General features: G+C 45.3%; 1 protein-coding gene across 1 annotated transcript; it reads left to right on the top strand.

Moving 5' to 3' along the window:
• The first annotated feature begins 40,511 nt into the window (after positions 1 to 40,511).
• LOC123360961 (protein AHNAK2-like) lies at positions 40,512 to 71,260 on the top strand. Its single transcript, XM_045001291.1, has 4 exons — positions 40,512 to 40,673; positions 67,175 to 67,239; positions 68,030 to 68,125; positions 71,128 to 71,260. Exons 1-4 carry the CDS (start codon positions 40,652 to 40,654, stop codon positions 71,227 to 71,229), a joined length of 285 nt encoding a protein of 94 aa, XP_044857226.1. The 5' UTR covers positions 40,512 to 40,651; the 3' UTR covers positions 71,230 to 71,260.
• The last annotated feature ends 829 nt before the right edge of the window (positions 71,261 to 72,089 follow it).

Here is a 72,089-nt window from a genome sequence, read left to right as displayed (position 1 = left end):
GGTTCTCTCTCAAGAGAGGGGGAAGTTGTTCAAGGGAACCAGGTTGAAATAGAGGCATCCCCTGGGGCATTTGAAGAAGCTAGGCCTACCTAGGTTACCATCAGGGGCTGGTAAGCCTTTTGGTAAGATAGACGAGTGTAGACTGTTTTCTAAAATCCTTTTTTCTCTAAATTCTTTGGTTCCTACTGTTAAAATGAACAATACACTGGTTGTCTAATCACTGTACACCTCTGGTCACAGACTCACAAGGAAAGAAGCTCAGACCTGTTGGGTAAGCACAGTTGATGCCTAGGGCACTGCAGTCCAGGGCTGGTCTAAGATGTGGGAGAATTGTGAAATTCCACTCCAGATAGGTAAAGGTGCGAGGCCTGATGACTGAGGGTGTGCAGAGAGACCAGGAAAGGGACAGAAATGTAGCTAGCACTGTAAGCGTGACACTATCTATCTATCTATCTATCTATCTATCTATCTATCTATCTATCTAGGTTTTCAGAGTTTTCTTATCTTTTTCCTCAAAATGTCCAAATGTTCACAATTCTGAAAAGAATGACTCATCAAACATTCACATACTTCACATGACATTATGTGTACTTATTAATTGGTTGTGGTATGTTTTGTTATGTCTCTGAACATGTTGTTTCCATTTTTGTTTGTTTGTTTTTGCAAATATCTAACAGGTTATTTTATTATAATTGCTAGTTAATTAATTAGTTAGTTACAGAAAAAAGATAATTGGAGAAACTTCCCATTGGGTCTAGTGTAAATCCAGGGGCATCAGTGAACTGACACCTGATCAGCCCATGAGGGGTTTGGTATTTTAATGAAATTTACATACAGAATGTTCATCATTCTTTTGCATATTCTAGTCTTCCCATGGAACCCGAGTGAAGACAACAAATCTGTAAGAGTGAGCCATGAAAGTGCTGTTGGAGGTGGGGTGGAGAAGGGGAGAGGAAAGATCAGATCATGTAACAAATCTCACTGGCATGTACATGCAGAAGCCAAGAACTTTCATCATTGCCTCTGCATGCTGCAAAGAGTTTCTCTTTTCATTTTCTTGACAGATGTCTCAAAATTAAAGAGACATTTTAAAGGCTTTATCTAGAATCCAACCTTAAATTAGAGCAGCTGGACAGAGTACACTCAGAAGAATAGGCCACTTCTATAGAACCGGAATCATTAAGGGAATTAGCTGTGACCAACTTGGTATAATCATGACTCAGTAGGGAAGTTATTGATTACATAAACCTGTGCTGCTCGATCACGTGACATCTCCTTTTCTTAATGCTCCTGTGCTTTATATGTATTTGAGACAATATAAAATGGTTTAGTACCAATAGAACAAGGCAATATAGACTGAGATTCTACTGTAGCCAGAGTTACGAATACCTTGGGATGGAGGTTGTTCGTAATTCTGAACAAAATGTTATGGCTGTTCTTTCAAAATTTACAACTGAACATTGACTTAATACAGCTGTGAAACTTTACTATGCTGAAGCAAAATGCTGCTTTTAACCATCTTACCCTAAAGGAAACAAGCACAGAAACAGTTTCCCTACCTTGTCAAATCTTTTTTTTAAACTTTCCCTTTATTTTTTAATAGTTTATGTTTAATACAGCACTGTACTGTATTTGCTTTTTTTAGTCTCTGCTACTGCCTGATTGTGTACGTCCAGTTCCAAATGAGGTGTGCGGTTGACTGATCAATGCGTAACTCTGAGGTTCTACTGTATCTATTAAACCAGTGCAATAAACTAGTTGAAGTAGTGGGGTTATCGGTGTAGCACTGATGGCCATCTGTTCAACTCTGAAATCAAGTTAGAAACAAGATACTAATTGATGTACATATATATTCCCAAATATCCTTAATACAGAACATACTCATTCCCTCCAAGTTCATCTGTGTTTTGGAGAAGCAGCCTGCTTCTGTCAACAGAGACGTCAATCTCTTTTCTTGTGTTCAGTAAGAAATCTCCTCCCGCAACAAAATATTTAGTAAATGTTGTTGGAATAGACTGTTAAATGGGAAAGCACACACACTGCCGCTTTTACAAATGCCGCCAGGGCCCTGCTCGAATACTGTGAATATATGAGTGTGTATTATGAGCTGGGTTAATCCTTGGTATGGGTTGACTTAAAACCAAATTGAAACTGATGTGTGAACATGCCCTGCATTTGAGATAGTTGTAAGAGTTACGGGGCCATACCTAAAACAAGACCTAACAGAATCCTCAGAAACCAGCGCCCTGTGTGTGTGTGTGTGTGTGTGTGTGTGTGTTAGAGAGAGAGAGAGAAGCAGACTGTGAGTGTATGTGTGTGTGGGAGAGAGAGAGAGAGAGAGAGGCAGCAACCTGTAAGCACATTGCGACCCTGGAAAAAGCTAGAAAGAGCTTTTGGGTCTGGCGTTGGCTAAAGAGACTTGGGGTTGTAAGCTAAGAAATGACTTCTTTTGCTCTTGGTTCCTCCTGCGCTCAGAGAAGCAGGACTTTGTACATTCCTTGTTAATAAACAAGACAGCATCAAAGAACATACTAGTCTCCATCAATTTTTACTCCCGCCTAGAACATTCCCAGGGCCTTGAAATTTGACTAGCCAGTCAGGTCAAAGAGAGGCAATATATAATGGTTGGCTCCAAAGAGTCAAATGTCTGAATCCAGCTGAGCCACCTTTGACTTCTGCCAGCTTGTGGCTCTTAGTTTTGCATACCTGGTGTGAGAAATCTTTGTCACATGCTAACACCCTCCTGACTGACTAGTCAGAAAGGCTGCACCAGATGTTACATTTTCATATTTCAAACAGCGAGTGCCAAGGATTGAAATGCCCAGTTCAGCCTGCGATACCGACAAGTAACCATATCATCTGACTCACCCACCAATCAGAGAAGGCTGGGTGCATGGTATCCAGACAAAGGGATATTTCAATGGGAATTGGGCTGGGCCCATGACACTATACAAATGCTCTTCCTTGGGGTTTGGGCATGGAAGAGAAAGAAACTAGCTAGCTCAGGGGTGGGCAAACTTTTTGGGCCGAGGGCCACATCTGGGTGGGGAAATAGTATGCAGGGCCAGGGCAGGGGGTAGGGGTGCGGGAGGGATTGTGGGGTGTGGGAGGGGGTGCGGTGTGCAGGAAGGGGCTCAGGGCAAGGGATTGGGGCAGAGGAGTGGTACTGGGTGTATGAGGGGCTCAAGGAAGAGGGTTGGGGTGCAGGAGGGGTGCAGGGTGCGGCAGGGGGCTCAGGGCAGGGAGTTGGGGTGCAGGAGGGGTGTGGGGTGTACGAGGGCAGGGAGTTGGGGTGCAGGTGGGGTGTACGAGGAGGCTCAGGGCAGGGAGTTGGGGTGTGAGGTGCAGGCAGGGGGCTCAGGGCAGGGAGTTGGGGTGCAGGAGTGGTGTGGGGTGTACGAGGGGGCTCAGGGCAGGGAGTTGGGGTGCGAGGTGCAGGCAGGGGGCTTAGGGCAGGAAGTTGGGGGGCAGGGTACAGGAGGGGTTCGAGCTCCAGCCCGGTCCCGCTTACCTCAAGCAGCTCCGGGGTGGCAGCGGCGTGCACCAGGGCCAGGGCAGGCTCCCTGCGTGCCTGCCCTGGCCCCATGCTGTGCCGCTCCAGGAAGCCCCCATTGGCTGCGATTCCCTGTTCCCGGCCAATGGGACCTGCGGGAAGGGGTGTGTGCAGTGATGAGCTGCTAAAATCTTAACAACTGGTTCCCTATAAAAAGTTCTGATTTAAGGTGGGGTGAGGGGCCGGGGGAGAGATCCGCGTGGGGCTGGGGGCCCCTGCAGAGCCTGGGTCAATTGCCCCACTTGCCCCCTCCCCTCTGGCCAGCCCTGGAGCTTGCAGCAGCCCCCCCCCCCGCCTCCACCCCCCCCCCCACACCCCTTGACGGGCCATTCAAAAAGTGGCAGCAGGACGACTCAGGAGCTCAGCTGAGCTGCCCAGCTGGTGCCAGCGGCTGGCCACGCTGCAGCTGGGGGGAAGGGCCGGGGGAGCCTCAGCCTCCCCAGCTGGGAATCCTGGGAGCAACAGGATGGTCCGGCCCACGGACCGGAGTTCTTTGCCCACCCCCTGGCCCTTTAACAACCGGTTCTCCACGGAGGTCTAATTTTAGCAACCGGTTCTTGAGAACCTGTGAGAACCTGCTCCAGCTCACCACTGGGTGTGTGTGCCTGGAGGCAAGGGCAACGCATGGAGCCCTCTGCCCCCCCACCCAGGGGCCGCAGGGACGGATCCGGCCCGCGGGCCGCAGTTTGCCCACCCCTGAGCTAGCTATTAACGAGCCCTTGCTCCATTTCTCATCTTCCGGAGTTCACTCCTGTTATTTCTGCTGACTTCACCAAAACTCTGTTGCCCAGATCTTCAAAGGTATTGGGTGCCTAACTCATTGATTTCAATAGGAGTTACACAACTAAATACTGATTCAAACCGGGATTGCTTGGTAAACTGTGTGCAAGCAAAAAAATCTGTGTATTAACACAGCTAAATGTAAATGTGTACATCTGGGAACAAAGACTGTAGGCCACACTTACAGGATGGGGGACTCTACCCTGGGAAGCAGTGATTCTGAAAAAGATATGGGGGTGGTCAGATAGAACCAGCGGAATATGAGCTCCCACCGTGACACTGTGGCCAAAAGAGCTAATGCAATCCTGGGCTGCATAAACAGGGGAATCTCAGGTAGGAGTAAAGAGGTTATTTTACCTCTGTATTTGGCACTGGCTCAAATGCTGCTGGAATCCTGTGCCTAGTCTGGTGCCCACAATTCAAAAAGGATGTTGATAAATTGCAGAAGGTTCAGAGAAGAGCCATGAGAATGATTAGAGGGTTAGAAAACTTGCCTTCTAGTAATAGACTCAAGAAACTCAAGCTACTTAGTTTAAGAAAGACTAGGTCGGGGTGACTTGATTATAGTTTATAAGTACCTACATGGGGAACAAATCAGGGTCGCCCGGGGGGGGCAAGAGGGGCAATTTGCCCCAGGCCCCGAGCCCCACAGGGGCCCCCACCAGAGTTTTTCGGGGCCCCTGGAGCGGGGTCCCTCACTCGCTCCAGGGGGCCCGGCAAACTCTTGCGCGGCCGGGCGCAGGAGCTTCTTCTGCTCCCGGTCTTCGCCGGCGGGAGGTCCTTCCGCTCCGGGGCGGAAGGACCCCCCGCTGGCGAATTACCACCGAAGACGGAGCGGGACCCGCCGCCGAAGTTCAGCTCGGTCTTCGGCGGTAATTCGGTGGCGGGGGGCCCTTCCGTTCCGGGACCTGCCGCCGAAGTGCCCCGAAGACCCGCGGCGGGAGCCCCCCTCCTCCGAATTACCGCCGAAGACCGGGCTGCGCTTCGGCGGGTCCGGCTTCAGCGGTAATTCGGCGGTGGGGGGGGGGGCGCCGCGGGTCTTCGGGGCATTTCAGCGGCGGGTCCCGGAACGGAAGGGCCCCCCGCCGCCAAAGACCCCGGGCCCCCGGAATCCTCTGGGCGGCCCTGGAACAAATATTTAATAATGGGCTCTTCAGTCCAGAAGAGAAAAGGTATAACAGGATCCAGTAACTGGAAGTTGAAGCTAGACAAATTCAGACTGGTGTACATTTTTAGCTGTGAGAGTAATTAATAATTGGAACAATTTATGAACAGTCGTGGGGGATTCTCCATCACTGACCATTTTAAAATCAAGATTGGATATTTTTCTCTGGGAATTATTCTGGGGAAGTTCTATAGCCTGTGTTATACAGGAGGTCAGGCTGGATGATCACAATAGTTCCTTCTGATCCTGGAATCTGTGAATACCTTCAAAGATTTGGGGCCCATGCTCTTTTTCCTGATGCCTGAGACCATCTTCATGCTGCCTCTGTACCACAGGCCTCACATAAAAACACATTGCTTTAGGGAGGCTTACAAACTATGGTAATACACCCCATGTAATAGACAGGTTTAGTGACAGGTGCACTGCTTGTCCAAGTATCCACATAACCTCACCCTTGGTCCTGGCCTCCCTTAAACTCTTCCTGTATTTGCTACCTGCACCTTCTGTATTTGTCTTGGTTTCGATGGCAAATTTGTTAGGACAGGGACTCTGGGTGCATGAAAACTTTTAACAATCCGGTGCTCTGCCTTTATTTGATTTGTAAAGCCACTTGCGGTGTTAGATAAACACCAACATTGGTTTTATCCTGTACACATTTCAGTGTTTGGCACCTGGTTTTTATAAAGTGTGTGGCACTGCACGCACAAAATAAAGCACAATTATACAGCTGATTTTCAGGAGCAAATACCTGTTTGCCACATGGAGATGCAGTAAATGTGCGTGCAAGTTAGGAACACCTCTGTTTTATAAACTCAGGTCCAAAGAACATTTAGTGTATCAAATTCTGCATGTTTAAACATTTTTAAAGCTCTAAAAATGCCGAACTATACAACATCTGCCCTGATGTGAAATGAAGCAACCCGGCAAACACAGTCATTTCCCCCTCGCTAGCATATTTTTTACCTATTCCTGTTCTGCTCTGGTGTGTTGGCAAAGTAGCTGGACACATTGTGGGACACTCCCAACTCTCTCTTTGTTTTCAGTTTGCATTTTGCAGTATCCCCTGGGCCCGTACATGTTTTAGCAAATGTAAAAAATTAGTACAACTCTTTGGAGGAAACACTGATGCATTGCATTTCCTCTGCCCTGATTTCTGGAAGCGTGACAGTCACTGCCATGACTTCTCTTGGAGAGGTGGGTATTAGAAAACAGGAGGAGAGGGGAGGAACTCTGAACTTGAGCAAACCAGTTTTTGCCACTGCTAAGCAACTTCCCTCATGTCTTAGTATCAGGACACATTGCCAAGACAGCAGTAAGAACAGAATGGCACTCCCTAGCTTTAAGTCACAGTACCACGTACGGGAGGTAAGCAAACGGTGCAGCCAGATCTGTTAGTTTCAGTCTCCAATTTTTAACAGTAATAAGCTGTTGACAATAAAAGAAAATGAAAAGAATTGTGTGTTTGAACTGAGCTGGGGTGAGAAGCTATATCCAGTACAAATAGATTGTTAATGACGCAGTTATGCCTGGGAACGGATCTCAGGAAAAGAGAGGTTTGATTTGCTTTCTCTCTCATACCCCATGCGTTTTCAGTCACAAGGAGGCTGTGCTTGCCTCTCCACCCTGTACACATACAAGTGCTTGCAGTCGCAGGCTCACAGTGGGACAAAGACAGAGCATGTATTGAAACCCACACTTTCCTTCTGCACCCCAGTGTGAGTTCCTAGCAAGGAACAAGCGCAGAGTTCAGTCCTGCCCTAACTGAAGCATTACAGCTGTTGCTTCAGTACAGCGGGTATTGAATTTCACAGGCTGTGTCATCTGCGACTGCACTCTTTGGCTTGGGGTATGGCAACAAGCCTCACCGGGGCTCAGCCACTCCCTTTCTGACTGTAGAGAAACGCCCCAGTCTACATAGAAGGAAAATTGTTTTGCTGGATTTCTGCACTGCCCTTATTCCAAATGCAATAAAGAGAGAGTGCGAGAGCTTGGGGGGGCAGGCTCTGGATTGGTGTTCTGGGCTATTTCAACTTCAGGGCAACTTTTGAGAACTTCAGTTATTTTTGGTAAGTTTGTTTAAACATCCCTCTCTCTTTCTATGATGCAGTGTGCGCACGTTTGCACTAAATGAAGGGGCTCTTAAATTAGAATTGTAGCTGCGTGTGTGCTTTGATATAATGACTGTCATAAAGGTGCCATGCTACCAGCTACGCACTCGATCAGTGAAACATACACAGACATGCACCTATACCGACCATCGGAAATCTGGTTATGCTGAGGGAGGAAAATAGCTGAGACTTAAAATAAGGTGCACCCAAATATGACACATGTGGCTGCATGTAGAGTTAAGTGCTTCCACATCTCATTTGCTTAGTTCTTGCATTTGGAGAAGCAGTGTTACAAGTTAGCAAGCGAGTTCACAGCAGGATTGAGAATGTTCTGATCTCATTCGCAGTCACACACACAGATATCAAAAGTTTTCAGTGCAATCAGCTTTGAGTCCTGCACACATCTTAAGATTCAACAACTTGTCTATTTCAGGCACATATCTTTCCCTCCTCCCCACTCTATATACTTACAGTGAAACCCCTCATAGTGAACTAGGACATAGTGAAGCTGTTTATCCTAAGTTAAAATCCTATTCCCAAATTGTTTCAATGCACCACAATGTGCAATTTGCTTGCAAGTGAAGTTGTCTTATCATGAAGATGATTCTTCTACATGTGGTTTCCACTGTATGCACAGTTGCATTTTACAGTAGATAATGCTCCTATAAGAGGGATACTGTATATATGTGTACTATATATAATAAATACCATATACAATATATACAGAGTCATAATATATGTGCATGGCACTAAGCACCCTATATATTGGTAGTATGTGAGGCTACAATCAACCTCAAAGATCTTAAAGACAGAGATGCACAACCTTGCTGGTGCAAATGGGATCTCAGATATCTTTCCTATGGGAGATTGCTCCAGCAAACCCTGCTAATAAAACCTGGCTAAGATCTGTCTGTCTACCTAGCTAGGGTCTTATATAATTCCATCAACACAGTTACTGTGCACCTTAAAGATCTTTGATCAGATTGACATAATGCTAAATTCAATGCCAGGGGATTTGAAGTGGGGCAGCATTGCATTTGTAGCTACCCAGAGAAAGATCTGGCAGCTTTAAAGTCTTTGATAGAAAAGAGAAAACATTATTCAAATTAGAAGACACCAAACAGATGGGACTGTACCACAGAAGTAACAGTTGTTCTCTATGATTTGTGAAACAAGACACTCTGAAGATTTAATTCTACTCCATATAATTATCATGATAATTGTAATTGTTTTTCTTGTACAGGTTGTTATACTAAGGAATAACCGTATATAAATTATTCACAGCCCTAAAGAGAGTTTCCTCCCAAAATTTTATGCTAGCGTACGCGTATATACAGTGTTTTAGGAGTTTAATCAGCACCATAAAATGCATCATGCCTGAGGACTTTTTATTGGGCTGCTGATTTTTTTTCTTTTTAAACTGACAAGTGGGATTGAAACATTTATTTGCAATAACCTTAAAAGTTAAACCATAAAACAGCACTAGTCCTGCTACAGTGTTAATCAATTCTATGCTGGTTTTAGCTTCTCTGTTGGATAATGTAGATTTTTAGCTGGAATACTGTTGAGTCTGAACTTTTCATGAGTTTAAACTTACTCCAGACTTGATCAGAGGGGTAGCCGTGTTAGTCTGGTTCTGTAAAAGCAGCAAAGAATCCTGTGGCACCTTATAGACTAACAGACGTTTTTGCAGCATGAGCTTTCGTGGGTGAATACCCACATCCAGACTTGATGTCTCTATCTGAAACTTTTAATCAAAGCTCTGACCTGCGAACTACTCATGACACTCCCTCCTCCCTTTAAGTAGCCATTTCCCCCTTTGTCTTCTCTAATTTACATTTTAACCTGTAGAATCTTGATTGATTATGCATGACCATTATGATCTGTTAATCACTTTGTTTACTTCTGTGTATAAACATTGATGCTCACCCCTAATAAACTTGCCACACTTACTCCGAAGCTTTTTTTAAGCTAAGGATGGTGTGAGCCCGTTGATCAACGAATTGTTGTCTGGTCTCTGACAGACTTGTGAGCTCCATACCAACTCCGCACAAACTCGGGTGCTGGAGAGGTGAGTAAGGACTTGCTTTTTACCTAACAATTTGGGGGCTCGTCCGGGATTTTCTTCTGGTGCGGTGCCTCTGTCCAGTGGCCAGACCACTCACATACGAATTGGCAGGCGCCACGGGAGATTTCTCCGAGCCAATTCAATATTGAGGGGTCGTGTACTGGACAGCAGGATAAACGCCAGTTGGAGGGCTCCTGTCAGACACCATGGGTCAAGGGACTAGCGTGCCTCTTGAGAGTCCGCTGGGGATTGTAAATAAGTTATGGAATGAAGGGAAACTCCCAGTACAGACAGGAATGTCTAGGAGGAAGTTGTACACACTCTGTGTGTAAGGAATTGGACTGGGTATACCGCGGTATTGGCCGACCCGGAGATGTGGTGGCCTTCGTATGGCTCTTTCGAACAGGCTGCCTTAAGAGGAGTAAGGAGCCAGATCGAAAAAGACCATCCGGGACAGTTATGTTACTGGTTTTGTTGGGACACAGCAGCAGAGCTGTGGAAATCTTTAAAAATTATGGCAGTCAGGTATTCTCCCGAGAGTGAACCCCCTCCATGTTATTCGATGAAGGGTGTAAACCACGGCGTGTTTTAACTCGTCAGTTGGTCCCCACTGCACCTGCCCCTATTCCTCCGCAAGGGGACTCTCTCCAGAGCGCAGAGGGGAATCTGCAGGACTCCAAATTGGAATCTCTGCAGAGTGATAAGGAGGAAATGGAGGGGCACACCTCGGGAGGAGTAATTACTAGGCAAAAGATCAAGCAGATGCAGCAGGATGCATACCCCTCCCCTGAGGATAGCCCAGAGGCCGCCTCTGCCAAACTTTTTGTGAGTAGAGAAATGCCTTTACAGGTGCACGACCAACCTTTTGTGAACAATAATGGCCAGTTACAACATACTAATATTGTGGAATATAAAGGATGGCTAGAATGGGACTTGAAAGAGTGGGGACGGTTGTCAGGGTCCTTTGGGGAAAATCCCCGAAAGATCACTGAACTTTTAGAAAGATTGTTTTCAAGTCATAATCCTACTTATACGGATGTAGATCAGTTGTTAAGTAGAGTTTTGACCGGAGAGGAACGTAGTAGATTGTGGATGGCAGAAAGGACATGGGGGGATAGCAATGCGGTTAATACCACTTGGATGGATAGGCGGGATCAAGCCGCTGGCTGGAATCCCCTAGACTGGAGTCAGCAAAGGCTGACTCAGCTGCGGACAGATCGAGAGCGATTGTTAGAGAGACTCAAAGAAATGGCTCGCCGCTCGCCTAATCAGGCTACGTTCATGCAGATTCGGCAGGAATCTGATGAGCCACCCAGAAAGTTCTGGTCGAGGCTATTGGAGGGGGCCCGAATGTTCACTCAGATGGATCCTGAGAGAGAAGCAGACCACCCTACTCTTATTTCATTTTTTGTGAATCAGTCAGTACCCCCTGTAAGGGATTATTTCTTAAAGTTTCGCCCTGGTTGGGGAGGTGAGTCAGTCACTTCAGTGTTGGACGTAGCTGATTTTGCATGGGAGAAAGAAAGGGAAAGTAGTAAAAAGAAAGAGAAAAAGGAAGAATATAAGTTGATGGCTTTAGCTTTTCGCGGTGGTATTCGAGGCAGAAGCCGTGGCCGTGGCAGGGGATTTCAGGGTGCTCGGGGAAGAGGGTCCTGGCAACCCCAGCCACCAGGGAATTGTTTTCAGTGCGGACAGCCCGGTCACTTTAAACGTGAATGCCCCTGGGGACGCCCAGAGGGTCCGGTCGCATCCGCAGATACTTACACCAGGGACGAATACACCCCTGCACCACCAGCCCAGCCCGTTCCTCAGGCCTGGATCAACTAAGGGCAACAGCAACAGCTGCAGCAAACTCAGCCTTCTCAATGACGGTACCCCGGGGGCGAAGGCAAACAATGTGATGGTCTTATTTCCTTAATGTCTTTAGCCGGCTCCTTCCTCACTTTCTCCCCTCCCAGCAAAGAGCCTCGTCTAACCCTTTCAGTCCAGGGACTGCCTGTCTCTTTCCTCATTGATACTGGAGCTACTTTCTCTCTTTTAAATCATGCCCCCTCTCCCTGGCTATCCTCTGAGGTTAAAACTGCAACTGGGGTGGAGGGCAACCCACAGTCTCTGGGACTCACTTTACCTCTAAATGTTATTTATGCTGATAAATGTTTTTCTCACCGTTTTCTTTTTTCCCCAGCTTGTCCGATCCCTTTGATGGGCCGGGATTTACTCTGTAAGCTTGAGGCTACTTTAACCTGCACTCCTGAAGGGGTAGGATTATTGATGACAGTGTTAGGAGATTCGGCCCCAACTCAGGGTAATTGGGAACCCCCCCCCTCTCTCTCCCCTGACCTCACTGACTTGCCTTCAACCCTCTGGGGAATTTCTGACACTGATGTTGGCCTGCTCCTTTCGGCAGAGCCAGTAAGGATTCAAGTAAAGCCCTCCTTAGCCCCCCCGTCAGTCCCCCAATACCCCCTGTCGCTGGAAGCCCGGGAGGGCATCCGCCCCATTGTCGAGGGGTTCATTGCACAAAAGCTAGTCCGCCCTCAGCGCACTCCCTGTAATACCCCTATACTGCCTGTCAAAAAGCCTCCTAAAAAGGACGGAGACCCTATTCGTTGGCGCTTTGTACAGGATCTACGGGTTATTAATCAGTATGTGGTCCCTCTTCATGCAGTAGTTCCTGATCCAGCTACTATCATCAGCCAAATCCCCTGGGATGCTGAGTGGTTCACTGTTATTGACTTAAAATCAGCCTTTTTCAGCATTCCTGTGCACCCAGACTCTCAATATCTCTTTGGTTTCACCTGGGAGGGACAAAGTTATGTCTGGCAACGACTTCCTCAAGGCTACAGAGACAGCCCCACGATTTTCAGCCAATGCCTCCGCCACGACTTGGAAGGCTTCACCAGTCCGCAGGGATCCACGTTAGTCCTATACGTAGATGACATCCTACTAGGTAACCGCGAAGAAGCCGCCCTCCGCATCGATGGTAAGGCACTTTTATTATACCTACACACCAGAGGCCACAAGGTAGACCCTAACAAGATTCAGTGGGTCTCACAGAAGGTCCGATATCTGGGCTTCCTGTTAACCCCAGAGGGGAGACAAATGGACCCAGTCCGCATAAAGACTATCCAAAACTGCCCTCTGCCAAACACCAAGAAACAACTTCGAGGTTTCTTAGGATTAATTGGCTTCTGTCGCCCTTGGTTGCCGTCCTGCGGGGAGTTGAGCAAACCGCTCCACCGACTCACTGCTAACCTTGCTCCTGACCCTTTGCAGTGGTCCCCAGACACGATCCAAGCCTTTCAGTTACTCAAGGCCTCCTCCATGTCTCTCCGCCCCCCCCAATTACAGCAAACCCTTTCACCTTTTTGTCCACGAGAGGGGCGGAATTGCTAGTGGCGTCCTTACCCAGCTGAGCGGGCCCCACCATTTCCCGCTTGCTTTTTACTCCCAGCAGATCGACCCTGTCGCTCAGGGAACCCCATCCTGCACCCGGACTCTGGCAGCAGCTGCCCTGCTGATCACAAAGGCAAAGAGCCTGACCCTGGGTCATTTTACCACGGTCTGGACCTCTCATGCCTTGTCAGCCCTTCTGCGTAGGGGCACGACCCAAGTCTTTTCGGCCCATCGTCAGCAGCAGCTAGAGGCCGAACTCCTAGAAGACACTAACCTAATTTTTGAAAGGTGTGGGCCCCTTAATCCAGCTACCTTGCTTCCTGACCTGCCAGTCCTCCAGGATCAGCACGACTGTGTGGAAGTAGTTCATAGCATCTTACAGATAAGGAACAACCTGTTTGACGTGCCACTGGACAACCCTGATTGCATCCTCTTCTCGGACAGAAGCTCCTTCTATGTTAATGGCAAGCGTTTCACCGGTTATGCAGTCACCTCTGAATGGGACATTCAAGAGGCCGCCTCACTGCCAGGCAACTGGGGAGCCCAAGCCGCCGAACTCTATGCCCTGGCCCGAGCTTGCCAGTTGGCCGCTGGTAAGACCGTTACCATTTTTACTGATAGCAAGTATGCTTTTGGAGTTGTGCATTGTCACATCCACCTCTGGAAGTTTCGAGGTTTCCAGACAGCTGCCGGTAAACCCATTCAGCACCTCCCCCTCATCCACAAGCTTTTGGATGCCCTCCAAGAACCCTCGGTCCTGGCTGTAGTTCACTGCCGGGCCCATACTAAAGATGATAGCCCCGTCACCCGTGGGAATGCCCTGGCTGACGCCTCCGCCAAGGCGGCTGCCGTCTTACCCTTAGCCATGCCCACGTTGGCTGTTGTAACCTCCTCCTTTACTCCACCGCACCCCGTACTGGTACCCGCTGCTGAACTACAGTCGTGGGAGAGCCTCGGAGCCACTCTGGTCAAAGGGACCTGGCTTATGCCGGATGGCCGAGCCTGCCTCCCTCACTCCACATACCCCGTGGCAGTTCGCTGACACCATGATAAGGGGGGTCACTACGGCACGCACGCCCTCGTGGACACCATCGCTCGCTTTTGGTATGCTCCAGGCATTCAACCCTACTGCCTGTCAATAGTGAAAGCATGCAGCACATGTCAGCGTAATGGACCTGCTCCGCCTCTTAATAAAATTAAGGGTGGAAGACCTCCGCCTGCTGCTCCATTTCAACATCTTCAAATTGACTTTGCAGATATGCCAAAGGCTTTTGGGAAAAAGCACCTCCTTGTTTTGGTTTGCCCTCTGACTTCATGGGTCGAAGCTTTTCCTACTGCTAATTGTACTGCTGCCACAGTGGCGAAGATCCTCCTTAGAGACATTGTACCCCGTTTTGGCGTCCCTCTCATACTTGATTCAGATCGCGGACCCCACTTTACTGGTAATGTCCTTGGCCGTTTAGAACAAGGACTGGGCATTTCACACTCCTTTCATACACCCTACCACCCCCAGTCTAGCGGGAAAGTTGAGCGTATGAATAGGGAGCTTAAGCTTACATTGGCTAAATACTGTCAGGAAACAGGGTTAAAGTGGCCTCAGGTACTTCCCTTGGTCCTCTTTCACCTTCGTACTCGCCCAACCCGTGTATTGGGATTATCCCCCTTTGAACTGCTCTATGGACACCCCCCTTTCAAAGGCGGGGCGCTACCACGTGCTGATGTTTCACTATTGGGAGGGGATCATATGACCGTGTGCCAGTTTCTCTCCCTACAGGCTCGCCTCCATACCCTTTGGAAAGCCTCGCAGTTTTCCCAGACCGTGCCACTAGAAAAACAGATCGACCCGTTCCAACCAGGAGACTTCGTCTGGGCCAAAAAGTTCGTTCGTGGCGACGCCCTCCAGCCGAGGTTTACTGGACCCCACCAGGTTCTTTTAACAACCCAGACTGCAGTGTTCCTGGAAGGACGCAAATCCTGGATCCACCACTCCCACGTCAAGCCAGCCGTAGTGGACCACAGTGACGGACCAGCAGCTCTTGCCACCACTGAGGACACTGCCTCTGACCAGTGGACCAGCTTACCTCTTTCAGACATCAGACTTAAATTGACTCGAAAAAAATGAGAGGACCTTTTATTCTGACAACTGTATGTTTTTTATCATGCCTTTTTAGTTTATTTTCTGCTTATGAAGATAATGCTTTTATTAGATATTCCCACGAGGTTAAAACTCGTATTTTAGGAAATAGAAGTAATTGCTGGGTATGTACTCAATTTCCAGTAAATGCAGAACAGGGACTCCCCTTCACACCCATTCCCCTGACCACTGCTAATATGACTTGGATGCCACCGGCTAAAGTAAAAGATCCAGTCCAACACAATCTTACATGGGACAAAACAGGAGTGCCAATTAACAGATATCTCAGGGTAACCAATCAGACAGGATCACTGTGTTTTGTTAAAGAAAAGGGGTCAACTTTTGTGGGAACAAGTAAATGCAACATGTATTTTAATGGCACCGCCTTTAGTAAAAATCTTGGCTTCAAGCCTTGCGCATCCCACTTATCCCATATGTGGATCCCTCACAAGGCTTCAGAGTCAGCTTTTAAGAAACCCTGCTCAGATCACGAGGGTGTCCAACTAATTTGCTAAGGGATATACGATTGCCTTCTACAACTGCTCAAGCAGTACTACACTGCACTTTGAAAACACCACTACCAAATTGTGCCTCTGCGGTTCGCACAACGACCCCTCTGCGTTACCAGGGGAACAGTGGTCCAACGGGTGGTGGGTTACCTCCTACTTTGAGAAATGGAATACCCGAAACGCAATGTATGGAACATACTGGGTGTGCGGGCCCAAAGCTTATTACTTTCTCTCCCCTGATTGGGCAGGGTCATGTTATTTAGCGTGGCTCACACCGCCTTCTCGCATCTCCCTCACCCCCCCATTTTCCCCATGTTCGTAACATCCGTGAAACCTTCAGAGATATTAATATCCGTGATGGTTTGTCGTGGCAGCGGTGGGCTGGTCTTATTAGCTTGAGGGGTGGTGTCATCCGTCTACAGGGACTACTAGAATCTTTAACCAATGAAACTGCGACCCTATTTGAGAATCAGGCCGGGGAAATGTCCCAGCTGCGCCAGTTAGCTTTGCAAAACCGAATGGCTTTAGACATAATGTTAGCAGCCCAAGGAGGAACTTGCGCCCTCATAAATGAAGAATGCTGTGTTTTTGTAAACGACACCTACCCTGACACTTTTCAACATACCAAACATCTAAGGGAAATGGCTAAGAACTACTCCTCTGGCCAGCCACCTTATGATTGGTGGGGAGCCTTATGGAATTGGCTGCCTGGATTTGGGTGGGTTAAAAAACTCTTGGTGGGTATTGTTGGGGCCATAGTAATCCTTATAATACTGTGTTGCTGTATTCAGTGTGTCCCCTCCCTCATAAACTCATGTGGGTCAGTTTATTCTTTTCCTACTTCAGCCAAAGACCTTACTCTCTTCGAGTTGGCCCAGGCTGAAATTGCCAAGCGGCCCTTGGCTCCTTAAAATGGGGTGTAGCTTTTGGTAAATAGTTATCCCAAAGCTACAAATGGAGGAATGTTGAGTCTGAACTTTTCATGAGTTTAAACTTACTCCAGACTTGATGTCTCTATCTGAAACTTTTAATCAAAGCTCTGACCTGCGAACTACTCATGACACTCCCTCCTCCCTTTAAGTAGCCATTTCCCCCTTTGTCTTCTCTAATTTACATTTTAACCTGTAGAATCTTGATTGATTATGCATGACCATTACGATCTGTTAATCACTTTGTTTACTTCTGTGTATAAACATTGATGCTCACCCCTAATAAACTTGCCACACTTACTCCGAAGCTTTTTTTAAGCTAAGGATGGTGTGAGCCCGTTGATCAACGAATTGTTGTCTGGTCTCTGACAGACTTGTGAGCTCCATACCAACTCCGCACAAACTCGGGTGCTGGAGAGGTGAGTAAGGACTTGCTTTTTACCTAACAATACCATAAACAAACTTTCTTTGATCTCGTCATTTTACTATTTTTGGTGTGGCACTCTGGTAAAGTACACTCAACTATTAGGTTACATGGTCTGTGTAAATCTTGTTAAAGTAAAGTCAGTTTGACTGTATACTCTGCACTTAAAAGTAATTCACTGAAGATGGCTAAATTCCAATCTACTGTACAGCTGTGTTTAGTATGAAAGATGGCAAGGTCTTTCAGTCAGAAGGGGTGTTTGTATGGTTTGTTAGTGATAATTCTCCAGGGGTTTGGAGACAATGGATATTTTAGGTTATTAATCATCTTGGGAGATGAATCTGAATTCCCCAAAATGAGGTGTGAAAGTAGAATGAATTATATTGTAAAAATAAGAATGGATTAAAGAAATGTTGTATGTACCTTTAAGCAGAAATAAGAAATGTTGAAATACAGGTGCCAGGAAAAGAAACATTAGGCATAAACAATGGTGCTAATGGCGAAACATTAACAGAAGATGGGTAATAGTTAGTAAGGAAATAAGATATGCATGCCTAGCCCAGGTAAACTTATCTGATTCTGCTTCCTTTGTTATCTTGTTAAGTTCTCATCCTTTTATCTGTATAAATAAGATAGTTTGTGTCTTGCATGGTGCTCACATTATCTGGGTGTTATTAGCAGAGCGCTGTGCTAATAAAACAGAGTGGTCTGACAAACTGTGAGTCCTGAGTCTAACTTTGACAATTTGGAGGTTCCACCGAGATGGCAACCGTCTTCACTGGGGCTGTGTGATTCCTGACTGTTTTTGTAGGACGACCGTGGAAGCCGGCACCTGGGCATTTGGCCCGAGCGGTCCTCCACCAGAACGGAAAGGTGCACGACCACAGTGAAGTCTACGCCATTGAACCTGTTGGTTCCCACTCTGTTCTGGTAGGGATCCCGGGATCTGACATCAGGAATCTGGTCAGGTAATTATTTCTGTGTTTTGTCCGGACTGAGGACTGTCCTGTCTCTGTGTCTATCCGTCTTCCTGTGGAGTGTTTGAGTCTGGGTGCCATCTCTGTCCGGGGATCGGCCGACCAAGGGGTTCCTGTCCCTGAGGTCTGAGTGAGTGGAATCTGCACAATTGCAGCCGCACCACACTTTGGGTAAAACCCCTGGTGTGAAAGCAAGGGCAATTGAGGCAGTAGCCTGTGGGCTCCTTTTGTGTGTTGCTCTGACGAACCCGAATTTCCTTCTTGTGCGATTGGTGTGTGAAGTCCTCCTGTATTGGTAACCAGACGTCTAAGTCGGAACAGTTCCCTAAACAAACGCCGGCTCATTTTATGTATTTAGGATGGGTCCGGACTCCTGTAAATTTCTGGAAAAATGGTCTAGGCTAACTCAGGGGGATCCCAAAACTCAGTGGCCACTGTTAAAATCTTGGAACAAAGACCGAGTGGACGTCTTAAAGGACAAACTCGACCAACCTAAAACTAAATTGGCTAAAGAAGAGGTTAATTGTTTCATTCAGTGGTGGGAAGAGGCAAATCGTAGCTGGACAAAATCAAAAACTCGCCCCTCTCAAATATTCAAATAATAAGTTAAAAGCTTTATTAAAAGCCTCCTCTCCCACCACCAGACCGAGTGCTCCCCTTTACCCCGTTCTCAAAAACCCACCCCGGATCGATCCAACCCCCTTAATACTCCCATCTCATTGTAAAAAGGACAAAAAAACAGGATCGGGCCCAGAAAAGCAGGCAAGCAACAGATAAAGAAACTGAAAAACAGGTTGGAAGCCCTAAGGGCATAGTGTAAGGAGTAAGAAAAGCAGTAAGTGCAGGCATGAACCCCTGGTGATAAAGGTGTTATTTTGGGAGAAAAACAAGTGATTTAAGGAAAGAGAGTGAAAAGTTAACTCTACAAAGGCTGGAGAGAATTAAGCAGTTCAATTTTGTGAAAATGTGTATGTATCTATTTGTCTGTGAAAATATGTAAAGTTCTAAGAATCTAAACCAGCACATCTGCTTTGTAAAACTCCTGTTTTGTAGGTGTAAGATAAATTAGTTTTGTTTTTGTTTTTAATGCCACTAAAAATTCATTTGACTCTTAATTCAAAGTTGCAAAACTGACAGACCTTTTTGCAAGACACAGGTAATTAGTGTTGTTTGGCTTTGGGATTTAGCATTTAACCCTAAAATGTTTTTTTAAATAAAAACCAAGTCATGGCTGCAATAGGGCAGTCAAAACCAGGAGAATAGGGAGAGATTCTGGAGTCTTTTTGTTTGGTTGGTTGTTGGGTTTTTTTGGTAAAAATAGCAGATAAGAGCTGTAGTGAAAGAATAAAAAAAAAATATTTTAACAGTGCCCCTCTGAAGCAACAGCAGAGGTGAGGTGCACAAAACAAAAAGAAGCAATGTTAAAAACACTGAGCCTTAAAATGGCTCTGTGTAATCAGACTGTCACTTTTGATAAGGGTACATGAAAACTCTGTAAGAAAAAAAAGAAAGTTACATCGTATGTAAAAATTGATATGGCTAATGTTTAAAAAAAAAGTTGTAATATAGAAGGAATGTGCTTTTTCCCTAGGACATGTGCAGTGTATATTGTAAAAAGGGGTAAAAGAAATACAAATGAAATATGCTACTGAATTAAAATCCTATTAGGGCTCCAAAAAGAGCTGCAATAGACTGTTTTCTTTTTCAGATCTCTGTGTGTTTTGTAAGCAGGAGTTGAAAGTGGAAAGAAATCAAAACTCTGGTGGAAGTTGATTGTGTCCCTTTTAAGACAGAGTCTCTGAGCTCTGCTGATGGCTTTGAATCCAAAAGCCAAGCCTGTGCTGATGCAAATTACCTAACTGATAAAGGAAGGTGAAAACTGCCAGCACAAAAGAAATTGCCTAAATAAAAGACATGGTATAACAAGATCCCTTTAAGAGATTTGATGCTAAATGTTATTGTTTAATATTAACATTGAAATAAATTTAATGTTAGTAAGTACCCCTGTAACAACGTATAGTGTGTATAATTTTTGGAAAAATCCTTGAAGGTAATATGGTAATGATGCTTCTCATCTATTACCTGTGAATAAACTTAAAACTTAACACAGCAGGAAAAACATTACAAACTTGGTCTGCTATATAAGAGGAAAAACTTGAGGTCCACCACCTCATGGATTTAATAACTAAACAGTGGAATACTTTTCCCATAACTCTTAAAAAGTAGAACCCATTAAAACCTGGCCTGCCTATAGAACAAAAAAAAACCACAGGAAAATATGGGGGTAATTCCTCTGTTTTGCCGGCAATCAGCAAGGGTATTTGTAAAAGAACGGAATCTTTAAGCAATAATCAATGCCACCCCAAAAGGGGTAGAAAAATGTTATTTTTGTCTTTCAGAAAATCATAAAAAGCTAATACCAGCTACAGAACAAGGGAAAGAAAAAAAAAAACATCCTGTGATAGCTATGGAATGTACTGAAATGCAGATATTTAGAACATAAGATGTTTTGGGTAATATCAGAAAATATTAAGGTTTTAATGCATCTGTTAAATCAAAGGAAAAGATTATTGTTTAATACCTATCAATATAACTGGATGCAGTATGTCTCCAGTACGGTAAGACAAAATTTGTTAAGTGAAGAAATTGTTGTTAAAATTGCACACCAACAGGCTCTGGAAGCAAAGATATGGAAAGTTAGCCCACTCCACAGATTGCACCTGGGATCCTTCTGGCTACCTCAGACCTCAAGCCAGTGGGCTGGGAGGAAGGGAAACTATTGGACACTAGAGGTTGTACCAAGTGGACTCCTCAAAAGTGGGTCTGCTTATCCTGCCTGTTGCTCCAAAGCCCTGTAGTAAAGACATCTCACTAGGATCCTGTATGTGGGATAAAATTAATAATTAGACCAAAGTATTGCATAACGGGCAATGTGTGTGTTAATTCTTGGAAAGAAGTGTTTTAAAAGGATAAAAGTGTTAGCAACCCACCAGTAGACAAATGTACATGTAATGTAAGTACTGTGTTTACCAATAATCACATTTACTATTTGCCACAACCAAAAAGTCTCAGCTTACTGTAAGCACTGATTTAGCTGAGTTCTCTATCAGTCTTGGCATTGAATGGCGAACAGTTACCCATTATCTGTTTAAAAAGGTAACATAGTTCCTAAAAACAAACAAACAAAACAATGTGGGAAACAGAACCATTCATATTATCTGGATGGTCTCCCACAACTACTGGCATACTACTGTTACTACCCCTAATTGTTTTTGGTTTTAAATTGTATGTGTTTAATTGAAATGTTTAAAATATGCTGGTGGATAAAACAAATGTATGCAAAGCTAGAGCCACAGGCCCAAATCACCTCCCAGTATTTTACTACATAAGAAGTGACACTGGCGATTGATAATCTTAGTGTCAAAAGGGGGATATGTAGGAGCTGGACTTTATAATGTATAATTTGATTTCATCCTGCTAGCCACCCTTTTTGAATAGCAGAAAGAAATGACCCTCTGGGACTATAAGATTCTGTTTTCCCATATGCTTTACAAATTGGGCCCTCTCTAAGGGCTTGGCTACACTTACAAATTTACAGGATTCTCTATTGTATCTATGTTAAGTAAATTAGAGAAACATTGAAGGCCTGGGTCTCAATGTAAATTGTCTTGGTTATTCATTGTAAAACTTAGCAAGGTTTAATTTGCAATGCCTTTTTGCTCGATATAAAATACTACTGTTTGTATTCTCAATCTGTTTGTGTGAATGAGGAATGAATGCATCAGGAAAAGATAAGGTGTGAAGGCCATTGTTATAGCCAGAGTCAAGGAAAGAAGCAAAAAGACTTAGGCTTTGGCCACACTTACACTTCAAAGCGCTGCCGCGGCAGCGCTTTGAAGCGCTAAGTGTAGTCAAAGCACCAGCGCTGGGAGAAAACTCTCCCAGCGCTGTCCGTACTCCACTTCCCTGTGGGGAATAACGGACAGCGCTGGGAGCGCGGCTCCCAGCGCTGGGGCTTTGACTACACTGGCGCTTTGTAGCGCCGCAATTTGCAGCGCTGCAGAGGGTGTGTTTTCACACCCTGCTGCAGCGCTGCAAATTTCTAAGTGTAGCCAAGCCCTTAGGGCTTGGCTACACTTGCAAGTTGCAGCGCTGGTAGAGGCTTTCCAGCGCTGCAATTAGTAACCGTCCACACCTGCAAGGCACATCCAGCGCTGCAACTCCCTGGCTGCAGCGCTGGCTGTACACCTGGCCAGGTTGGGGTGTAGCGATTGCAGCGCTGGTGATCCAGCGCTGCTCATCAAGTGTGGACACACACCAGCGCTTTTATTGGCCTCCAGGGAATAAGGAGATATCCCAGAAAGCTTTTAACTAAAATTACTCTCTTTGTTTTATTAAGCTGCCTCTCTTTGTTTTGTTGTGAACTCCGATCCGATCGGAGCAATCCGATCAGAGCTCTCTGTTGAACTGCTTATCTAAGGGTATGGCTACACTTACGGTTTGCAGCGCTGGTAGTTTGCAGCGCTGGTCGTGCAGCTGTGCAGGGCCAGCGCTGGTGTGTGGCCACATTTGCAGCATTTCCAGCGCTGTTGGGAGTGATGCATTATGGGCAGCTATCCCAACATTCAAGTACCGCAACGTGCTTTTCAAAAGAGGGGGGGTGGGGTGGGGTCTAGTGTGACAGGGAGCGGGGGGAGAGAGAGAGGGGATTTTTGGAGCCAACACTGTGTGTTTAGCTTCCTGACTTGAAAAATCAGAACATGTTTCCAACCCCTTAGTCTTAACTCTTAATTGCAAACTGCCTGCAGCCAACACGACTCCCTGCGGTTTCATTCACTCTCCCTGCCTGCCTCTCATTTGATTGTTTACAGCCAGGTACAGATGATCACAGCAAACAGGAGCTCTGTTTGTTTTTTAGATAGCAGCAGTGGCAACGGAGGAGCTCCACAGAGCTCATTCACAACAGGGAGGAGGATCTCATTTGATTGTTCACAGATTGATCACAGCAAACAGGAGCTGACAAGCAGCTCCGGTAGAAACGGAGCTCCCGGAGGTTCACAACAAAACAAAGACAGGCTGCATAACAAAACAAAGGGAGTAATTTAGTTAAAAGCATTCTGGGATACACCCTTATACCCTGGAGGCCAATCACAGCGCTGGTGTGTGGCCACACTTGATGACCAGTGCTGCAGCACCAGCGCTGGAATCCTTATTCCCCATGCTGAGTGAGGTATACGGCCAGCGCTGCAGCCAGGGAGTTGCAGCGCTGGAAGTGCCCTGCAGGTGTGGCCACTTACTAATTGCAGCGCTGGTGGAGGCTTTCCAGCGCTGCAAATCGCCAGTGTAGCCATACACTAAAAAACAAACACTGATCACAGCAAACAGGAGCTATCTGTACCTGGCTGTGAACAATCAAATGAGAGGCAAGCAGGGAGTGAATGTTTGCTTGACAGAGTTCTCCTCCCTGTTGTGAACGAGCTCCGTTGCCACTGCTGCTATCTAAAAAACAAACAAAGCTCCTGTTTGCTGTGATCATCTGTACCTGGCTGTAAACAATCAAATGAGAGGCAGGCACGGAAACCGTGGGGAGTCTGTTGCCTGCAGGCTGTTTGCAATTAAGAGTTAAGACTAAGGGTTCGGAAAAATGTTCTGATTTTTCAAGGCAGGAAGCTAAACACACAGTGTTGGCTCCAAAAATCCCCTCTCTCTCTCTCCCCGCTCCCTGTCACACTAGACCCCACTCCACCCCCCTCTTTTGAAAAGCACGTTGCGGCCACTTGAATGCTGGGATAGCTGCCCATAATGCATCACTCCCAACAGCGCTGGAAATGCTGCAAATGTGGCCACACACCAGCGCTGGTAGCTGTGAGTATGGCCACACACCAGCGCTGCTCCTACACAGCTGGATGACCAGCGCTGCAAACTGTAAGTGTAGCCAAGCCCTTAAAGAGTATCAAAGAATCATCAGGCACTGCTTACTACCCAGACGGCTGTTAAACTGTCTGGCATCCGCAGCATGAATACATGCTTTTCCGTGTAAGAATGCACCACCCCAGCAAACCAATCATCACCTCAGGACCACGCAGAGTCAATTTTGACTCCAGAAGATGACGTAGAGGAACAGCCTGCAATACCTTACAATCTACGTTCTCGAAAGGGTTGCCAGAAGCAGACGACTACCTAAAGCAAGGCCCAAGAAAAAGCAGTAGTGAGCCTAGCGCCTGCTGCCTGGTGGACATAAAACGGTGACTACAGTTCCCTCAGTTGAGGTTGTCAGAACCAGAAGGGCCCTGCCTCCAACATGTGGTGCCTGTTCCTCGGCTGTTGGTGTCTGAAGGTCTGGGGAGTCCACAATGACAATTCTTTTATCCAGCAGCAAGTGTAGATAGCTCAGACCCTTAATATTTCTAAATGCTGGGTCTGCAGCCACATCCCAGCCCACTCTCAAACTGATGTTCCTGTCCTGGCTATCCCACTCAATTCCCCAGACCTCACTGGAGGACCTTGTCCGTTTAACACAATATGGAACAGTAATGACACCTGGGAAGAGACTATTGGCAGTTCCTTTAACCCACTTGGGGGAGTAATACACCAGGCAAAAAGGCTCCTGAGGTTAAAAGAAGTAGTTAAAATAATGGCAAATAAAACTGGAGAAAGTTTTAAGAGCCCTGGCCAAAGAAACAGGGGTGGTCCGACAGGTGGCCCTCCAAAACCGTCAGGCATTGTACATAGTGCTGGCGGCCAAAGGAGGGACCTGTGCTCTCATTGGAAAACAATGTTGTGTGTTTATACCTGACGATACCAATGAGGTAATAGATCACGCTAGCCACTTAGAACAAATCGCATATCTTCCCCATGAAGAGCCAAGCTAAGTATTCTGTGGTATAGGAAACTGGTTGTTTCAGGGAGCCCTGACTATCCTGTTTGGAATCCTAATAATTTTTGTATGTTTTCAGTTAGTCTCCTGTTGTACCCAAGATTGTGTAAGGCCTGCCACTCAGGTGACTGCCCCAGAACAGAGTGCTAATATGATGATTTTGAATATTGCTGATGAACAAAGAGATAAAGAACGGTTAATATGTGGAACCCAGTAAAATTTTGGTCATGGCGTAAGCTTGACCAAAAGGAGGGATTGTGAAAGTAGAATGAATTATATTGTAAAAATAAGAATGGATTAAAGAAATGTTGTATGTACCTTTAAGCAGAAATAAGAAATGTTGAAATACAGGTGCCAGGAAAAGAAACATTAGGCATAAACAATGGTGCTAATGGCGAAACATTAACAGAAGATGGGTAATAGTAAGGAAATAAGATATGCATGCCTAGCCCAGGTAAACTTATCTGATTCTGCTTCCTTTGTTATCTTGTTAAGTTCTCACCCTTTTATCTGTATAAATAAGATAATGTGAGCACCATGCAAGACACAAACTATCTGGGTGTTATTAGCAGAGCGCTGTGCTAATAAAACAGAGTGGTCTGACAAACTGTGAGTCCTGAGTCTAACTTTGACAGAGGTCAACATGCCTTTATTCACTCTTGGCTGGACATGGAGCTCAACACTGCAATGAAATCCAGCCGTCTGTCTATAATACACCGCCAGTGCTTCACTCTGTAAGAGGTGCCATTGTTTAGAAAGGCACGATATTACTCAATGTAAAGAAGGGTGGCAGAACCTGGCCTTTAATGATTTATTCCAAGAAGTATTCCGCTCCTTGCAAAGCAATAAGAATTTATGCTTCTTGGTTTGAGTCTTTAAAGAATCACCAAAGCTCTTGTTCTTGAATGTACTGACTTTGAAAAAAAGGGTCTCTGTTGTACTGTAGAACCAGGAAAACACTAGGGAGTTGAAATAATAACCAGTCAGGGAAGAAATGGGGGCGTTTTAAAGGTGGGAAAGTAACCTACAGTGTATCATATATAGGTAGCCATTTCTGTGTGCTATAAACTCAGTCCATGATATATAGCCAGCAAAACGTGCTTTGGAAAAGTCAGGGCTATCACTCTCAGGAAGAACAACCTAGCATGCTGCTGCTGGGTCTACGGCTGCAGGTTCAGCCTTACATTACTGCGTCCAGGGGTGGCTCCAGGCCCCAGCACGCCAAACGCGTGCTTGGGGCAGCAAGCCGCGGGGGGCGCTCTGCCGGCGCCGTGAGAGCGGCAGGCAGGCTGCCTCCGGTGGTTTGCCTGCGGAGGGTCCGCTGGTCCCGCGGCTTCGGTGGACCTCCCGCAGGCACAGGCAAACCGCCGGAGGCAGCCTGCCTGCCGTGCTTGGGGCGGCAAAATCCCTAGAGCTGCCCCTGACTGTGTCATTTAAAGAATGGCTCCATAATGCTGCAATCTTCCACCAAGAAATCTCCTAGCCACAAGCATGAATAGCTCTGCCTGAAGGTGGGGGACCCGACATTCCGTACAAGCAGGGGTAGCTCCATAGCTCAGGCAGAACCAACCTCTGCCGAAGGCAGTAAAACTGGAGCTCCCACGCTTTGCTTCCTCTCTGGGTCCTAGTACCAGCTCTCCTTCCCGACCCAGGCCGCCCAACAACAGCGGCCCATCCCACTCCCTGTAGCTCCCTGTAGTGCCTGCAACATTCCCTCTCCCTCCAGAAAAGGCCCTAGTCCTGAGGGACTAGCTAGGATCTAGCTCCCTCTGCTTGCTCTGAGGCTAGGTCAGATGGAGATTAGGGCACTCAGCCTGGAGATCCAGCAGGTTGGAAAAGGTGAGGCGGATGCTTCAGCTCCATCTTTGGGACAAGTGAGGAGAAGGATCCCTCCTGTGAACGGCAGCAGTGCCTGGCCCCTGCACGGGAAGAGTAAAGGTGCGAGACGGGAGGGTACCTAAGACCACTCAGTAGCCAGGCACACTTCATCCTCCAGATATTGTAAGGCAGGGCTTTACTGCCTCGAGTGGTGGAAGCAAGGGAAAGGATGGGGCCCTCCGTGTGCTGCATCCTTCTTAATGACCTTCCTATTTCAAAAAAGGGTATGTCTCCGTTGGAGCCGGCAGGGGCAGGGCCCAGCTCCCCTGGACGTACCTGAACTAGCTGTGCTCAAGCTAGCACCTAAAAATAGCATGTGTGTGGCAGCTCGGGTGGCTGCTCAGGCCAGCCAGCGAAGTACATGCCCTGTGGGTGAGATGGGATTGGACTGGGGGTGGCTAGCCCGCACAGCTGCCGTGGACGCACTGGTTTTCTGTGCTAGCTTGGGGATGTCTACGTGAGCTGGGGATCACCCCTCCCAGCTCAAATGTAGCTGTACCCCCCGAAGGCTGTAGGTGGGTAAATAAAGTCACTGAAGGACAGTGCCTTCTTGTGGCAGTTAAGGGAATCGACACTTGATTGTCAGAGAACAAGCAGTGACCGATGTAAATCTGATCCACAGTGGTGGGGCAAAGAGGGAAAACGATGGCTTTAATGGTTGCTGAAAATAATCCAGAGTGGTTAATACGCAGAAGCAATAAAGGATGTAACACGTGCAGGGCCTTATCTTGCTCCCAGTGGTGAAACTCCCATTGACGGTTAGCAGAACAGGCTCAGGCCCACGGTGACAGCGCATGATTGCAAGCCAAACTTAAGAGAGCAGAAACACAAACACATGACATAGTAGCGGCATCAAAGGGATCCGCTTCATCTGCCAAGTAAAGACTCCTCAGTCTCTGCAGAAAGTTACTTTTTTGCCCAACTGCAAATAAAAGTAATCAGATTAATATCACTGCCAAGCCAGCTGAAAAACACTCGCCATTAGAAAATGGTCCAAGAGGATAGTAAATATCCAGTCTGCTGTCCACACAGCAGAATAAATACGCCCTCCACTTAACTTAACAGCATTAGGCTGTAACTTTAGTATACAAACAAGGTAACTGTAACAGCCATGTCTTCACTGCAGCTATCTGGTTTTAAAGTACAGCTTTACCTAGCTTCTGCCTTCATCCTTGCTCCGCGTGCTGAGAGCTAAGGACCCTCCTGTTGAGAGGTGAATCCTCTGAGGTGCCTGCTGATTGTGGTTCTTGTTGTGTCCTTGAGGCAGCCGGTGTAGGAAGCAATCACTTGAGGCCAGAGAGCAGGCAGCTAACCAAAACCTCCATTTTATTTACAGATATACAGAGAGCTCACTCAGCTGAAACCGGCTGAGCTAACCCATAATAATCTAACTCAGTTGCCATAGCAACAAAAACCATGACAACCAAATACACAACATATTCCTCCCCCCCTAATAAGAACATCCCCTAAATAAAACACACACTAGACTAGAGAAGGAGGGTAGACTGCCTCCATTCCCGGCTAAACCCTGGGGATTATTTTGCCCCATAACCGTGGGTTCGCCCTAGCTAAAGATCCAGCCGATGAGGAGGCCTTCTGTCTCTAGGTGGATTACGGCGAACTTCTGGTGTTATTGCACCCGAAAGCACTAGGGGCTCAGGGTCCGCAGCACGAACAGGTGAGGAGGTGGTATCAGCTCGTGCTGGGCAAAGGGGTATCTCAGCCGCCGGCAGTAATGGAGGAGAACAGTCAGAAACAGGTGACTCGTGATTCGGTCCCTCACCAGAAGAGGTGAAGTCAGCCCCCTCAACTGCAGATGGGTCCTGAGGACTGGCATGACCTGGCAACAGCTGATCTACATGTCGCCGCCAGGTAAGATTCTCTGCAGTCCGGACTGTGTAGGAAACAGGTCCTGTTTGAGTGATGACTGTGGCCGGAACCCATTTAGCTCTGGAAGTATAATTCCGAGCCAAAACTGGCTGTCCCGGGCTAAAGGTTCGGTCTTTTGCTCTGGGTGCCCGTCTGATGACTTGATATTGCTGCTGATGTTGCACAATTTGTCGGGGTTCAGAAGGTTTCAGCAGATCAAAGCAAGTGCGCAGCTGTCGTCCCATCATTAGAAAGGCCGGAGATGCGTGGGTCGTAGCATGAGGTGTGTTTCTGTAGGAAAGTAAAAAGGTATCCAGACGCTTTTGAATGGAGTGTTGTCCCCTTGCTGATTTCAAAGCGTTTTTCATTGTCTGCACAAATCTTTCAGCTAATCCGTTGGTGGACGGATGATATGGTGCTGACGTGATGTGGTGTATCCCATTTGCCTTCATAAAATTTTGAAACTCCTGAGAAATGAACTGCGGTCCGTTGTCGCTCACAAGTTGTTCTGGCAGACCAAAACGACTAAAGAGTCCTCGTAGTTTTTGGATAGTACTCTCTGCAGAAGTGGACTGCATTATAGAGACTTCTGGCCATTTAGAATGGGCATCTATTGCCACCAAGAACATGCTTCCTTCAAGGGGGCCAGCAAAGTCAACGTGAATACGTTGCCACGGGTTTTCAGGCCAGTCCCATGGGTGTAGGGGTGCCCACTGGGGTGCATTCCTCACACCCTGACATGACATACAAGCTTTTGCCTTCTCTTCAATAGCGCTGTCCAGTCCAGGCCACCAAAAATAGCTTCATGCAATTTCCTTCATGCGCACTATTCCACAGTGACCGGAATGTAGCTGTTCTAACATCTGTGATCTCAGTGGTGGTGGAATAATGACACGTCTCCCCCACAACAAACAACCAGATTGGACCGATAACTCCGTCCGCTTGGACATGTAGGGAACAAGGTCGGATGAGACCGGAGAGGTTTGTCGAGATTTTCCATGCATCACCAGGTCCATAACGTGGGACAATACTGGGTCAACGCGAGTTGCCTTCTTTATCTGAGTAGCAGTGATGGGTGTATTCTCTACCTGTTCAAAGTAGAAGATTTCCTTTTGGGCACTATCTTGGTGTTTGACCGACAAAGGCAACCTTGAGAGGCCATCTGCATTGCCGTGCAGAGTGGATTTCCGATATTTGATTTCATATGTGTGTGCTGAAAGTAACAATGCCCAACGTTGCATACGACTAGCAGCTAATGGGGGAATGCCTGTGTAGGGTCCAAAAATTGATGTCAGAGGTCGATGGTCTGTGAGAAGAGTAAATTTTCGCCCAAACAGGTACTGATGAAACTTCCGAATTCCAAAAACAATTCCTAATGCCTCACGTTCGATTTGGGCGTAGTTAGTTTCTGCTTTGCTTAGAGTGCGTGAAGCAAAAGCAATAGGTCTCTCTTCTCCTGAAGGCATAATATGTGACACGACTGCTCCCACTCCATAAGGGGAGGCATCGCAGGCCAATTGCAGGGGTAAGGATGGATCAAAGTGCGTTAGAACTTCAGAATTTAGCAATGCATCCTTAGCTTTGTTAAACGCAACATCACAGGCTTCAGTCCACTTCCAGGCCTTGTTCTGCCCAAGGAGCGCATGAAGTGGTTTTAGCAGTGTGGCTAACTGTGAGATGAACTTTCCATAATAGTTCAGGAGTCCTAGAAACGAGTGCAGCTGGCTTACATTTCGAGGTGGGGGAGCCTCCACAATAGCTTTAACTTTTGCAGGGGCCTTATGAAGACCTGCTGAATCGATGATGTGTCCCAAATATTCAACAGAGGGCTTGAAGAATTCACACTTGTCTTTGCAAACTCGTAGGCCATACTCTTCCAGTCTTTGTAGGGTAGCCTCTAAATTCTTTAAGTGATCCTCTTCATTTCTTCCAGTGACCAGGATATCATCCAGATAGCACTGAACTCCTGACAAGCCACACAAGATCTGGTCCATAGCCCTCTGGAACAGGGCGGGAGCAGATGTTATTCCGAAGGGTAGGCGACAGTATCGATAAAGCCCCTTATGAGTCACAATAGTCAACAGCTCTTGGGACTTTTCATCGACGTGCATCTGTAAATATGCTTGACTCAGATCAATCTTACTGAACTTTTGTCCCCCAGCCAGGCCTGCGAAGAGATCATCGATGTAGCGGGGTATTGCTCTGCACACAACACTGGGTTGACAGTGACTTTAAAATCACCGCAAATCCGGAGAGAGCCATCTTTCTTCACTATTGGAACAATAGGAGTGGCCCATGAGCTATGGGTAACTGGTATTAGGACTCCATTGGTGACCAGGCGCTCCAGGTCTGCTTCAACTTTTGGCCTGATGGCATATGGCACAGTTCGGGCTTTCAGATATTTTGGTGGACTGCCAGGTTTAATGTTCAATGTCACAGTGATTCCCTTCATACTTCCCAAATCATCTCCAAAAACAGCAGCATGTTTCCTTAGTATAGGGGTTAGACTGGTTTCTTCTTTAGTCATCCGGTGCACTTCTGCCCAGTTCAGTTGAATCTTCCCAAGCCAAGACCTACCCATTAAGGCCGGGTAGTTACCTCTCACCACAAACAGTGGCAATATAGCCGCCTGTCCATTGAGCTCCACCTTCACATCAATAGTGCCCACCATGGGCACAGCTTCACCTGTATACGTCTTCAGAACAGTTTTTGTTGCCTTAAGCGGAAGATGCTGTAGCTTTTCCTTATACACAGTCTCAGGAACCAGCGAGACAGCTGCACCGGTGTCTAGTTCCATGCGTATAGGTTTGCCCTCCAATAAGGGGGTTACCCAGTATTCATTTGAGCCCGCTGCCAAAGACAAAACATGCAGTGGCACTTCCTCTTGTGAGGAGGTGTCACCTTGATCATCCTGGGTCTGCTCTAGGGTATGCAAGGTTCCTCTTTTTGTCGGCCAGACCACAGGCCTCTTTTTCTTTTGTTTACAGGCACACTCAATGTCTCCCTTTTTGCCACAGTGTCGACACACCAGGTCCTTACACCAGCATTCTGATGCCTGGTGTCCTGGCTTACCACAGCGGTAACATTCTTGACTCTGCACAGTTTTGTGGGTCGGTTCTTGTGACACTTTTTGCACCCTAGGGGGTGCACCGATGTATTGTGCCTCCCTTGTAGCCAGTTCCATGGAGACAGCAATATCAACAGCCTTCTGTAAGGTAAGCTGAGCCTCTGTCAGTAGGCGCTTCCGTATAGCTTCACTGTACAGGCCACACACTAACCTGTCACGCAGGGCATCATTTAACATTTCTTTAAATTCACAGTGTTCTGCTAGCTTTTTTAGAATGGCTACAAATTGTACAACTGTTTCATCTTCCTTTTGGTCTCTTTTGTGGAACCAATCTCTTTCAGCAATTACCAGTGGTTTTGGGGAAAAATGGGACCCCAGGATTTCCACAATGTCACTATAAGATTTAGTTGCTGGCTTAACAGGGTGTAGTAAGCTGTGTAGCAGGGAGTAGGTTTTAGCCCCTACAACAATTAAGAATATTGGCACCTTCTTCGCTTCTGTAATGTCATTTGCAATAAAAAAAAGCTCAAAACGCTCAGTATACACATGCCACTGCTCTATATTCTCATCAAAAGGTTCCAGAGGCCTGGTCAGAGTAGCCATGATTTTAGTTTCACTTTCACAGTTAGTGCAAACAAGCAGCTTTTTTGTTTGTTTGTTCTTTACCTTAAGTTCTACTTCCTTCTGTTACTGGAGCAGCACCGGAGTCTCACCCTCGTCGCCACTTGTTATATCCTTGGGGCAGCCGGTGTAGGAAGCAATCACTTGAGGCCAGAGAGCAGACAGCTAACCAAAACCTCCATTTTATTTACAGAAACAGAGAGCTCACTCAGCCGGTTGAAACCGGCTGAGCTATCCCTTAATAGTCTAACTCAGTTGCCATAGTAACAAAACCCATGACAACCAAATACACAACAATGTTAGGATATTGAGCTATTTTTAATTGTTACGTTGGTAGCTTCAGTACCTGCAGGTGCTTTCAGATTCTTGTCCACAGCATGGAGCCAGCTAGGCAGGCATCTTTTCAGACATTTAATGAAAAGCCTGGGCATCTGTAGAAGCAGCTGAAAGCAGAGAGGTGGAGCCAGCATCCTATGACCTCCTATGACCTCTCCACAGACCACCAGTAAGTGCTCCAGAGTCCTATAGTGAGCGACAGTCCACAATTTGACTGACCGTTGCCTTATAGCTATTTGTGTTTGGTTTTTTATTTTGTACCTGGCTCAGATGCCTCATGTTAGTTGCCCTATAAATAGGGCCCTACCAAATTCTTGGCCGTGAAAAAAGTGTCACAGACCATGAAATCTGGCTATTGTAGGGGGGCCGTGGTATTATCATCCTTACTTCTGTGCTGCCTTCAGAGCTGGGCAGCTGGAGAGTGGTGGCTGCTGGCCAAGCCCCTAGCTCAGAAGGCAGTGCCGCCACCAGCAGTAGCGCAGAAGTATGGTATTGCCACTCTTACTTCTATATTGCTGCTGGTGGCAATGCTGTCTTCAGAGCTGAGTGCCCGGCCAGCAGCTGCCACTCTCGTCGGCCGCCCAGCTCTGAAGGCAGTGCTGAAGTAAGGGTGGCAATACCGTGAAGCCTCCTACACTACCCAAGGGTAGCCTTGCAACCCCCCAATCTCTTTTGGGTTGGGACCCCCCACAGTTACAACACTGTGAAATTTAAGATTTAAATATCTGAAACCATGAGAATCAAGATTTTTAAAAATGCTGTGACCGTGATATTTACCAAAATGGACCGTGAATTTGGTAGGGCCCTACCTCTAAATGAATTCAATTAAGAGTTAAGTGACAAAGTACTTGATCTTTTGTGAAAATATTTAAAGTTAAACTGATTCAAAAGCTAGCTTTAAACAAATTGAATAGTTATCACTGGGTACAGGATGGAAATGATCATGCAGCGTCCCCTTAGCATTTAACATGTCATAATATCAGTTTCACAGGAGTCCAGTGAAGCTTTGCTCGACACAACGAAATCTGGGTAGTTGAGGATTTGGTACTATGTAATTAAATGATCAGCAGCTACCATATAAGTCCCATGACATGTGCATTTCAAATTATAGCAGTACCCTGTATCCCAGTCATTTATCTTGTGTTCACTAGTCAAAAAACAGATACTTCCTAATGTCTATAGGAAAGTCAATGGCCGCTTGGAATCAGACTCTGTTGGAATCTCTCTCAACAGAGCTATACATGGAGCTCAGATAATTTTCCATTGAGGACTCCCCCAAATGATGAAACCCTTTGAAAATAGTTTTGATAATGGAAAAATTCTGGACAAAGAGGCAGCATGCAGGCTGTGCTCAGATAGCTAATATCAATAGAAAATGTTGATTTTTCCTATAGACAATAATACCTTACCCTGACATTTGTACAGCCTGGAAGAAAAGGGTTATTTAAAATAAATAATGAAGCAACAATAACATAAATCTGGTCTGGCAGAATATAGATTAAGTTATTCTATTTTAGAAATGGCTTGAACTTTTCTTTAGATAGGAAACTTCTTCCTGTAGGTAGGAAATTCTTTCTTTAAACAAAAAAAGCTGGGTAGCCTAGTCCAGTGACCTGGGCAGTGACACGTACACCTCCCTCACCTGGGGGTGGGAGTGGTGACTGACACACCCAACCCAGCAATCTCTGCCCTCGGTTCTTGTGACACTTTTTGCACCCTAGGGGGTGCACCGATGTATTGTGCCTCCCTTGTAGCCAGTTCCATGGAGACAGCAATATCAACAGCCTTCTGTAATGTAAGCTGAGCCTCTGTCAGTAGGCGCTTCCGTATAGCTTCACTGCAGAGGCCACACACTAACCTGTCACGCAGGGCATCATTTAACATCTCTTTAAATTCACAGTGTTCTGCTAGCTTTTTTAAAATGGCTACAAATTGTACAACTGTTTCATCTTCCTTTTGGTCTCTTTTGTGGAACCTATATCTTTCAGCAATTACCAGTGGTTTTGGGGAGAAATGAGACCCCAGGATTTCCACAATGTCACTGTAAGATTTAGTCTCAGGCTTAACAGGGTGTAGTAGGCTGCGTAGCAGAGAGTAGGTTTTAGCCCCTACAACAGTTAAGAATATTGGCACCTTCTTCGCTTCTGTAATGTCATTTGCAATACCAAAAAGCTCAAAACGCTCAGTATACACATGCCACTGCTCTGTATTCTCATCAAAAGGCTCCAGGGGCCTGGTCAGAGTAGCCATGATTTTTAGTTTCACTTTCACACTCAGTGCAAACAAGCAGCTTTTTTGTTTGTTTGTTCTTTACCTTAAGTTCTACTTCCTTCTGTTACTGGAGCAGCACCGGAGTCTCACCCTCGTCGCCAGTGTTGTATCCTTGGGGCAGCCGGTGTAGGAAGCAATCACTTGAGGCCAGAGAGCAGGCAGCTAACCAAAACCTCCATTTTATTTACATATATACAGAGAGCTCCCTCAGCCGGTTGAAACCGGTTGAGCTAACCCATAATAATCTAACTCAGTTGCCATAGCAACAAAACCCATGACAACCAAATACACAACAATGTTAGGATATTGAGCTATTTTTAATTGTTACGTTGGTAGCTTCAGTACCTGCAGGTGCTTTCAGATTCTTGTCCACAGCATGGAGCCAGCTAGGCAGGCATCTTTTCAGACATTTAATGAAAAGCCTGGGCATCTGTAGAAGCAGCTGAAAGCAGAGAGGTGGAGCCAGCATCCTATGACCTCCTATGACCTCTCCACAGACCACCAGTAAGTGCTCCAGAGTCCTATAGTGAGCGACAGTCCACAATTTGACTGACCGTTGCCTTATAGCTATTTGTGTTTGGTTTTTTATTTTGTACCTGGCTCAGATGCCTCATGTTAGTTGCCCTATAAATAGGGCCCTACCAAATTCTTGGCCGTGAAAAAAGTGTCACAGACCATGAAATCTGGCTATTGTAGGGGGGCCGTGGTATTATCATCCTTACTTCTGTGCTGCCTTCAGAGCTGGGCAGCTGGAGAGTGGTGGCTGCTGGCCAAGCCCCTAGCTCAGAAGGCAGTGCCGCCACCAGCAGTAGCGCAGAAGTATGGTATTGCCACTCTTACTTCTATATTGCTGCTGGTGGCAATGCTGTCTTCAGAGCTGAGTGCCCGGCCAGCAGCTGCCACTCTCGGCCCGCCCAGCTCTGAAGGCAGTGCTGAAGTAAGGGTGGCAATACCGTGAAGCCTCCTACACTACCCAAGGGTAGCCTTGCAACCCCCCAATCTCTTTTGGGTTGGGACCCCCCACAGTTACAACACTGTGAAATTTAAGATTTAAATATCTGAAACCATGAGAATCAAGATTTTTAAAAATGCTGTGACCGTGATATTTACCAAAATGGACCGTGAATTTGGTAGGGCCCTACCTCTAAATGAATTCAATTAAGAGTTAAGTGACAAAGTACTTGATCTTTTGTGAAAATATTTAAAGTTAAACTGATTCAAAAGCTAGCTTTAAACAAATTGAATAGTTATCACTGGGTACAGGATGGAAATGATCATGCAGCGTCCCCTTAGCATTTAACATGTCATAATATCAGTTTCACAGGAGTCCAGTGAAGCTTTGCTCGACACAACGAAATCTGGGTAGTTGAGGATTTGGTACTATGTAATTAAATGATCAGCAGCTACCATATAAGTCCCATGACATGTGCATTTCAAATTATAGCAGTACCCTGTATCCCAGTCATTTATCTTGTGTTCACTAGTCAAAAAACAGATACTTCCTAATGTCTATAGGAAAGTCAATGGCCGCTTGGAATCAGACTCTGTTGGAATCTCTCTCAACAGAGCTATACATGGAGCTCAGATAATTTTCCATTGAGGACTCCCCCAAATGATGAAACCCTTTGAAAATAGTTTTGATAATGGAAAAATTCTGGACAAAGAGGCAGCATGCAGGCTGTGCTCAGATAGCTAATATCAATAGAAAATGTTGATTTTTCCTATAGACAATAATACCTTACCCTGACATTTATACAGCCTGGAAGAAAAGGGTTATTTAAAATAAATAATGAAGCAACAATAACATAAATCTGGTCTGGCAGAATATAGATTAAGTTATTCTATTTTAGAAATGGCTTGAACTTTTCTTTAGATAGGAAACTTCTTCCTGTAGGTAGGAAATTCTTTCTTTAAACAAAAAAAGCTGGGTAGCCTAGTCCAGTGACCTGGGCAGTGACACGTACACCTCCCTCACCTGGGGGTGGGAGTGGTGACTGACACACCCAACCCAGCAATCTCTGCCCTCGGTTCTTGTGACACTTTTTGCACCCTAGGGGGTGCACCGATGTATTGTGCCTCCCTTGTAGCCAGTTCCATGGAGACAGCAATATCAATAGCCTTCTGTAATGTAAGCTGAGCCTCTGTCAGTAGGCGCTTCCGTATAGCTTCACTGCAGAGGCCACACACTAACCTGTCACGCAGGGCATCATTTAACATCTCTTTAAATTCACAGTGTTCTGCTAGCTTTTTTAAAATGGCTACAAATTGTACAACTGTTTCATCTTCCTTTTGGTCTCTTTTGTGGAACCTATATCTTTCAGCAATTACCAGTGGTTTTGGGGAGAAATGAGACCCCAGGATTTCCACAATGTCACTGTAAGATTTAGTCTCAGGCTTAACAGGGTGTAGTAGGCTGCGTAGCAGAGAGTAGGTTTTAGCCCCTACAACAGTTAAGAATATTGGCACCTTCTTCGCTTCTGTAATGTCATTTGCAATACCAAAAAGCTCAAAACGCTCAGTATACACATGCCACTGCTCTGTATTCTCATCAAAAGGCTCCAGGGGCCTGGTCAGAGTAGCCATGATTTTTAGTTTCACTTTCACACTCAGTGCAAACAAGCAGCTTTTTTGTTTGTTTGTTCTTTACCTTAAGTTCTACTTCCTTCTGTTACTGGAGCAGCACCGGAGTCTCACCCTCGTCGCCAGTGTTGTATCCTTGGGGCAGCCGGTGTAGGAAGCAATCACTTGAGGCCAGAGAGCAGGCAGCTAACCAAAACCTCCATTTTATTTACATATATACAGAGAGCTCCCTCAGCCGGTTGAAACCGGTTGAGCTAACCCATAATAATCTAACTCAGTTGCCATAGCAACAAAACCCATGACAACCAAATACACAACAATGTTAGGATATTGAGCTATTTTTAATTGTTACGTTGGTAGCTTCAGTACCTGCAGGTGCTTTCAGATTCTTGTCCACAGCATGGAGCCAGCTAGGCAGGCATCTTTTCAGACATTTAATGAAAAGCCTGGGCATCTGTAGAAGCAGCTGAAAGCAGAGAGGTGGAGCCAGCATCCTATGACCTCCTATGACCTCTCCACAGACCACCAGTAAGTGCTCCAGAGTCCTATAGTGAGCGACAGTCCACAATTTGACTGACCGTTGCCTTATAGCTATTTGTGTTTGGTTTTTTATTTTGTACCTGGCTCAGATGCCTCATGTTAGTTGCCCTATAAATAGGGCCCTACCAAATTCTTGGCCGTGAAAAAAGTGTCACAGACCATGAAATCTGGCTATTGTAGGGGGGCCGTGGTATTATCATCCTTACTTCTGTGCTGCCTTCAGAGCTGGGCAGCTGGAGAGTGGTGGCTGCTGGCCAAGCCCCTAGCTCAGAAGGCAGTGCCGCCACCAGCAGTAGCGCAGAAGTATGGTATTGCCACTCTTACTTCTATATTGCTGCTGGTGGCAATGCTGTCTTCAGAGCTGAGTGCCCGGCCAGCAGCTGCCACTCTCGGCCGCCCAGCTCTGAAGGCAGTGCTGAAGTAAGGGTGGCAATACCGTGAAGCCTCCTACACTACCCAAGGGTAGCCTTGCAACCCCCCAATCTCTTTTGGGTTGGGACCCCCCACAGTTACAACACTGTGAAATTTAAGATTTAAATATCTGAAACCATGAGAATCAAGATTTTTAAAAATGCTGTGACCGTGATATTTACCAAAATGGACCGTGAATTTGGTAGGGCCCTACCTCTAAATGAATTCAATTAAGAGTTAAGTGACAAAGTACTTGATCTTTTGTGAAAATATTTAAAGTTAAACTGATTCAAAAGCTAGCTTTAAACAAATTGAATAGTTATCACTGGGTACAGGATGGAAATGATCATGCAGCGTCCCCTTAGCATTTAACATGTCATAATATCAGTTTCACAGGAGTCCAGTGAAGCTTTGCTCGACACAACGAAATCTGGGTAGTTGAGGATTTGGTACTATGTAATTAAATGATCAGCAGCTACCATATAAGTCCCATGACATGTGCATTTCAAATTATAGCAGTACCCTGTATCCCAGTCATTTATCTTGTGTTCACTAGTCAAAAAACAGATACTTCCTAATGTCTATAGGAAAGTCAATGGCCGCTTGGAATCAGACTCTGTTGGAATCTCTCTCAACAGAGCTATACATGGAGCTCAGATAATTTTCCATTGAGGACTCCCCCAAATGATGAAACCCTTTGAAAATAGTTTTGATAATGGAAAAATTCTGGACAAAGAGGCAGCATGCAGGCTGTGCTCAGATAGCTAATATCAATAGAAAATGTTGATTTTTCCTATAGACAATAATACCTTACCCTGACATTTATACAGCCTGGAAGAAAAGGGTTATTTAAAATAAATAATGAAGCAACAATAACATAAATCTGGTCTGGCAGAATATAGATTAAGTTATTCTATTTTAGAAATGGCTTGAACTTTTCTTTAGATAGGAAACTTCTTCCTGTAGGTAGGAAATTCTTTCTTTAAACAAAAAAAGCTGGGTAGCCTAGTCCAGTGACCTGGGCAGTGACACGTACACCTCCCTCACCTGGGGGTGGGAGTGGTGACTGACACACCCAACCCAGCAATCTCTGCCCTCGGTTCTTGTGACACTTTTTGCACCCTAGGGGGTGCACCGATGTATTGTGCCTCCCTTGTAGCCAGTTCCATGGAGACAGCAATATCAATAGCCTTCTGTAATGTAAGCTGAGCCTCTGTCAGTAGGCGCTTCCGTATAGCTTCACTGCAGAGGCCACACACTAACCTGTCACGCAGGGCATCATTTAACATCTCTTTAAATTCACAGTGTTCTGCTAGCTTTTTTAAAATGGCTACAAATTGTACAACTGTTTCATCTTCCTTTTGGTCTCTTTTGTGGAACCTATATCTTTCAGCAATTACCAGTGGTTTTGGGGAGAAATGAGACCCCAGGATTTCCACAATGTCACTGTAAGATTTAGTCTCAGGCTTAACAGGGTGTAGTAGGCTGCGTAGCAGAGAGTAGGTTTTAGCCCCTACAACAGTTAAGAATATTGGCACCTTCTTCGCTTCTGTAATGTCATTTGCAATACCAAAAAGCTCAAAACGCTCAGTATACACATGCCACTGCTCTGTATTCTCATCAAAAGGCTCCAGGGGCCTGGTCAGAGTAGCCATGATTTTTAGTTTCACTTTCACACTCAGTGCAAACAAGCAGCTTTTTTGTTTGTTTGTTCTTTACCTTAAGTTCTACTTCCTTCTGTTACTGGAGCAGCACCGGAGTCTCACCCTCGTCGCCAGTGTTGTATCCTTGGGGCAGCCGGTGTAGGAAGCAATCACTTGAGGCCAGAGAGCAGGCAGCTAACCAAAACCTCCATTTTATTTACATATATACAGAGAGCTCCCTCAGCCGGTTGAAACCGGTTGAGCTAACCCATAATAATCTAACTCAGTTGCCATAGCAACAAAACCCATGACAACCAAATACACAACAATGTTAGGATATTGAGCTATTTTTAATTGTTACGTTGGTAGCTTCAGTACCTGCAGGTGCTTTCAGATTCTTGTCCACAGCATGGAGCCAGCTAGGCAGGCATCTTTTCAGACATTTAATGAAAAGCCTGGGCATCTGTAGAAGCAGCTGAAAGCAGAGAGGTGGAGCCAGCATCCTATGACCTCCTATGACCTCTCCACAGACCACCAGTAAGTGCTCCAGAGTCCTATAGTGAGCGACAGTCCACAATTTGACTGACCGTTGCCTTATAGCTATTTGTGTTTGGTTTTTTATTTTGTACCTGGCTCAGATGCCTCATGTTAGTTGCCCTATAAATAGGGCCCTACCAAATTCTTGGCCGTGAAAAAAGTGTCACAGACCATGAAATCTGGCTATTGTAGGGGGGCCGTGGTATTATCATCCTTACTTCTGTGCTGCCTTCAGAGCTGGGCAGCTGGAGAGTGGTGGCTGCTGGCCAAGCCCCTAGCTCAGAAGGCAGTGCCGCCACCAGCAGTAGCGCAGAAGTATGGTATTGCCACTCTTACTTCTATATTGCTGCTGGTGGCAATGCTGTCTTCAGAGCTGAGTGCCCGGCCAGCAGCTGCCACTCTCGGCCGCCCAGCTCTGAAGGCAGTGCTGAAGTAAGGGTGGCAATACCGTGAAGCCTCCTACACTACCCAAGGGTAGCTTTGCAACCCCCCAATCTCTTTTGGGTTGGGACCCCCCACAGTTACAACACTGTGAAATTTAAGATTTAAATATCTGAAACCATGAGAATCAAGATTTTTAAAAATGCTGTGACCGTGATATTTACCAAAATGGACCGTGAATTTGGTAGGGCCCTACCTCTAAATGAATTCAATTAAGAGTTAAGTGACAAAGTACTTGATCTTTTGTGAAAATATTTAAAGTTAAACTGATTCAAAAGCTAGCTTTAAACAAATTGAATAGTTATCACTGGGTACAGGATGGAAATGATCATGCAGCGTCCCCTTAGCATTTAACTTGTCATAATATCAGTTTCACAGGAGTCCAGTGAAGCTTTGCTCGACACAACGAAATCTGGGTAGTTGAGGATTTGGTACTATGTAATTAAATGATCAGCAGCTACCATATAAGTCCCATGACATGTGCATTTCAAATTATAGCAGTACCCTGTATCCCAGTCATTTATCTTGTGTTCACTAGTCAAAAAACAGATACTTCCTAATGTCTATAGGAAAGTCAATGGCCGCTTGGAATCAGACTCTGTTAGAATCTCTCTCAACAGAGCTATACATGGAGCTCAGATAATTTTCCATTGAGGACTCCCCCAAATGATGAAACCCTTTGAAAATAGTTTTGATAATGGAAAAATACTGGACAAAGAGGCAGCATGCAGGCTGTGCTCAGATAGCTAATATCAATAGAAAATGTTGATTTTTCCTATAGACAATAATACCTTACCCTGACATTTGTACAGCCTGGAAGAAAAGGGTTATTTAAAATAAATAATGAAGCAACAATAACATAAATCTGGTCTGGCAGAATATAGATTAAGTTATTCTATTTTAGAAATGGCTTGAACTTTTCTTTAGATAGGAAACTTCTTCCTGTAGGTAGGAAATTCTTTCTTTAAACAAAAAAAGCTGGGTAGCCTAGTCCAGTGACCTGGGCAGTGACACGTACACCTCCCTCACCTGGGGGTGGGGGTGGTGACTAACACACCCAACCCAGCAATCTCTGCCCTCCATACCTGGCTGGGCCTACGGGACGGACCCGCCTCTCCTGGGGCCGCGTCTTCCTGAGGCAACATGTGGCGGGAGGAGGGGGTTTCTGTCCCTGACTCTAGCACTGATCTGCTGTGTTAAGCAAGTCACATCAGCTCCGTTTCCTCTCCCGTCATGTGCCTCGTCCATTTAGACTGTAAGCTCTTTGGGGCAGAGACTCTCTTTCACTTTGTGTTTGTACAGTGCCTAGCACAATGGGACTCTGACCTTGGTAGAGGTTTCTCGATGCTACCAAAATACAAACAATAATAGAAACTGAGAAAATTCAAACCATTGGCTTATGTGTCATTGAATCAGATAAAAGGATTTTGAGTGAGCAGGCTGTGAATGCCTTGGGGTCTGATCCCAAGAGGCCATTGATTTCCAAAGGCTTTGGATCCATCCCGTAACGCCTGGTGAGAGCTCCCAGTACTGCTCCCTGCACAAATAAGACAATTTTCTATGTTTCATTTCAGACAGAGGCTCTGTTTGGATCACTGTAGGTTAAAGCCAACCCAGCCGCACTGTTCCCATTTCTAATGTTTTCCACTCTCGATATTCTTCTTTTTAATGTTGGTGGCTCCTGTGCCAAAAAAGGTGTTTCCTCCCACAGTCTCCTCAGATTGTTTTGTAATTCCATTTTTCAGTCCCCAGAGAGCGAAGGTTAGTCATAAGAAGGCTTTTGGCTATCAGATTCATGTGTGGTTCGCTATAGCAACAAACAAAAGCATTAGTCAGAAACTGGCAGGGAGCTATAAACACATATTTTTAGAGATATTACCCAGAGTTTGCTTAATTTATGTGGTACTCCGTTGCCACACAACAGCACCCTCGTGGGGCTGTCTATGCTTTTTGAGTAAAAACCTTAAAGAAAATCTGCAAAAACATACTACAGTGAAATTAAAGGGGTTTTAATTGATGCTGTAATTTAAAGATCACAGGCCAAATTCTGCTGTTATACCCATGTAAATTCAACCCTGTTATACTAAAGTCAGTGGAGTTGGTCTGAATTTACACCATTGTAACAGAATATGGCCCTATGTTCATGGAACAACAAGGGAGGCATCCCGAGTGAAATTAATCCTGCTTCTTTGCTGTATTCTCCTCCCTAATTTGACTGCAGCACAGGGATTAGGTATAAAAGAAAGTGGTTTGCAATCTGTGGTTTAATCTCACTGCAGACATGCTTGGAAAGGAGTATCTGCAGCCTTACAGTGAGAAGTGAAGAATGATGAGCTGCAGGGGCAGCATGACTTAGCTAGAGACTCTCTCTCTCTGGTAATGCTGCAGCCCAACCATTTGTCTTCTCTTTAGCTCCACCACTTCTGGAATCTAAACCTTTCCCTTTTTCTGACAGCTTCACTTAATAAGAAACACATGCATGTCAAACATATCTTCCAGCATCCTTGGGCTGGAACTGTTCAGCAGGGAGATTCTCGTGTTAACTAGAAGCCGGAAGGGCACATTTGCAGACTGCTCCCTTCGTACACGTGGTTGCAAAAGTGTGCCTGCATCTACATGGGGAAAACATCTCTGCATGGAATTTCAACAGCTTAACAGCTACGGGTTCCCTTGTGTTAGACTTTGCACTTATAAAACTCATTGAGCCCACTTGCAGCTGCAGTAGACTATTCAAAGTGTGCACACAGGTGTCAACGTTTTTCAAGCATGTGTGTAGGTGTTGTGCATGTGCAATGCATGCTGTGCATATACACACACGTGAAGGCTGTAGGAAGGCCCACTTCTAAGTAAGGTGACCATATTTCTCTATGCGGAATACTGGGCAACTGGTAAAATTACTCATATTCAAGCGAGTTCAATGGCAAACAATCAGAACTATGAAGTACAAACATTCAAATCAACCTCAAGTTGACTGAACCTCCGTTAAAAAGAAATACTGCACAGCTGGATTCTTTTGATTTACCTTCTTATCTTTAAGGATTTAGGGTTCACACAGGGAGGAGTGACACACACACAGGGAGAGGTGACACACACACGTACACCTCTCTCCCTCGCGGGGGAGGTGACTGGCCCACCCAACCCAGCAATCTCTGCTCTCCATACCTGGCTGGGCCTCCGGGATGGACCCACCTCTCCCAGTACCTAGGGTCACGTCTTCCTGACAGGGGGAGGGGGCGGGAAGTACACAGGGTCACATGCTCCTTCTCCCCAGATTTCTGCCAGGGTTCATACCAGAATGTGGCCAGCAGCAGCCTTTCCGCACTGTGCGGGAGGGAAAGGACAGGAGCTACTTCCAGCTCCAGGGGAGGACGAGGGGATAAGGGATGACCTGGCCCATGTCTTTGCAGAGCTCCTCTCTTCTGTGTGCGCACACCCTCCCCCCCACCCCCCCACCATGGCTGGAAGCAGCTTATCCCTTCCTGCCCGCACACTCGCACAGTGTCAAAAGGCAGCTAACACCTCCAGGCTGCTGCTGGCCACCGACATAACCCACTGCTTCCTGTCTCCCAGCTACAGCATGGGCAGGAAGGGGTTAGGCCGCCCCAAGGCTGCATTGTGCACCAGGGCCCAAGGAACCTGACTGCAGGGGCTTCAGTGAACCCGGACAGAGAGTGGCTCAGCAGGGGAGGGTGGGTGCCGAGGGGACAGAGCAGCCCCCCCCCCCCCGGGGGCAGGACCCATGGTGGAGGGGTGGTAAGGGGCGGTGAAGAGGGCCAGGGGCCTGCTGTGTAGCCTGCAGGTTCGGGGCATGAACAGCCTGGAAATCCCTTCCCCCCACCACCACTCGAGCTCATCTGAGGGGTAGAGAGGCTTCCTCATGCCAGCTCTGTGCAAGGTTTTGAGACATGCAGGGCTTGGCTCCTCCTGGCCAGCCCAGCCAGAGGCAGTGGGGGAAGGAAGGAGCCTGCCGGCCTGGCTGTTAGTGAGCTGAGTGCTTCAACCAGGGGCTGGTTCTCCTCACAGCGCTGGGAGCGGGACATGCCCTACCAGTGTGGCTATGGAGGAGCAGCAGGGCTGGGAGGTGAAGGGGCAAAGCAGGGAGAGGACAGCGCGAGGCGGAGCACGTAAAGGGTGGATGGGTGGGCAGCAGAGGCGACACGGAACTGGCCGCTGCCTGGCACCTACCCGCACTCACCAGTCACTGCAGCTCACACTGCGTAGCCAGAAACAGGACTGGGGGGCAAGGCCCTGCCGGCTGAGAGCTGGCACGCAGAAGGCGCTGTGCTGATGACCAGCAGCGGAGTGTCTGGCCCCGCGTGCTGCATCTTCGCCCCGCCACCAGCTTTGCAACCCCACTCCCATCGTTGGCCACTGGACCTCCCCCACCCCCAATCACTGCTGGGCAGCTGGCAAGCGGGGATCCAGTCGGCAGCAGGACCCGCCAGTACTGATGGAGGGAGACAGAAAATATGGGACAATTTGCCTGTTTTTAAGAAAAAGTTAGGACGCCTGCAGGAGGGCTTAAATACGGGACTGTCCCTTTAAAAACAGGACATCTGGTCACTCTACTTCTAAGAGACCAGCCATTCAGAATAGAGAATCTATCAAATAATCATGGCCAAAAACAAGTTTCAGAAGTAATTAACTCTTTTCTCAAATTGAATCCATTGAAATACATCACAAGGCAGTGCTGATAGATCAGTGTGGTCTGAGCTCAAGAATGAGAATCAGGAAATCCTGAGTGTTAGTCCCAGTTCTGTTCTCATTCCTTGTGGAAGTCAGTTATTGTGTGTATAAAGCACTTGAAAATCTGTCCCTGAGTCCTTTTCACAACCTACCCCTTTTGATTTGATATTAGGAGTGCTGAGCACTTGCCACGTTCACTGAAGGCAGTGGGAGTTCAGCTTTTCTGAATATCAGGTCACTGGGTCTCAGTTTCCCCATAAGTAAAATGGGTATATACCATAGTCAGATGATGATTAGGTAATGTTTCAAATGTGCTTTAAAGATGAAGGGCCAAATTTTATTCTCAGTGACACTGGCATAAACTGGAGTGACACTTGAATCTGGCCCAAAGCATACAATATACAACAAAATATTTTAATTATTGGTATAGATGTTAAAATGCTATTAAAATCACAGTTGAAGTAGGAATCCTAAAACTGCTGTGTCTAAAAATGCAACAAGGGTTCAGATTTCAAACAATTTCCCCCCCCTTATGAAAAACAGATTGGACAATATCAAGTTACATGGTGCAATCATCCTTTTTTGGTTTTTGTTGTTGTTTTATTGACTGGGAGCCTAGTCTTGCAAACACTTGCTACTGGACCTAGTGCTTAATATTGGAAGTAGTCCCATGGAAATCAATGAGGCTTTTCATTGTACTGAGCATTATGCCTGGCAGTAAATGCTTGTGGGATCAGGCCTTCTTATTTTGCCAAGCATTTTTTAACCTGTTTCTTTGTTTGTTTTTATTATTTCCATAATATCTAATGCCCAATGGTTTTTTAAAAAATGGAACTGAGAAGAGACGCATTGATTCTTATCTGCTGCCCCTGGGCAGGAAGCCTGGAACATTTGGCTCACTAGGGTTTAGCTCCAGTTGTGTCATCCTAAAGGCAGGATAGCAGTTTCTGTAGGATTACGTACAGTCTGCTTTTGCAGTCCTAAGAACATAAGAAAACAGAAACATAGGCCTGAAAGGGATCTCTCCAGTCACTAAGTCCAATCCCTGCTATCGCAGGCAACCCTTCCATATAACACCTTTCACAAACTTACCAGGCTCCATATTAAAACCAGTTAGGTTTCTTGCCCCCACTACTCTTATTAGGAGGCTGTTCCAGAATCATGCTCCTCTGATAAGAAACCTAATTTCCACCTAAAATTTACTCATGGCCAGTTTATATCCATTTGTTCTTGTGCCAACATAGTCTGTTAGCTTCCGGAGCTCTTCTTCCTCTCTGGTGTTTAATTCCCTGATGTGTTTCTAGAGAGCAATCAGCTCCCCTCTCGCCCATTGTTTTGCAAGGCTGAACAAGCCAAACTCTTCGCCCCCTCTCAGAAGATAGGCTCTCCATCCCTTTGCTCATCCTAGTAGCTGGGCTCTGCACCTTTTCCAGTCTGAATTCATCTTGCTTGAACGTGGGTGACTAGAATCCTACCCAGTATTCCAGCTGAGGTTTTATAACCAGTGCCTTGTAAAATGGTATCAGTACCTCTCTGTCTCCACTGGAAACACCTCACTACCATTCTCTTCCTCATCCCCACCCGGAGACTGCTCTTCCTCTACTTCCTTAAGGGAGCAGCTCAAGGCTGACTTCAGGATGGCCCGTTGTTCCCCTCCATCAGTGCTGTTGTGCAATACTGCAGGGTAATATGTGCAGCAATCTTTCTGTGACTTGCAATGGCTCCGCAAGGCTTGGGGAGCAGTGTCAGACCTCTTGCCATCACTGCAGGCTGGCAGTCAGGACCTCTAGTGCATGTGGCTGTTCCTTGGTGCGGGACCAGCGTGTGCCTCGCTCTAGAAAGGAACCGTTCACTGCAGTTAATGAACAGGAAGCTGGGGCCGTGGCTGTGTTCGCATGCTTGCCGATCATGCCTCCTTGAAACCAGGAAGTAAGGCAGGGTGGAAGAAGGCATACGTTAAAGTAGGCCACCCTCTCCTATAACCTACACTTTACAGTTCCTTGGTGTGTATATTACCCACTCTTCCACTCAAGGGACCTGATTTTCCACTGCCTTGCCATGAAGTGTAGTCATTACAACTGTGCACAGTGGGTGTAAATCTGTTTTGAACAGGGGTAAATGATGACATACAGTGCAAGCTAGTGGAGGCTCCAGCCCACACACTGTTAAATAGGTCTAAGGGAGTCTAAGTGGGTCAGATTCTCCTTTCACTTACATTGGTTTTCCATTGATGTGACTCCATTCACTTCAGTGAAGTCAATCCTGATTTACAATGAGATCAGAGTCAGGACAAGGAGTCTAATTTACACTCCTGGTTGAGCTCCCCCTGCCCACCAGGAGGTTGTGTTTGGGTCCCAACACCCCGGGCCCCTGTGCTTTAAGCTGCCTGAGGGCTTGTCTTCATTTAAAACACTACAGTGGCCCAGCTCCGCTGCTGTAGCACTTCAGTATAGACACTATGAACGCCAACAGGAGAGGTTCACTGAGAGGTGCTAGCTAGGTCGATGGAAAAATTCTTCCTCTCTATACCACGGGTTAGGTCGGCTTACTTACATTGTTCAGGGCACATCCTGAGCGACATAGCTGGGTTGACCTAACTTTTTAGTGTAGACCAGGCCTGAGGCTGGGTAGGCTCCAGCACTCTCTCTTTCTTTGAGCTTTCTGGCACACGCCCTGGGCACAGGCTCTCTGTCTGTTATCCCTTCAAGGAAATGGGGCCTCGCAGTCCAGCTGCCCTAGGCTCCCAGGACGAATGCTGAGCCCCAGAAGACACCACAGGGGCTCATGCACACCCTCTCCCAGAGCACCAACCTGGTGGATGCACTAGTTTACCACTTAACTCGTCAGGGACATGTGATAATCGAAGCACATAACCCCAGGGGTTTGCAAAAAAGGGAATCTAAAACAATTACTCTTTACATTAGACAGCACAAAAAAGATGCAGATTCAGGCAAACTGAGGAATATCTGCATATATTTCCCTGCCTCAGTTTCCTTACCACTTTGGAGAATTTGTTGGGATTCAGGCAGAGTTCTCTACAGCAGTGGTTCTCAAACTAGGGCCTCCACTTGTTCAGGAAAAGCCCCTGGCGGGCTGGACCGGTTCGTTTACCTGCCACGTCCGCAGGTTTGGCCGAACGCAGCTCCCACTGGCCACGGTTTGCCGCTCCAGGCCAATGGGGGCTGCAGGAAAGGCAGCCAGCATGTCCCTCAGCCTGTGCCACTTCCTGCAGCCCCCATTGGCCTGGAGTGGCTAATCACAGCCAGGGGGAGCCACAGTCGGCCAAACCTGTGGACACGGCAGGTAAACGAACCGGCCCGGCCCGCCAGGGACTTTTCCTGAACAAGCGGCGGCCCTAGTTTGCGAACCACTACTCTAAAGTGTCCAGATACCCACTCCTTCAGCTCATGGCTTCTCTGAATCAGGGAGTCTCCCTCTCTTTCTTTTCCGGCTCAGCTTTGTTTGGTCTTACGCTGGGCTGAATCGATCCCTCGGTCAGAAAAGTCCCTCTGCTACAAAAAAATATGCCTCTTTGTTCCTCCCACTTGCCCCAACCTTCATTTTTTGATTCTGAGAGTCTCTCTGTGCTTATAAGTAGGACCCTACCAAATTCCCGGCCATAAAAAATGCATCACGGACCATGAAATCTGGTTTTTCGTGCACTTTTATCCTATACTATAAAAATACCCGATAATATAGGATAAACGTATACACAAGTACACAGCATTTCTTAAACTGGGGGTCCTGACCCAAAAGGAGGGGTCTCAAGGTTATTGTGGGGGTGGAAGGGGCATGATATTGCCACCCTTACTTCTGTGCTGCTGCTGGCAGCAGCACTGCTTTCAGAGCTAGGCACCCAGCCTGCAGTTGCTGCTCTCCAGCTGCCCAGCTCTGAAAGCAGCACAGAAGTAAGGGTGGCACCATGACACCCCCCCACACACACACACTATAGCCTTGTAAACCCCCCTTTTGGGTCAGGGCCCCAGTTTGAGAAACGCTGAGTATTAAGGGCTTTGCATGTTTATATTTTGCCGTTTTTAAATACAAATTCATGTTTTGTTACAACACCGTGAAATTTAAGATTTAAATATCTGAAACCATGAAATTCAAGATTTTTAAAATGCTATGACCATGAAATTTACAAAAATGGACCATGAATTTGATAGGGTCCTATTTATAGCGTCCTACCACTAACCCTGGTTTCTTTGTTTCCTCTTTTCTTTTCCCAACCCCAACCTCCTTCAGAGAAGCTGGAGAAAACTAGTTCTCCAAGTTTCAGCCACCCTGTTGTCCTAAGGTGCTTCCATCTGAATGGGAGCCATTCAGGTTAACGGCTCTCCATTGTCCCTGGTCTCAGGGGGCGGCTCTAGCTTTTTTGCTGCCTCAAGCATGGCAGTCAGGCAGCCTTTGGCGGCTTGCCTGCGGGAGGTCCGCCGGTCCCGCGGCTTCAGTGTACCCACCGCCGAATTGCCGCCGAATCCGCGGGACCAGCGGACCTCCCGCAGGCGCGCCACTGAAGGCTGCCTAACTGCCGCCCTCACAGGGACCAGCAGGGTGCCCCCCGCAGCTTCCTGCCCCAGGCACGCGCTTGGAGTGCTGGTGCCTGGAGCCACCGCTGCCTGGTCTGGGAGAAACATGCTACAGCCCTAATAGCAGAGGGTGTCATTCAGTGATATAAAATCAACCAGAATTCATAAATTGTATGTAGATTCCCCAAATCATCATAGCTTTTGTATATATTACCTCTGAACATGGCACTACTATTTTTTTGTGAAGAAAATGTTAACTATGTAGCTCCAGGAAGAATGCACTCTGAATTTATTTTAATTCACAAAATATGTTTAACCTTTACATGTGAATAGTTCTCCATGCCAAGCTACATGATAAAAAGACAGCTATGCATTTAGATAAAGATGCCATTATTTTCTACTTAATAGAACTGCTTTGTACATCTGGAACTATTATGCATCAGGGTTAGGATTAGTAATGCAAGGCAAGACACAATTTTTTTAGATTTTTGAAACAACTCCACCCCTCTCAGTTCATTCATGCTGGAGCTAGAAAGTACAGCATGAATGAACAATTTATGTTCTCTACTATATGAGACTTAAAAGGAAACCCAAGACACTATCAAGGAGATAATTTTTAAAGCTATAAAAATATTTTCACTATTGTTTATAATAACCCTTGTGAAACATACAACTGAAATCTGATTCCTTAACTAAACCGCATTTTTCTCCGTTGTGTTGTGTGTGAACATTGGTTTGTTATTTTTGGGTGCCCCAGCTGTGCTGGATTGATGGCGCTGACACTGCTTCCAGGGAGCGAGGAGGGAGAGGTGCAGGGTGAAGAACATTAAATGGTTCACATGGACTTTGCAAAAACTACAATAACTCATCGATTAAATTTGTGATCTTCAAGCTCCAGCACTGTCTGTCCCTCTGTAACAGCCATGATCTTATGATCTTAAATGTACTTTCTAATCACTTGAAGATAATTATCTAATTTCCAACAATGTAACTGCAAGCTCAGAAAACAGATTATGATTATTTAACAAATACATAAAGAGTAGCTTTTCAAACTGCATCCTCGCATGGTTAAAACATACTGGATCAAATTTACCCCCTGTATAACTAGGCCAGATTTTCAAAAGAGATCAGCTCCCATTTAGGAACCAAAATAAACGGTCAGGATTTTTCAGAAGAGATCAGTGTTTTGAGTGCTCTGCTTTTTTTGACAATCTGGTTCTTATTTAGGTGCCTAACTACTAGCTGAGGTTTTTTGAAGATCTGGTGTCAATTGGGGGTTCTGACTACTTGCAAATCTGTCCCCCTTCAGGTCAACCCAACCAAACTTCAGTTTTGTTTAAGTCAGTGGAATAGCACCAGGGATGAATCTGGCTGTATCTAGATTAATCTGGAAATCCAGATTCCCTTTTGTGAACCCAGAGTTTACAGTTTCCAGAAACTTTCTGAATTTAAAAGACTTTCCTCCCCACTGAAGTACATACAAATAAAGCAAAGTGTTCTGTGCCAAATATTATGTTGCTACAGCCACGGTGTCTTGGCAGAAAAGATTTTTATCTAACTAAATTTAGGAAACTAATAATGTCTGTGATATAAAATATTTTCCCATAGAAAATTTCTGTTGCATTTCCCCCCACACTCAGACTTTCATTATTGCTCTTAAATGGAGTAATTTAAGTTACAAGTCTTTTCTTCTGTAATGTTTAACATCAAAACAAGTTGCTTTCCTCAAATAGCAAAGCAGTTTCCAAGGGCAGATATTTGAGTCTTTATAAATGGTTGTGCAAAAGCTACCATGTTTTGAATGCATTCCTGTTTTGAAAGGGAATGTTCCTGGATACCACAATGGTGTGCAAAGTAACATCACCTGACTAATATGTTCAAATCCAGAGTTATGAGTGGCGGTGATGTAAAGTCCATATGTGCTACATTTGGTTTTATATGAATATGAATTGATGCTGTCAGCATTATTCCTACTGGACAAATGTCCACACCACAGCAAACACCATTAGAACTGGTATTAACTGGTGGGAGGGAAGGGGGCGTGAGAGGGGAGTTTGTTTGGTTTGGTTTTATGGCCATAGGGAGGACAAGAATGAGTTGCATTACCTCGTCGCCTCTCCAGGTCGATGCTGAATCACATTAGGAGGACAGTGGAATCTTACAGCCATGCTCATGCTGTACCTGTTCTCTGGTTAGACAGAGAACTAAAGTCTCCAGGGCTGCCAGTCTAGTACACCTCAAGCAATACATTCATTTTTTATTCGATCAATATTTAAATTGGAACCAGGCTGAGCTTTGACAGTGAAACAGGAAATCTACTGTAGAAAACACTTGGGTCTTTGGCTCAGTGGGTTGGAGACGCAAAACAATGCAGTATAGATAACATGCTTAAGCTTGAGGGATCTTATTTCACATTAGATACTCACTGCCTGCCTTTTTAGAGGCATAATGCTGAATACACAGCTATCTAGAAGGAAAGTATATTAGGGAATTATTCCACTACATTGTGAAGGAAAGCCAGAGACTCGGTTTTACCTGGATAGACTGGTTTGTGATACGGATCAAGGATTAGCTTAATGAGAGTCCGTTTATTATGGAAAAAAGGCTGCAATTTAATTAACCAAAACAATAGACAGTCAGTTGTTGTGACAAGTTGTAACTCCCTTGTAATTCCAAAATTCCCAAGCCTGGTGAGACACTAAGATCACACACAAGCCCCTGAGGGCCTGCTTAAAATACAAAAATCTCAATAGGACATTGCCACAGGCTTCCACTCACCGCTGGGGCACCTCCTTGTGGCCACGCCTGATGATTAGCTCCACTCAGATGCCATATCCCTTTCCTCGCCCCATGGTCTCACTCTCTCTCTAGGACTTGGTGTACTCCTTCTTTGTGACTCAGTCATCCAGCCAGGTCACTATAATCCTCCCTTCCAGGGTATCAAAGTCCTATCAGCCAACTGTCCCAGGCAGTCTTTGGCCCCACTGCCCAGTCTGTGCCACTTCTCCAGCAGCTGGTAGGGGATCCCAGGCCTGCCCTGCACTCCGGGTTCCAGTCCTATGTCCAGCAACTGCAGTCTGCTTATGCCCTGACCTAGTTGCTATTTCCCTGGACTCCTTCCTACTTCTCTGGTTTTATCTTCTGGCCTCGCCAGGGTTTATCAGCCCAAACTTTCTCCTCCCAGGGAATAACTGCAGACTACCTAACACCATAGCCCTGGACACATCTCCTTCTTCCAGGGAGTGGCTGCAGACTACTTCCCTGTCACCCCTTTCTGCTGCCAACCTCTGGCTTTATACCAGCCCAGCCTTCACCTGCTCAACTGAGCTTCATCTTCCATCAGTCTTTCAATCCCTGGCTCTCCCTCAGTTGCAGCCAATCAAGCTAATTAACCTTACTTAATCTACTCTGCCTTGTGAGTGGAGGTGGATATCCGATCACAGGCATAGATTCCAAGGCCAGAAGGACTGTTGTGATCATCTAGTCTGATCTCCTGTATAGCACAGGCCATAAAACTTCCCCAAAATAATTCCTAGAGCAGATCTTTTAGAAAAACCTCCACATCTTGATTTAAGAATTGTCAGTGTTGGAGAATCCACCATGACCCTTTGTAAATTGTTCCAATGATTAATTGCTCTCACCATTAAAATGTATGCCTTATTTCCAGTCTGAATTTGTCTAGCTTCAACTTCCAGCCACTGGATCCTGTTATACTTTTTCTCTGCGAGATTGAAGAGCCCTTTATCAAATATTTGTTCCCCATGTAGGTACTTACAGACTGTAATCAAGTCACCCCGTAACCTTCTTGTTAAACTAACTAGATTGAACTCCTTGGGTGTCTTACTAAAGGCAGGTTTTCTAATCCTTTAATAATTCTCCTGGCTCTTCTCTAAACCCTCTCCAATTTAACAACATTCTTCTTGAATTATGGGCACCAGAACTGGGCACAGCATTCCAGCAGCGAGCACACCAGTGCCAATTACAGCAGTAAAACACATTCTTCAGTGCTGCTTGAGATCCCATGGTTATGCATCCCAAAACTGCATTAGCTCTTTTGGCCACACTGGGAGCTCATGTTCACTACGACTCCTAAATCTTTTTCAGAGTCACTGTTTCCCAGAATAGAGTCCCCCATCCTGGAAGCCCGGGCTACATTCTTTGTTCCCAGATGTATACATTTATATTTAGCTGTATTAAAATGCATATTGTTTGCTTGCACCTAGTTTATTAAGCAATCTAGATTGCTTTAAATCAGAGACCTGTCCTTTTCATTATTTACCACTCCCCCAATTTTTGTGTCATCTGCAAACTTTATGAGTGATGATTTTATATTTTCTTCTAAGTCATTTATAAAGATCTTAAATAGCGTAGGGCCAAGAACCGATTCCTGCAGGGCCTCTACTGGAAACAGACCTGCTCAATGACAATTCTCCATTTACAGTTACATTTTGAGACCCATCAGTTAGCCAATATTTAATCCATTTAACGTGGGACATGTTAATTTTATATTGTTCTAGTTGACATGGGCTTGATTTCCTGTAAGAAATGAGCCATCTCCCAGGTTTGCCCGCACAAGAGCTGTCTCTTGAGTATCACCTATGGTGAGACTGATTCTGAACATTTTCACCATATGCCTTGTTTGGGAGGCAAGCCTGTAACCCATTTCTGGCCTTCCAAATTTTGGCAATGAATTTTGGACCAGTCATAAGATGTGACATATGATTTGAAACTTGAAACAAATATAAAAGTGCTTTCATGCTGGCAGTGAAGGTGTCAGAATGGGAGCGTCATAATTTTAAAAAGACGTTACCATAACTGATGGTAACTTGACTCATTATTAGATCATCCTGACATCCTTGTGGTCATCACTATAACTATGGCATACTATAAAACACTAAGAGAATTCATACAGAAAGGAAGACACATATCAACATCCCATCCTATCTAGGGTGGCCAGATAGCAAGTATGCAAAATCAGGACAGACTGTGGAGGGTAAGAGGCACCTATGTAAGAAAAAGCCCCAAATATTAGGACTGTCCCTATAAAATCGGGACAGCTGGTCACCCTAATCCTATCACATAACAAGACTGAGCAATGTCATAGAAAATTCCTGTATGTCCAAACCAAAAAAACACTAGAGCACAGGAGCCCATTTATCCAGGGAAATTATTCAGGACAAAGCAGAAATCAGAACAAGGCCTAGCATTAATGGGACAGGGCCATTAAAAACACAGAAAACATTGGCTAGATTGACCCAGGATAAAGTTTCTTGAATCTCAGGCCAGGGCCTTTGCCATAAGAGTATACTTCTCCCTCCTGCCACTCCCAGCTGTATTCAAACCAATGGAGAAGGGGAAGAACCAGAAGGGATATATTCAAAGACTTACTATTACTGGGTGGTTTTTATGTCTCTTGGGATATCACTCTTCACTCGTTGGTTATATCCTGCTGAGGGTCCTGCAAATGTGGAGATATTCCCTTAATAAACTTTTGCTGAAGGACTTGTTGTCAAAAGCTACATTACCTCTGGAAAACAACTTTAGTTTTGGGTGTTAGCCTGAAAATGTTCTATTAATAATAGAGATTTCATCCTGGCAAACACAAGAGTTTTTGTGAACCCCACCAAACAGCATTTCCTATAGAGAGCAGGAGAGAAAGTGTAATCATGCTGCAGTGTTCCTCAGCCAAGTGATGAGGAATTGTTGTTCTAGAGATAGTTTGGTGAAACACATTAACCTAGGACCTGGGAAACTTCATTTTGACAATAAAGAAAAAAAGGGGTTGGAAGAAACCCCACTAGCATACTGTCCTTGTTTAAAATATGACACTGAGAAAGCCTGTGTATAGCCCAGCTTGAGAACATTAATTCTCATGCTCCAAAATGTCCTCTAAGTCTGTTAAGTTTATCTTCCAAAGTACAGTGTATAGATGTGCCACTGTGCCAGGAAACAGCTCGTTCCTGAGTGAGCTTGTTAAATTCCTGCTTCTCATTGCAAATGATGGTTCTTTTCGTGAGCAATATGCCTATTCTGGAGATTTTATCTGTGAAGAGGGCATATCAATTAAAACACAATCATTAATAAAATCATCCACCTCCCTTTCCACCTGTGGTTCGTTAGATCCTGTACTTAGCATAGCGTGAATATTCATCCTGCTTTGACTTCCATGTTTCTATCCCTCATCTTTCTCTGATAGTTGGTTAAGCCGAAAGAAAATGTTTTATAAGCCTTACGTTCTTTGGGATAGGAACTGTCTTTTTGGTCTGTTAAAAGCACCTAGCACAAAGGGGTCCTGACTGGGTGTCCTCGGTGAATTGGTAATAAATAAATAAATAATAATAATAAAAGATGCTCCCAGGGGTCAGTCCAATCCACTGGTCCCCAAACTGGGGCACGGAGGAATGCCCAGGGGCGTGGCAGGGCCTGAGGCTGGGAAGGGAGCACCATCTAGCCCCACTCTGCTTCCTGCTCTGCTCCAGCCCTGCCCCTGGCCCCGCTTCTGGTCCCCACTTTTGTTCTGAAGGTCATTAATAATCACTTTTCCTACCCCTGCCTTTTTAAAAAAAGATTCTATTCTCCAGTCATAGAGTACATGGCATGTTCTAGGAAATCTCTACTGAAAATGAGTCTCGCAGTTCTGGGCAGACATTTTCCAGACCTTTCCTAGAGATGCATATTACAGCATTCGATTAACCTGTGGGCATTCAGTTTCAGGCATATATGTACCACATGAAAGACAGGCAAGCATACGGGCCTTATAGCTCATTGTAGTTTTATCAGGAAAAGCCATTTATTGTTTTTTTCCCCCCACAAATACATTTTACCTTCAGCAAGTGAAACTAGAAAGATGTTTCCCTAGCAGCTGAGATTGCTGACTGCCTCAGGAGGGGGAACTGACCAACCAAGACACCCCCAACCCAAATGTGTATCCAAACAGCCCAGAACTTTGGGGAAGTTTAAACCGGAATGTCATAGGCTCATATCAGTGCATAGCCACCAGCACCACTAATGAAAATGGGAAGGACGCCCATGGTAAGCAGGAAGTTTTCCCGGTTTCTCTTTCAAGCAAAATATCCCACGGGGAAGAGGAAAAACTAACAGGCAGGCGCTGAGTCACCCTGTGGATTTTATTGTTCGTGTTCCTGTGTTCAAACAACATTGTCCTTTAAATAAAAACCCCTCTCAGCTGAATTGTAGCTAAGATGTTTTAGCATCAGTTGAATCAGATGCACTAATCAGTCATGTCAGGGCCCTTCAAGACTGCAGTTTCATTAAGCGAATCTACAGGGGGTTTCTTTTATAACAATAGATCTTGAAGCTTATGAAAGTGTTGGCTTTTTTACTCGTTAGTGTAGCAATGGGTCATCATTTCCATTTGTAACTTGAGCAAAAAAAAAAAAGAAGAAGAAGAGAAGAAGGCAGCTCTGGGGAAAATCAGGAGGAATATTGGAATATTTTAGGCAGCTGATTACAATGAGTACAATAACTATTTTTATGCTGCACATACCATTTGCACAGCACATTTAGCAGATGGACTGGCAAATGCTGACTAGTCCAGCCACGTGATGCACTTAGGAAAAAGAAAGTGGTTCTGCTTATTGATTCATGCATCTTTATTACAGTAGATTTTGGAAAGTGCAGAAAAGGAAGCCAAAGAGCAGAGAGTAGTTTAAATACTGCAGATTCATGCTTTTGCTCAGAAAATGGCAAGTAGGAGAGATGATGGGGTTGGTCTGTTTCGCCGTTCTTTTAACATTGGTTTGGATTGTTTGTGATGCTTTTTAATTAAATTAAAAGTTCCAATGTAGGAAACTTCCAATTATGAGAACTTTAGGGAGACCAACCCAAGAATTCACTAGTTTAGTAGAGGCTGGTGGTTGACTGACTGTCCAAAGCTCTGTTGTGATTGGCCACATGAACCTTTTGGAGGATGTCTCAGCTATTCACCAAAGGGCATTCCGCGAGGATCTCACCATTGAGACACAAACAGTCCCCAAGCCCATTAAGTTAACGGGGAAGGTTAATGAGGAATAAAGGTAACAAGGGCAGTGGATGGGAATGCTGGAGGAATGAGTGAAAAAGATGCAGTTACGGGACTGGTGAAGGGTTGAAAGAGGAAAAGTAGCAAGTTTGAACTGCCCTTATCATCACCACCACCACAAAATGCAATGCCACTAGGTGGGGCCCTTTCCGCTACTGTTAACCCTCTTGCTATTGTACAAACCAAAAGCCCAGATTCAAGGACAACCTGCCTATCCAAGAACGGCTCTTATGCATGTGTTTAAATCCCATTGACAATAATGAAACTCAAGCACATGCTTAAAGTTCAGCATGAGCTCAAGTGTTTTCCTGAATCAGGAGCTAACCTAGGAACTGTTTCATATCCTAAATTTAGCATTCGTCAGAGAAAGTGAATTGAATGTGGCTGTTGGGCCACAAACTGCAGCTGCAAGCGCAGCTGGGCTTCTGAGGGCTAGAAGGAAAAAGGAAGAGTTCACATAGGAAGGACACTTTAAAGAAAGAGAAAACGGACTGAGAAAAAATAACCAATAGTTCACATACTAAAAATAATGGAGAAAAGGTGTTAGAAACATTTCTTAAATGTTCTTGCTTGTGCTTTTAATAGACGCTACTCCTCAGAGTGGAGGACTACATTGCACTGATTGCCACAATACTGTATTTTGAAAAAGGGTTTTCAAAGAAAACTTCGTAGAATTACAGAGTTGTTCTCTCACAGCAATCAGCCACTCAAGTCTGTGAGTTAATAGGCACACATCTGGGGTGACCTAAGGCATGGAGCTAAATGCATGTGAGGTGCTTGCACCAGTGTACTACTAATGCACATCTTGGAATGGCTTATTGGTAAAAGGGCTTGTTTAAAACCTCCAAGATTCTAATTATGTAGGTCCCCTGTCACAGGATCCACTCACTCCTAGTGGCGCCTCCTGCTGGCCATCCTGGGGAATAGCTCCAGGCAGGCATTGCGCCCTGGTGGTGTCTCTCCCACCATCCTCTCACCCTGCAGACCTCTCTCACTCCAGGAACCGCAGTCTCCTCTTCATGGTTCAGCTCTTCAGCTGGGTCACCATGTGTTCCCCACTCCTGGGGCATCAGAGTCCTTCTTGGCAAACGGGCTCAGGCAGTCTTTCCACTCACTGCCCTGTTGGTGCCTCTTCATCAGCTACTGGTAAGGGGACCTGGGCCCCCCCTCTACTGGGAGGCCTGGCTCAGGGGCTCTCTCATCAGCAGCCAAGATCTGACCTACCTCATACCTTGCTGCTCTTTCCCCTAAGCCCTGCCTACCTCTCTGGCATTCCCCACCCAGGGAGTAACCGAGGCTACTTGCCTTTAGCCACAGATACACCTCCCATCTCCCAGGGAGTGACTGCAGACTCCTTCCCTGCAGCCCCTTTCTGTTGCCAGCTACCTTTATACAGGCTCCTCCCTGTTCCTGTTCAGTGGAGTCTTGCGTCAGATTAATCAATTCCTGCTCCCTGGCTCTTCCTCCCGGTGCAACCTGGAAAATTAATTGGTCCTAGCTGGCCACCTTAACTCCAATACCAATCTCCTAGAACTGGAAGGGACCTCAAAAGGTCATCAACTCCAGCCCCTTGCCTTCACTAGCAGTACCAAGTACTGATTTTTGCCCCAGATCCCTAAGTGGCCCCCTCAAGGATTGAACTCACAACCCTTAGGTTAGCAGGCCAATGCTCAAACCACTGAGCTATCCCTCCTTCCAGTGCTGTGTGGAATGGACACCCCCATCACATCCTTCTTTACACTGTGAATGTATTTATGTGTGCTGATTTACACCAGCTGAGGATAAATACATCTTACGGCTCCAATCCTGCAAAGGCTCACACAAATGCTTGTATTTAAACATGAGAGAAAAGGTGGGGGAGGTAACAGAAGGTGATCCAATAAAAGCTATTACCTCACCCACCTTTTCTCTCTAATATTCTGGAACCAACATGGCTACAACAACACTGCATGCATACATTTAAGCATGTGAGTAGATCCAGTGACATCACTTGACATTTATTTATATCATACATGATTTGCAAAATTGCTCTGAAAATCCAGCCCAGGCTCAAAAATCTGCTAATTACTATTATTTTCATTATTGTGTTATTATATGCTCAAAATGTGTTAGGCCCTGTACAACATGCAGTGTAGGAAAACACAGTCCTTTCCCTAAAGGGATTGCAATTTATGACTGCATTCTGCAAACACAATGCACATGAGGACTTCAACTGAACTCAAAGTTAATCCCATGCATAAGATTGCATACACATCATGAAAAAAGGAGTTTTCTTACCATGTGTTACCTAACGTAAAAAAAATCACAGTGAAGACAAAGCAGTTTGTAGTTTTCACACATGTTAACAGGTTGAGTTAAACACGAGAGGGGAGCTTAGCATTTATCTGCTAATATGCATTAAAACAACAACAGCCTTGTCTTTACTTGTGTTAATTGCCACATGCTAGGGAACACATGCAGGGCCGGCTCCAGACCCCAGCACGGTAAGCACGCGCGTGGGGCGCCCCTTTCCCGGGGTGGGCGGCAGTCTGGGCCGGCGGACCTGCCGCAGTCATGCCTGCGGGAGGTCCACCGGAGCCCCGGGACGACCGGACCTGCCGCAGGCAGGACTGCGGAGGGGGCGCTCGTCCCGCGGCTCCAGTGGACCTCCCACAAGCATGACTGCGGACGGTTCGCTGGTCGCGCGGCTCGGCTGGACCTCCCGCAGGCATGCCTGCGGCAGCTCAAGCGGAGCCGCCGGACCTGCGAACCGTCCGCAGCCGCGGGAGGTCCAGCCGAGCCGCGCGACCAGCGGACCCTCCGCAGTCATGCCCGCGGGAGGTCCGCTGCTCCCGTGGCTCCGGGGCACCTCCCGCGCATGACTGCTTGGGGCGGCTGAATAGGTAGAGCCGCCCCTGAACACATGGTAAGAACACACTTTTTTTTTCCTGGTGAAGACGAGGCTTGAGTGTTAGCATGATTCGGACTAAGGCTATAGTAGGAAAAAGGTGAATTTTTACCCAGTGTTAAACTAACCCGTGTTAATCAACCCATATTAAAATCCTAGTGAAGACAAGAGAATTGAAGTTTTAACTCATGTTAGAGTGGGTTTTTACCATGAGTAGCCACAGGCTACGTCTTCACTGCTCAACAAAAGTGCGTATTTACCATGGGATAATTACCATGCATTAGCTATAATGCTGTAAAACATAGTGGTGACAAGGCACTGTTAAACTAGGTGAAGTCAGCCACACACAGGGAGTATAGTGTTGACATCATCTACCTACCTCATCATAAAAACTACAGATGCCTTGTCTCCATTAGGATTTTACAGTGAGATAACGCTCACACATTCGTTATCTTGTGGTAAAAACATCCTTTTGTCAGTGAAGACAAAGCCCAAGAGGCTGGCTGTACAAACATTTATGCACATGTGTAACTTTAACCCTGTGAGTAGACATAAATGGAACTGCTTAAATGAGCAAAATTACACACATACATAAAGTGTTTCAGGATCAGGCCCTAACAGGGTAGGAAGAAGAGATACAACATGCAAGCAAAACAGAGAAGCTACTGACTGGTACACACACAATTCATTCCAGTTTTTAAAATATACTTTTAATGACATTTTATATGAATTTTCTTATTTTTTCTTATTTTCTTTAAAAATATACACATATTATTGTAAATTAATTTCCCAGTCTCCAAATTAAATCTAGATTTTAATTAAATGGAAATGACAAATTCAAGCCTGACTGTTAGATTAGCTGATACTGTCACACTTTATTTTGTGTGTTGCTTTTTTAGAAATTGTTACATCTGTAGATTTGAACATTAAAAGAGTTACCTGGTTTTAAATCTTTGCATTTTTTCCCCCAAACAGGCAAACTGAGTTGGCCACACTAGAGAGAAATTATCAGAAAAACTTATTTTAAAAAGCTAATGTGATTTTGAGTCATATGATATGAACTTGTTCTGTTGGATATAACTCCTACTCCCTACTTTCAAAAAAATTCCTCTGTTCTGAAATCAGTCCAGTGGCTATTGGAAGTGATTACAGACATGAATTCCATTTTGTTTATGAAAACATTTTGGACAAAGCATTGATTGTCAAGGACTTATGAAAAGAATTAAAACCTATGAAATATTGGCATAACTGCTATTTAGAGCATGAAAATGACATACACATGAATCACAGTTTCTTAGCACAGTTATTTATATACAGAAAAAAAAAAGCTTTGCTTAAGACAGAATTAATCAGCGTAGTTCTCATTTTTATAAGTTTGCTTTTAGTGTCTTGTGAAATAAGAAAAATTTGGGCCAAATCTTGGGGCTAGTTTTACTGTGGCAGAAAGGGGCGTATGAGCCCCAGATGGCTGCATGAGGAGGCTGAATACAAGGCTAACTGATCTGGAGGGCAATTGGCCTATGAGGAGGCAGAAGGCAGCAAGGACAGATTCATATTCACTCAGTGGCAGGACGTGCAAAGTTTCTTGAGAGGTAGGATATTTGTGCAGGAGACCTCCTCTCTCCATCAACGGAGTCGTTTCTATATGGATGAGATGGAGTTGGGTTTCCTAATTTTTTCATGAAGTAAGAGTGAATAATTTTAGCAGTCCTTCAGGAAGAGATGTACAGGGGTACTCCCTCCCTCACTAACCAAAACTGAAGAAAGAGGTCTTTTTACTTTTGGGGATGGATTTGCTCCTTAAAATACACGGATGCATTTTGGTGTATCTTTTGGTGAATCTCTAAATACCTCTATGTTCAGAGCTAGGTGAGGGTTTTGCCTGTTAGATGTACAATACCCCTGAATGAGTCAGAATGATGAGTGATATCTACCATCTGTAGGTTGGTCAGGTATTTGAAAAATACATGTGGGTATCAGGTTCCTCCACCCTGCTGACCCATCCCTGGCAAAATACAGGAAACTCCCTTTGCTCTGTCACTGCTACAATCCACCTACCTGCCCGTGCTTGCCCTGTAGAAGAGATGAACTGAGAATTCAGTCACAGACAGTTAAAATCAGAATTAAAAATAGCCGTCAAGGTTGAGAGATAAATGCCCAACAGTCAATGAAACTCAGTAAGAATGAGGTGCTTAACTCCCTTTGAACATCCCAATCTTAGGGATTAGGCTAGACCAGCAGGTGATAAAGACATATAGTAGTTATAGGTTTCTTTTGTTTAAAGCATGTGGTTTAACATGTTTTGTATAGTTTCCTTGTACCTTAGTCAGAACTTCTAGTGTAAATGCACGCAGTCACTGCACAGGACAAAAAAAGGTGTGGCCTTCTGCACAGCTAAACAAGCCAATCAGGTACAGTTTATAGGGCCATTCTGGTTTTGAAAACGGAGGGCTTGATTCCCTGCTGCATTGCTCCTGTTTGATAAAGGGGTAATTTCACTGAAATCACTGATGTCATACCGGGGTAAAACAGGAGGAAAAGCAGGGTGAACCAGCCCTACAAACTGTACAGAGAATTTTTTCCTTTCTGTCTTCCAGTAGCAAATGACAACATTATTGCCAACTGCCTACACTCAACACTAAAATTAACCTAGCAATGGCAGGACTTCAAGTGCTGCATTTGATGTGTCTGAGGAGCAAGTGAGCTAACAGACTGAAATGATATTTTGTTAAGTCACTTTGCTGGCCACCTGTGCTTGTGGGTGCTTTTTTGTTTTCCAGTGAAAACACAATAATACAAAATGTCCAAGAAAATAGTAAAGACTTGGGCTTATGGTAACAGCCATAAAACTAGGCATCTGCAGCTGCATCTTTAGAAAAACCAACAAAACTAAATGCTCTGGGCTCAGGCCTACAGCCATGACACACACAAAATTCTCATTGAATTACATGTGAGTAAAAGCTCCCTCTCCGCCCCCCCCCCCCCGACACCCACACCCACACCCCTCCCAGGCCAAAATTTTCAAACGTCAGTGCCCAAATTTAGGCTCCTAAACACACATTTAGGCTTCTAAACAGAACTGTATTGATCTTCAAAGATGCCGAACCTTTGCAATGCTCATTAACTTTAGTGAGATTTATATTGCCTCAGCACCTTTGAAAAATCAGGCCCATATAAATGACGTAGGGTCTTAGGAGCCCAACCTGCATATCTGCCTTCTTTGAAAACTTTAGCCCAGAATTGTTTTGGAGATTTATATTTGAAGAACTCTGTTCTCTTCATTTAAGTGAAGCGTTTAATCCTCGATCAGATTGTTTTGCTGTTTCTGAGTATTATTATTTAATACCAATAAAATTATCTAAATAATTTCACATGCAAAGTAAAACCAGATTAGGAAAAACTAAAGAACAGAGTGCAGAGCCCTATGAAGATGAGCTAGCAACAAACAACAACAAAGTCATCTTAGAAAAAGTGACTTGGAAAAATCATAGGAAAAGATTAACAATATAGAGGGTTAAACATACACAAGTAGGACCTGCCTGTTCACACATCCCAGTTATCATTCATCAGACTGTACATCAGGGCCACCCAGAAGATTCCGGGGGCCCGGGGTCTTGGGCGGCGGGGGACCCCGCTTCGGGGGTAAGTCGGCGGCGGGGGGGTCCTTCTGTTCCGGGACCTGCCGCCAAAGTGCCCCAAAGACCCATGGCGGGGACCCCCTGCCGCCAAATTACCGCTGAAGCGGGACCCGCCGCCGAAGTGCAGCCCCCACCGTGGGTCTTCGGGGCACTTCGGCGGTGGGTCCCGGAACGGAAGCACCCCTCCCCCGCCCAATTACCGCCGAAGACCCGACTGCACTCCGGCGGCGGGTCCCGCTTCGGTGGTAATTCGGTAGCGGGGGGGGGGGGGGTCCTTCTGTCCCGGAGAGGAAGGATCCCCCGCCAGCAAAGACCGGGAGCGAAGAAGCTCCCGGGCCGGGCCCCGCGAGAGTTTTCCGGGGCCCCCGGAGCGAGTGAAGGACCCCGCTCCAGGGGCCCTGAAAAACTCTTGTGGGGGCCCCTGCTGGGCCCGGGGCCTGGGGCAAATTGCACCTCTTGCCCCCCCTCTCTGGGCGGCCCTGCTGTACATGGGAGATCTGACCTGGAGATTCTTCACTCAGAGTGGTCAGTAAGTTGGACCATTCTGCTTGTGGGTCTCTTTGCCATTATCTGACCTGCTCATAAATTTCTTTGTCATTAATAGGCTCATCTGTGAATGAGAACTACTCACATGACTGACAATTGCAAGATGGGCCCTAAATGTGGCATAAAAAACACAAAGTAAAAAGAAAATAGAGCAAGAAGTTTGATGGGGGAGGGGTAAGAGGAGTAACTAGAAAGGACAAGAAGAAAAGGAATATTTGCTTATGAGGGAGTATTAGTGGAACAATATGCACATTAGAGAATGTGCAGTTCTATCACACTATCATCGATTAGGCCTACATTTTCAAAAGTGACTAGTGCTTTTGGGTATCTCAATTTTTGGGTGTCCACCTCAAGGCACCTAAAGGGGGTCTGGTTTTCAGGAAGTGACAACAACCCAGCTCTGAAAATTAAGCTTTTTAGAGCTGTTTCCATTTGGGCACCCAAAACTGAGGGATTCAAAATCCCTGGTCACTTCTGACCATCTGGTGTCCGGGGATAAGGGATGGAAGGCCTTCAAACTTTAGGAAATTTGGTTGCGCTAGACAAAGGTTTAGTTTGCTTTTTATTTTGTTTAAATAAGTTCAGCTATCCCTGCCATGGCTATCTGATACTGACCAATATCAGCTGAGTCTTTTTGGTTATCATGGCCCTAAGCACTCTGCACAAAGATAGACCTACATTCCACAGCAAGGTGCCCTGGTTCTGATCTATCCCAGTCCTGAATTTGCAGCCCTTTGGAAATTCTCTGGCAGCTTCAAGTAAATTCAAACTCTGATGCTTTTATTGAATCATATTTGAAAAATAAATCTTGCAGCCAGCATAATATTCCATGTGCTAATTCACCTGATTTTATCCTGCCCCCAAATTTTCCATTCACTGCAGAGTTTTGCATTGCCAGTGCATAACTGCATTAGAATGGCAGTGGCTTTGGTGGAAAGAGTTTTAACCCTTGAGAAGCTGTAGGCAGCAGTTTCAGATTTCATATCCACGAGGCAGTTGAATCTGTTGGCAGTAAGGAAGTTCTGGACTTCCTCTTTCACTCACCGTGAGAGGACAAGGGCAGAGGTGACTTGAACACCTTGGAAAGTGGAACTCTAAGTTTCCTACCCCAGCAACCAACCCCACCCCCCATCTCCCAGTCCCAATATCCTTCAATGCACCAAACAATTATGGATAAGCACATTAGCTAGATGCTTCAGCTAAAATGATTGATGTAAAATAGTTAATGTTGATATTTAAAATGCCACAATTAAGTTTCAGCATTAACACCCACGACATGAGGCAATGCCCACATTTCAGGAACTATTATTTCAGGCCACCTGGCTACTGTATGCTTTCCTGTCTCTTTGAGTGTGCAAGTCAATTAAAGAGCTTGGAATAGAACTCAGATGCTTAGCACCTGTCTTGAGCCATTAGGCCACAATCCCTTCCATTAATTTAAAAGATTCCTGCCAGTTTGTAATGTATTTTTTCAGGTTCGGGACTTCTTTCCTCTGTTCTCTTTACAAAGCTTGCATCAGTGGAGGTGTGACTATTTTTTGTACCTTTGGGAAGACTGGCAGGATGAAATTTGAGAAACCCTGCCATAAAGATTGGATTTGAAAGATATCAGCCCATCCTGTGACTTTCCATAACCATACTGCTCTGTAAACTTGGTATTTGTAAAACTCACTGCCTTGTGCACTGAGTTGATGGAGCAGCACCTAGATTGATGGTTCATATGTTGTTTCCAGGTTCTGACATACAGCTGAGACCAGGGGAGCCTGAGGTTGATGCTGATGCAGAAGAAGATGATTCTGTGAGTAATGTTACTGTTTACTTCTGAAAGCTTGATAATTAATGTTTTATTTACACTTTTTTCACAAAGATGTGCCTATTATTATTTTTGTTAAGGAGATATCCTGGCGGCTTGATCGGCCTTCTGATAAACTGATGTTCAGATATACAGAATTCTAAAGGACAGAATTTGGGGCAACGTAACATGCATTATAGTGGGGCTCTTTGCATTAAAGGGAGGGCTTTCCCCCTCAGAGATTTGTAACGTGCCAGTAAAAGTTATATTCCATGGTATAGCAAATTCTTGTTTTCGCAGTGGTTGAATTTTTGTTTCAAGGATGGCCTAACTTGTCCACTGGCATGAGCTTCCTGAGAGACCCCAGAAGGAATTTTGCTGAGTCAGCCAGAATTCCTCCTAGGAATTCCAACTGCTATGAGGCTCCACTGCACATCTGAGGTTACAGGGGGCATAATTTAACCCTAAAGCAAGGGGGAGAAAGTCGTCATAACCTCTTGTGATCATTATTTCCGTCTAATCTGTCTGTATTTCAAATGTATCCTTAGTTAAGAAAGACATTGTGAAAGCATCATTTCTGTTTCCAAGGACTATATCCTCTGTTGTTTATATCAAATTCTTAAATGGGAATTATGTTTGCCCCAAAAGGAAATAATGAATGGCCATTCTGCAGCCACTGTTACTGGTATCAGGCTTGCACAGAGAGGAATTTTATATTATATTAATTGCCTCCCGACCAATAGGGATTACTGTTGCTAAATGATAACCATTATTTCCCCTCATTTCTTTCCTGTAGGTCAATGAAGTGACAATAGAAAACATACGGCCAAGGCCACAAGGATCCTCTCCAGTTTATGAGTATTCCATAGAAGAAGAATATTTTAACAAAAAGGCAAGATATACATAAGGTTTTCATGTTACACTCAATTCATTTTTGGCCAAATTCTCATCTTTTGGGGCTTATTAGCAAAAATCCCATTGACTTCTGTAGGACTAGAATTTGGACATGTATAAGAAGTACTTTGAAATCCACACCCTCACCTTCTCAATCCTTTCATAGCCCTTTTAGTTTACCAAACAGTGCATAATTACTTGTATTTATGGGCAGGAGAGTTTCAGGATTCAGCTGACATTTCATTGTGAAGAAAAAGCATGATCAGTAATATATGCATAGAATCATAGGGCTAAAAGGGACTTCAGGAGGTCATCTAATCCAACCCCCTGCTCAAAGCAGGGCCAATCCCCAGATGGATTTTCACCCCAGTTCCCTAAATGGCTCCCTCAAGGATTGAACCCATAACCCTGGGCTTAGTAGGCCAATGCTCAAACCACTGAGCTATCCCTCTCCCCTAAGAAAATATTTGGTTTTCTATATGAAAACGTAAAGCATTAAACGATTTTTTTCCTCCTAATTCTTTCCTGATTGGAGGTGGAGTGGAGAGTATCAGGAAACAACTTTCTGGAAAATATAACCTGTAAAAAAAAAAAGTCTTAGATTGAGCCTTTGGAATTATCTGTATTTCTTGGTTAATTAAAGGGTAAAGATTTAATTAGTGAAGGACATAAATCCACACTGTGTATAGGCCAAGCATAGGAGTGTCACCTGGCTTATTAGGCTCAGAGACACTGTCAATCAATTGATTACAATAGAATATATAGATTTTCCGTGGGCGGGGGAAAGTGATGGGGTAGGCAGTTCCACACCCCGGGATAGGTTTTGCAGCAAGACAAGATAGCACATTAGCCAATAGTTAAAAGGTTACATAATGTCTCTGTCCATGGTCTCAAGTTAGCAAGTTAACATTTAATTAATACTTTGATAAAATGTTATTAGTATAAAATATATATGTTGAATTCTGATTTGGGGTCCATAGGAATGGAGCAACTCCTTTGATTGTCCAACAGGTTAAAGGTTCCTAGAGGTTAAAGCAAAGAAACAGTGAAAGTATATGGCAATAAAGATTGTCCCCTTTATGTCTTAAAGCAGGCATTGGTCCCTGGGAAGGGAGGTGGAAGGATGCCATATCTTATTCTGACATGTGCCAACTTTTCATAAATTCAAGGTTGGATCTGTGGGAAGAATGTTTCCTACAGAAGAGACTGACACAATAGGAGCAGGGATCCTTTGTTCAGTTTGCAACTCTGAATAAGACACAATTATTTAGTTCTTAGCTCCAACACCTGGCAATTTGCTGACCAGGCCTATTTTAGCAAAATAAGATGATCTGTTTACCCCAGCTTTCTCTTAGCTAATCACTGTTCACTAGGCCTCTGGTCTCTTGACCAAACTCTGGACTTTGAATCTAAGAAAGAACTGGCACAATCCATATACTAGGTTGTTATATAAAATGCACATGGATTTTAACCCTTCAATTAGTGTGATGCATAAGAGTGTGACTCACCACTGAAGCAACCCCTCGTGGCCACACGGGATGCTACAGGAGCCTCCCTCTGACAAATGGCTGTTTAGGTGCTCCATCTCTTCCTGTGACTCAGCCCTCTGGCTGGAGCATCGATAGTCCAACCCTCCTTAGGGTAACCCAAGAGTCCAACAAACAACAGTTCACCAACCTCATGTTGGATTTTCAGCCCAACTCCAGACTCATTAGCCTGAACTCTGGGGCCAGGGGGATTTCCACACACCTTCTCTCACCTCTGAGTTCCAGTCCAGGGACCCTTTAATAAGCAGCCAAGGTGTGTCTACACAGACCCCCCTGCTGCCTCCTTGGACCACTTCCTTCCTCCACTTGCCTTGAGCCTTTCCCACGGCTCATTGTCTATCTGCCTCTCTCTCCCTCTCTAGACCCCTTTCACAAGCTCACTGCAGAGCTTTAGCACTTTCTGCCACTCATGTGGCTTTGCTACAGGAGAGTTTCTCTACTCCCCTAGCAGGGCAGTCCCTGACCCTGTGGGAGTTTTCCTGTCCTTCCACCAGCATGCAGAATCCTGGGAAACTCACTTCCTCCATCTTGCCTTCACAACTGCCTTGTATTCCCAGTTGCAGTCTGGCCTGCCTGCCTTCCTTCAGGGAGGCTCTATCTGCCAGCAGGCCAACACAGATACCTGGATGCAGCCAGTCTTCTGCCCCTGAATCAGAGCCAGATATCTGCTCTCCTTCCTGGTCAGTACCCCACTGAGCTTTTAGCTCCTCCCTCTGAGTTTGACAGCTACTACTGGTGTAGTGAGGTGAAGCTGATTGACCCCACAGGCTCTCATTAAATCCTTCTTGCTCATTGTGGGGTTATACACACAACCAGTAGGGTTCTGCCCTGTCCAGGGTTTCCCAGGATTGTCCCTTTTTTGAGGTAGCTGTCCCAGACAAAATGGTTCAGATATCCCATTGTTTTGTACCTCAGACATGCATGTTTAAACAAGCATGATGAATCCACAGCGTGACTGACGTACAGTTTGTTCCTTCAAAAAAATGGGAAATCAAAATATTTGGGAACTATTGTCAGTTTCACCTAAACGTTTTGGTTGTAAAAAAATTCTGTAAAATGATTTCTCATTTTGAAATGGCTTTTAATTTTATTTACAATATTTTAAAATGCTCAAAAACAAAATGAAGTGAAATGATTTTTTGAGGCTTTTTTTTTGGCTTTTTAAGTCACCAAATTATTTTTTTTAAGTGCCAGCAAACAATCTGCACAGCTCTTATCATGTGGTTAAATCCACACACACTGAGCTGAAAATTAACATTATAGACTCTAATGGAAACATCCGCTATTGGTTTTTAAAACAGTAATAGACTTCAGTGTGAATTATGAATTTTAGCTCTCACCAAAATATAGGCTAAGAGCTCTGTTTTGAGCAAGGCAGAGGCCATATAATCTCTATGTGAACTTTACAATACTATCTTAGCCGAACACTAAATAATTACAATTGTTTTTCCAGCTACAAGAAGATACAGAGAACGAAAAATATTCCACAGACAAACAAAAAATGAGTTATTCACAGGTGAGTTTAAAAGGTTACACAGAAAGCAAATTTCATTAGACAGTGCAAATATGGCAAGAGTAAATAGAGGAGAAAGAACAATGGATTCACATGAGTTTTGGCAACCTGCTTAATAAATAAGATTTCTATTGTATACTTTTGTATATTGTATACTGTGTAAATCACAAGAAATTACTGCATCATGGGAATGTATGCACCACTGATATTTTTCCCTTCCCAATGGAAAGAACTTTGTTATAATGTAAAGCTCCTGCCTTAATGGGATGGGGTAGAGAGAGAATATGGTCTTGCATGCCACACCTCTTTAAAAACCCAAGAGCAATTTTTTACAGTTGGGCTCATTGTTTTCTACAGTATAAAAGCTTCACAGGTGTGTGTGACACACCAGGGTACAATCCAGACTAATGAGCAGCTGTGTCACTCCTGCCCTGCAGCCTTGGGTGACTTACAATGCCTTGCTAAAGTAGCTGCCACCTGGCTGCTCACAGTCTTCCAGCACACAAGCCACACCCTGAGTACATGTAACTGCAGCCTGCCAGCTACATGTGGATTACATTCTGGTTCTCACCAGCCTTGACTATACTTCAGGGTAACACCAACACCCTCCCACTCCCACCCCCTGTCTTAGATTTTCCCCAGAAATGTATGTCCTGTACTGCCCAGCACTCTCCTGGACAATACAAGTTTTATTAAGTCCATTATTTCTTTCTGAGACTAATATGCACACAACTTGAACCAACTGGAGTTATCCCCAGACACTTCAATTTAAACACACTGGATTGCATAAAACAGCAAAACAAGTGTATTAAGTACAAAGGGATAGATTTAAAGTAAGTGCACCTAATGAAGCATAAAAGTCAGAAATGGTTACAAGAAAAATAAAGATAAGATGTTTACTA

Source organism: Mauremys mutica, unplaced genomic scaffold (assembly GCF_020497125.1).
Source record: "Mauremys mutica isolate MM-2020 ecotype Southern unplaced genomic scaffold, ASM2049712v1 Super-Scaffold_100335, whole genome shotgun sequence".
In the NCBI taxonomy this organism is placed as follows: domain Eukaryota; kingdom Metazoa; phylum Chordata; order Testudines; family Geoemydidae; genus Mauremys; species Mauremys mutica.
This window is presented reverse-complemented; position numbering and strand designations above follow the sequence as displayed.

What these genes read in the sequence shown, in the direction of transcription:
- LOC123360961 (XM_045001291.1), top strand. Translation starts at nt 40,652, where the DNA reads ATGACCTCTCCACAGACCACCA. An exon ending in GACCTCTCCACAGACCACCA is followed by an intron (nt 40,674 to 67,174) that starts GTAAGTGCTCCA and finishes TGTTGTTTCCAG; the next exon opens with GTTCTGACATACAGCTGAGA. An exon ending in ATGCAGAAGAAGATGATTCT is followed by an intron (nt 67,240 to 68,029) that starts GTGAGTAATGTT and finishes TCTTTCCTGTAG; the next exon opens with GTCAATGAAGTGACAATAGA.